The 53,277-nt window shown below is 46.4% G+C and overlaps 6 protein-coding genes and 1 pseudogene across 11 annotated transcripts in view; 3 read left to right on the top strand and 4 right to left on the bottom strand.

Annotated features, from left to right (window-relative positions):
• Positions 1-2,482: 2,482 nt before the first annotated feature.
• Positions 2,483-7,864, top strand: LOC136520687 (nuclear pore complex protein NUP98A-like). Of its 4 annotated transcripts, none has more exons than XM_066514319.1 (11): positions 2,483-2,648; positions 3,135-3,479; positions 3,831-4,346; positions 4,587-4,802; positions 5,080-5,615; positions 5,727-5,784; positions 5,888-5,948; positions 6,318-6,456; positions 6,619-6,732; positions 6,877-7,054; positions 7,147-7,864. In XM_066514319.1, exons 1-11 carry the CDS (start codon positions 2,630-2,632, stop codon positions 7,749-7,751), a joined length of 2,787 nt encoding a protein of 928 aa, XP_066370416.1. In that variant the 5' UTR covers positions 2,483-2,629; the 3' UTR covers positions 7,752-7,864. The 4 variants fall into 4 exon arrangements, with proteins under 4 accessions (XP_066370416.1, XP_066370415.1, XP_066370413.1 ...); XM_066514318.1 differs by having other exon boundaries at positions 5,885-5,948; XM_066514316.1 differs by having other exon boundaries at positions 5,715-5,784.
• Positions 7,865-8,425: 561 nt separating this feature from the next.
• On the bottom strand, positions 8,426-12,579 carry LOC136520719 (UDP-galactose/UDP-glucose transporter 7-like). Of its 2 annotated transcripts, XM_066514365.1 has the most exons (8): positions 12,409-12,579; positions 11,504-11,632; positions 11,013-11,118; positions 10,673-10,918; positions 9,684-9,794; positions 9,407-9,565; positions 9,005-9,148; positions 8,426-8,880 (listed from the first exon to the last, which is right to left on the bottom strand). In XM_066514365.1, the coding sequence occupies exons 1-8, from the start codon at positions 12,444-12,446 to the stop codon at positions 8,713-8,715; spliced, it is 1,101 nt and encodes a 366-aa protein (XP_066370462.1). In that variant the 5' UTR covers positions 12,447-12,579; the 3' UTR covers positions 8,426-8,712. The 2 variants fall into 2 exon arrangements, with proteins under 2 accessions (XP_066370462.1, XP_066370463.1); XM_066514366.1 differs by lacking the exon at positions 11,504-11,632 and having other exon boundaries at positions 12,409-12,576.
• Positions 12,580-13,392: 813 nt separating this feature from the next.
• LOC136522980 (glutamate receptor 2.8-like) lies at positions 13,393-16,827 on the bottom strand (annotated as a pseudogene).
• A 223-nt stretch (positions 16,828-17,050) lies between these two features.
• Positions 17,051-22,797, bottom strand: LOC136521300 (uncharacterized). The gene is made up of 2 exons (XM_066515012.1): positions 22,569-22,797; positions 17,051-17,649 (listed from the first exon to the last, which is right to left on the bottom strand). The coding sequence occupies exons 1-2, from the start codon at positions 22,795-22,797 to the stop codon at positions 17,051-17,053; spliced, it is 828 nt and encodes a 275-aa protein (XP_066371109.1).
• Positions 22,798-32,570: 9,773 nt separating this feature from the next.
• Positions 32,571-33,409, top strand: LOC136521294 (secreted RxLR effector protein 161-like). Its single transcript, XM_066515002.1, has 2 exons — positions 32,571-33,317; positions 33,401-33,409. The coding sequence occupies exons 1-2, from the start codon at positions 32,571-32,573 to the stop codon at positions 33,407-33,409; spliced, it is 756 nt and encodes a 251-aa protein (XP_066371099.1).
• A 1,168-nt stretch (positions 33,410-34,577) lies between these two features.
• Positions 34,578-35,159, top strand: LOC136521292 (uncharacterized). Its single transcript, XM_066515000.1, has one exon. The coding sequence runs from the start codon at positions 34,578-34,580 to the stop codon at positions 35,157-35,159; it is 582 nt and encodes a 193-aa protein (XP_066371097.1).
• A 15,176-nt stretch (positions 35,160-50,335) lies between these two features.
• The window catches only part of LOC136522110 (glutamate receptor 2.5-like), a 4,051-nt gene continuing 1,109 nt past the window's right edge, over positions 50,336-53,277 (bottom strand). For both annotated transcript variants that reach the window (XM_066515897.1, XM_066515898.1), the window contains exons 2-5: positions 52,252-53,277; positions 51,784-52,096; positions 51,271-51,686; positions 50,336-51,127 (exon numbers count right to left, since the gene is read on the bottom strand). The exon at positions 52,252-53,277 is cut by the window's right edge and continues 392 nt beyond it. In XM_066515897.1, the coding sequence (XP_066371994.1) occupies positions 50,471-51,127; positions 51,271-51,686; positions 51,784-52,096; positions 52,252-53,277 (2,412 nt within the window). In that variant the 3' untranslated portion in view covers positions 50,336-50,470. The remainder of the gene's footprint in view (positions 51,128-51,270; positions 51,687-51,783; positions 52,097-52,251) is intronic.

The following is a 53,277-nucleotide window of genomic DNA, read 5'->3' as shown; positions in this document are numbered from 1 at the left end:
CAAACTTCTTGATCATGTCCTTGATGTACTTGTCTTGACTCACAAATGTACCATTTTTCAATTGCTTAATTTGAAGACCAAGGAAGTAACTCAACTCTCTAATCATAGACATCTCAAACTCATTAGCCATTATTTTTTCAAACTCATCACAAAAATCTTGATTGATGGATCTAAATATAATATCAACATATATTTGCAACACAAATAGATCTTTTCTAATCTTCTTGATGAAAAGAGTGGTGTCAACCTTGCCCATTTTAAACCCTTTAGAGAGTAGAAAATCCCTCAATCTCTTATACCATGCTCTAGGTGCTTGCTTCAAGTCATACAAAGCCTTCTTTAATTTATACACATGGTTGGGCTTCTTGTCATCTTCAAAACCGGGAGGTTGCTCAACATATACTTCTTTATTGATGTAACCATTGAGAAATACACTCTTAACATCCATTTGATAGAGCTTGATGTTGTGGGCACAAGCATAGGCTAGCAAGATTCTTATTGCTTCCAATCTAGCAACCGGGGCATATGTTTCTCCAAAGTTAAGACCTTCAACTTGTGTATAACCTTGTGCTACCAATCTTACTTTGTTCCTTACTACTATCCTATCTTGATCTTGCTTGTTTCTAAAGACCCATTTGGTTCCAATCATATTATGCCCCTTTAGTCTTTCTACCAACTTCCATACTTGATTTCTTGTGAAGTTATTCAATTCTTCATGCATAGCATTCACCCAATCAACATCCTTCAATGCTTCATCTATCTTCTTTAGTTCAATAGATGACACAAATAAGAAATGCTCACAAAATGAAGTTAATCTTGATCTAGTTTGCACACCTCTCGAAATATCACCAATGATAGTGTCCAATGGATGATCCCTTGCAACATTGGTTGGTTGAAGGATTGAAACTTGATTACTTGCACTTGCTTGATCATTGGGTTGAGATGATGCACTAGCCACTTGATCTTGTTCATTTTTATAAGATCCACTTGTACTAGCTTGAGTTGTATCATCTTATACATTTGAGTTAGAGAGCACTTGCACTTGATCATTTTTATCATTATTCACTTGCCTAGGCCTCAATTCATCAACATCCACGTTCTTCATGGTATTTGAAAGTTGAATGCCTCTAACATCTTTCAAGTTCTCATTCTCTACTTGTGAACCCTTGGTTTTATTAAATTCAACATCATGAACTTCCTCAAGAGTACCACTATTCAAATTCCAAACTCTATATGCTTTGCTTGTAGTGGAATAACCAAGTAGGAATCATTCATCATATTTCTTGTTAAACTTGCCCAATCTAGTGCCTTTCTTCAAGATATAGCATTTACAACCAAAGACCCAAAAATATACAATATTAGGCTTTCTACCATTCAAGAGCTTATATAGTGTCTTCTCTTTCAATGGGTGACAATAGAGACGGTTGCTACAATAGCAAGCCGTGTTGATAGCTTCAGCCCAAAAAGATTGACTCACATTGTACTCACTAAGCATAGACTTTGCCATATCAATGAGTGTTCTATTTTTCCTCTCAACGAGTTCATTTGATTGTGGAGTGTACTTGGCCGAGAATTGATGTCTAATTCTAAATTCATCACACAACTCATTAATTCTAGTGTTCTTGAACTCACTACCATTGTCACTTCTATCTCTCTTGATGGTTGTTTCAAACTCATTGTGAATGCCCCTGACAAATAATTTGAATGTTGCAAATACATCACTTTTGTCCACTAGAAAGAATACCCATGTGTATTTAGTATAGTCATTCACTATCACAAAGCTATGTTTGTTCACCGATACTAGTGTATTGTGTTGGCCTAAACAAATCCATGTGCAATAACTCAAATGCTTTACTAGTGCTTATCATGCTTTTCTTAGAATGGGTGTTTCCAACTTGTTTGTCAGCTTGACAAGAGCTACAAAGCTTATCCTTTTCAAACACAACATCTTTCAAGCCTTTAACTAAGTCATGCTTAACCAGTCTATTCAATTGTTTCATTCCAACATGACCAAGCCTTCTATGCCATAACCAACCCATGCTAGACTTAATGAACAAGCATGTAGATAATCTAGCTTCACTAGCATTGAAATCAACTAAGTATAGATTATCGTATCTAAAGCCTTTGAAGATCAAATTAGAGCCATCTACACTTATAATTTCTACATCATCTATTCAAAATGTGCATTTAAATCTAAGATCTCACAATTGAGCCACGAATAACAAATATTGATATTATCTTTTTAGACCACCTTACCAATTTTATGTCTCTCTTCCTATTAATTTACTAATATCTAATGAACTATAGTACTTGGTTTTAAACCCTCCTCCGCTTGGACCTTGCACTGCCCGCGTGGAAGCCACGCTACTGTACCTGAATACGTACGCCGCGCGGAAGAGCGTTGGATGTAAGCTACGCTGCTACACTGTTTCGTATAAAAGCCGCGGCACATCAGGGGCCAACCCTTCGTTGAGACAAAACACAGAATCGTGTATCGCAACGCCAGGCAGATCCCCTTTTCCTCGCCGAGAGAGAGAGAGAGAGAGACCACACGGCGCCGCCGTCGCCTCCGGTGATCGAGTCGCGTAGATACTACCTTCACGCTAGAAGACAATAAGCATCTGCAGCCATGTTCGGCTCCACCAACCGTAAGCACTCACCCCTAATCCCCTCCTATTCTCGTCGATTCCATCACATTGGATTCCATGACCTTGCTTTTAAATCCTCGATTCCGTTCTCCTATGTATGTATTGCTAGTGTTGCGCTTGCTTCCCGTTCGATTGATTATTCGATTTCATATATTTCGATGGATTGTCCATATGCCTCCGCACACTAGGGTTTCGTCAATCAAATAGGCTACTTGCAGTCTCAACTTCAAGGATCCGTGGAACACCTAACCAAAAATAAAACAGAAGAATGCTTCAGTGCTCATCGTTTTCATTTATATTTGTATAATATATGATAGCTGGTACAATGCAATACCTGATTACGATTGTACAGTTCAAGTTTCCCTTGCTGCAAGCCCTTACATGTCTCCATAGAAAGTATACTTTCTTTTTCTTCTTCTTCTTTTTTTTTTTTTTTTGCAATGTTGATTATCTTCTCACCTCTCGTGTATGCTATCTTCATTGCAGCATTCGGGCAGTCGTCCACGAGCCCATTTGGCCAGACCTCATTTGGAACTCCGCAGGGATTCGGCCAGTCTTCCACTGCTGCCAACAATCCCTTTGCCCCAAAACCGTTTGGCAGCCCAACGACAACTTTTGGGGCACAGACTGGAAGCTCGCTCTTTGCAACTACATCCACTGGTGCCTTTGGCCAGCAGCAATCCACTCCCGCATTTGGCACAACATCTACTGGTGCCTTTGGCCTGCAGCAATCCACTCCCACATTTGGCACCCCATCCTCCTCTCCGTTTGGGAGCTCCACACCAGCCTTTGGTGCGTCCCCCACTCCTGCCTTTGGTGCCACATCCTCTGGTATGTATTATGCATTCTCTATTGCTTTCCTCTCTTGCTGGTTCACCATGCTGATCATACCAGGTTGTCAGAGGAAGCCACTTTCTAGATTGTCTAGTTAATGATGCCAGTTTTATGCGTAATTGTTCTTTTTTGTTAGGAAACAATTATCTTCTTACAAATTGGAAACAGCATGAGCCATTGGCAGTTTTGCCCATATCTCACAAGTTTTATTTATCTTTGCATTTCTCTGCATGCTACATTTGTTGTAAGTAGCTACTCATGTGGAATCATGCCAGTTTTTACTAGGTTGCCTAACAAGATCTGCTGTATTATGTGTGATGTCATATCTCTGCTCTGCACATGTTATAGGATCTTTGTTCGGACAGAAGCCAAGTTTTGGGGGTTTTGGGTCATCTCATAGCCAGTCAAGTCCTTTTGGTAGCACGTTCCAGCAAACACAACCAACATTTGGCAGCAGCACTTTTGGTTCATCAACTACGCCGGCGTTTGGTACCACGACTACGCCTGCATTTGGCACAACTACGCCAGCCTTTGGCACCACAACTACACCTGCCTTCAGTGCATCGACTACCCCAGCATTTGGTTCAACATCAACATCTTTATTTGGTGCTTCTAGCACACCAGCATTTGGTTCTACAGCCTTTGGTACATCTTCTACTGGTTTTGGAACTTCAGGGACTACAGCATTTGGTGTAAGTAGTACTACTCCAGGTTTTGGATCTTCAAGCACACCTTCATTTGGCACATCAGCTAGCGCATTCGGTTTTGGTTCTTCACCATCTTTTGGACAAACAACAGTTTCCTCTGGTAGCACTCCCTTTGGAACAACTCCGTCACCTTTTGGTGCACCAGCTCCTGCATTTGGTAGGTTTTCCCATTGGATGTTCACATTATTTTTAGCTACTTATGATATAATGCTCAGTGAATTATTGTCTGAGACTCTGAGTACATATGATGTAGCAGTTGATATTTACTGATTCTTTTGTTTTTTCTAACTCCAGCAGGCCTATTTTATTGCAAATCTCCCTTTTAAACTGTTTTTACACTAGCGAGGTCATATTTTTTTACCTGTTTCACCAATTATTTGTTCTCTTTGAGTTTCAGGCTCACAGACAGCAGCGCCAGCTTTTGGACAACCACAATTTGCTAACCAAGCTGGAGGAACCAGAATAAAACCTTATTCTCAAACACCAGATGTTGACAGTGCTACTAGTGGTACTCAGCCTGCTGCAAAACTTGATTCCATATCAGCAATGCCTGAATACAAAGACAAGAGTCATGAAGAATTGAGGTGGGAAGACTACCAGCGTGGAGACAAGGGTGAGGAAAATTATTTGGGGATGAAGGGTTTTGCTTGATTTGCAAACACTCTTTAAACCACATCTTTAATTCCATTTATTATTTTGTGCTGCTTGTTTGTATGAACTGGAGTAACCATTATCTTATACCCTGGCTTAGCTTGGACCCTGAATAGAATTGACAAATAACTGTTATTCCCTTTATTAATTGTTTATTATATCATTGCTAGGTTTCTTTTGGTACATGTACTTTTTTTCTTGTGAAACATGTATATCATTCTTAATATTTGGACTTGCAGGTGGACCAAACACTTCTGGAACTCCAGCAGTGGCACCTAGCTTTCCATCATCAATGCCACAGAATGCTTTTGTTTCGACAAGCAATCCCAATCCATTTAACCAGCCTGCCACAAACCCATTTTCAACAAACAATCTATTTGCTCCTAAGCCTGCTTCAACTATTACTTCACCATTCAGCACCTCATCATTTAACAATGTATCAGTTGCAAGTTCGAGCCCATTCACATCATCCAGTAGTACCACAATGTTTGGGCAAACAGGTGTTTCTACATTTCCAGCAAATAATTCGCCATCATTATTTGGAAATACCAATCCTGCTCCTTCTACATCGTCATTATTTGGCACATCAATGACGAATAATTCAAGTCCATTCGGCACTGGCTCATCGTTGGCTAACACTCGGTCAGCCCCACTATTTTCATCAGCATTTGCTCAACAGACATCAAGTACACCGGCTTTCTCCTCTGGGAGCCTATTTGGGTCAACTAATCCTGGTGGTCTGTTTAGCAGTAGCGGTCCTTCACTTTTTCCAACAGTAAGCATCCTTTGTCTTTGTCCTTATATTTTATTACTAGATTCTTGTTATCATTTCTTATTTGTTCGTACTTAATTTATTTTGCATCTAATGATTCAGTCAACATTTCAGCCATCTCCCCCTGCTCAAACTTCTAACATATTCTCCTTCCAACCTGCAATTCAACCAGGTCAATATTTTATATTTAAACCTCTCTTCTTTTTACAATTTATCTTCAAAGACTAATTTGGGCTTAACTTATGTTCAAATGCATGCCTGCATGGATACAGCAGCTTCTACAGGTGGATTCCCTGGTTTTTCCAACACTACGAATCAGGCCTTGATGGGACAGCCGTACGATCTTCTGCTACTTTTCAAATGCACATGATTATTCCTTTCCTATTTAGTAATTTCCTTTCGATGGATTAAAACACTGATTAGTTATAACAAGGTGAAGGAAAAATAATATTATGATCAGTCTAATGTGGAGAATGGTGTAGGCAAAGAAGGGGAAAAACTTGATGGTTCATGGGGGCGCTTATATTTAATGCCGTGAGACTGCCGATTGTTATTTTATATCTGTAGTCTAAGAGCATGGTTTTGGCATAACATAATTCACAAATGAGTTTTGGCAACACATATTATTCCCCCTTTTTTTTTTCTTTTGCCTAAGGTAATACATTATTTAGTTTAACATGGTGTATCCTGTTGCATTTTACACAGAACTCCTAGCCAGTCCAGTATGGTCATGCAGCCTGCTCCTGTTTCAAATCCATTTGGGACGCTTCCAGCAATGCCTCAGATGTCCATTGGGAATGGTGGATCTTCACCTTCAGTTCAATATGGAATATCAAGTTTGCCGGTTAGTTTTGTTTCTCCTTAGCATTTCTAATTGTTTATGTAGCAGGTGGACAGTAGAGATAGGAGCAAGATGGTGGTTGTTGATTAGGAAGGTGTACTAAGGATAAGCAGGCACCACATGTGAAAGGGGTTTGCTTGATTGTAACTTCTTACTGTCTTGCAGGTTGCTGAGAAGCCTCTTCCAAGTAGATCATTGTCCATGGCGGTTCCTAGGCATTTGTCACAGAGAAGGATAAAACTGCTCCCGAGAAAATATAATCCAATATCTGATAGCAAGGTAATGAATGACCTGACCTGTAAGAATAGAATAATTTTGTGTGCAAAGTTTTGTTTTATTTTTTGTTCATGGAGCTTTTCGAGGCCATTGAGAAAGCATTGAATGATTGAACACGTTGCTCAGTTGCTTCTATTGTTCCTATAGGTTCCATTCTTTGCTGCTGATGAAGAATCTCCAGCAACACTGAAGGCGGATGCTTTTTTCATCCCTAGAGAGAACCCAAGGAATCTGGTAATTCGTCCAATTGAGCAGTGGCCTTCGCGGAGAGAAACTGACCGGCAATCGACTTTGAAGAATGCCACTGATTTGAACAAATATAAAGGTAAATCTTTCCATCACAGTACTGGAATTTTCATATAAATATTGTCCCCAGATAGGGCAAATGTCAGTTACTGATCTCATTAAGTTGCGCAGATGTTTCCACTGAAAGTGAGCGTGGTAAGTCTGCCATGTCACCAAGCATCAGGCCTCCTGCAGTGGAAAATGACAATCAGCATGAGGCCAGGGCCATGGTTCAGCATGGGAATGGAAATGTTACTTCAGTCGAGAGGTTGTTGCCTAAGCTTCCACGTGCAGATTACTTCACAGAGCCTAGTATAGAGGAGATTGCGGCCAAAGAACGTGCGGAGGCAGGCTACTGTGGCCGGGTGAGGGACTTTGTCGTGGGGCGACATGGCTACGGTAGCATCAAGTTTCTGGGGGAGACGGACGTGAGGTGCCTGGATCTGGAGTCAATCGTGGAGTTCAACAACCGGGAGGTGATTGTGTACAAGGACGACAACAAGAAGCCCCCTGTGGGTGAGGGGCTGAACAAGGCCGCGGAGGTGACTCTACTGAACATCAAGTGTGTAAACAAGAAGACCGGGGAGCAGTACTACGAGGGGGCAAGGGTGGAGAGGTACAGGGAGATGCTGGTGAAGAAGGCGGAGGAGCAGGGTGCAGAGTTTGTGTCCTTCGATGCTGCCAAGGGAGAATGGAAGTTCAGGGTAAAGCACTTCAGCGCCTATGGGCTTTGGTGATATCCTAAGTAATCCTGATGCCGGAGTGAGGGATGGACGATGGAATGTCTTGTAGTTAAAGTAACGTTTTTTTTTTTTGGTTTGCTTTGATGGAGCAGTACGCTTTACACTCTTGTCAAATGTCATGCTGGGGTTCTGTTGTTCTCCCGTTGTGCAAAAGATTTTGAGTTGGGGCTTTAGTTGACGAAATGGTACTGTAGTACTTTTGTTGTTATTTGACAATTAGTGTCCAATTATAGTCTAATTAGGCTTAAAAGATTAATCTCGTAAATTTTGTCTAAACTGTGTAATTAGTTTTATTTTTTATTTATATTTAATACTTTATGTATGCGTTCAAAGATTCAATGTGATGGGGAATCTTAAAATTTTTTGGGAACTAAACTCGCTGTAAAATGCTTGCAAATTGAGGTGTGCTGCTGAAAACTGCAGCAGCAGCAGAATCCGCCATAAAAGTAAGGCGTGCTACTTGTCAACTAGGATTGCCCATGCGCTGGTATAGGAGTTGAAAAAATTTCAACGAAATAATGTTAGTATACATGGACAAAACTCTGATGCGAATCAAACTAAAAGGATATTATGTTTTGGTTACGAAGCATATAACTTAGACAACTTTGTCAATGAAACTTTAGATGCAAGAACATCAAATATGATTATCTAAATAAATGATAACAGTATAGTATTTCAATTTTGGCAATCACCGCATCCAGCTAGCCCCATGGATTTCTCTCTTTAAATAAATGAATTCTATGGGGGACAAAAGTGCTGCATTGCACATTGGAGTGGCCAAATTGACTTCACTCCCATATAGTACTGATCGTCGCTATAAGATGCTCGTTACTTCCCTTAATTGTACCAGCCTAGTTGCTACTGGTGGAATAGAGTTCAGATGTATTTAAACATGCAATCAGTTATTAACTGATCAAAGAATTTAGTATAACTACAAGAACTAGTTAATCTGACGCTACTTGTGGGCATGTGACTCTACATCATGTTGAATCTTCCGTGGTGTTTTCTTTTTCTGCTTATACTTCGCATAAGAATACCATACACCGCCAAATGTGTTGATCACCAGTCCAGTAACATTCAGAGCGTGCACTTCGACACCTCCCAACAGAACAAAACCGAGGGTCTGAAAAGCCAATGGGGAAAACATGATATAAGATTTACTTATTAGTTCTAGAACTTCAGAGCTCAGTTGCATCAAGGGTTCCAATGAAAGGTCAAACTGGTCATACATAAATAGGCAAACTTACCGTAGACCCGACGCCCTTGAGAACTCCTACTATTGTTGTAGTCAGAGCAGAATTCACAATTGTGCACCAGAACATAGTGAAATTGAGAACGATTCCCATCACCAATGAGATAATGAGAATAACACTGAATGTCAGAGAGGCTGCCTGCAGTTCAAGTGTCACCAGACAATGCAAGTTAGGAATGGAGACATACAACAAATAACTGACGTAGAAACTTTAAGAGTACTATTATGTTAATGAATAGCAGCGAAGTGTGAAACCATTGGCTTCAGAAACTCTGGAGAACTAACTTTAATTGTCATTCTTGTTCTTGAGTTAAAGGGGTGAAACAAGGGAACATACAGAGATTGCTAGCTTAAATGTGCTGGTTAAATTTTAATATACTGCATTCATATCACTGACCTTTGCAGATAATACTGTAAGAGAATGGGGGAATTCTCCTGTTGCTATAATGAGGAAAAACAGAAATGGAAGTGACAATATGCTGTTGTAAAACATCAAGTCCACTGAGGAAAGACCATCTTCAGCACCTGATTTCTCCACCAGAATCAAATACATAGTCTGCATAATGCATATACATTCAGCTGTCAGATACAAAGATACATAACCTTGCCTTAAAAAACTCTCAAAAGATATAGAATAAATTTCTAAGAACAAAACATAGTAGAAATCACACAACCTGGAAGAAGACTGATGTTAGAGCCATGCGGTATCCATATAGGTCAAAGGAAAAATCTCCAAGTGCTGCAATGAGGACACCAGTGGCGGTGCAGATAACTGAAAGAATGACCTAAAGTAATTTGAATTGATCAGGATGTGGCAAACAACAATAAGAGCTGTTAATTCCCAGGGGAGAAACAGTGCATTTCCCTAATGTTTGAATTAAGTTGCAAATGATGAAATTTCAAAACAAGAATGTACAGAAGATCAAGAGTTTCAGTTACATTGTCAGTGCCTTTCAGAATATATACCTAAAGTGCTTGCAAAATTTTACTGGAAACATGGACTGCCGAGCATCTTTTGTGCTCGCCATGGAAAAATTTTACTGGAAACATGGATACCTAAAGTGCCTTTCAGAATTAAGTAGCCAAGCAGTGATACTAACCAAGAATATTAAGATATTTTGGCAGGAACGTTGAAAAGAAGGATTTGTGGTACCCAGTAAGGCTACAATTCTCATAAACTTTGATTAAGCTTATCCACACTTAATGGAGACAGTGAGGGGAGTTCAGCTTAAGTAATAATTGTACCATATGTTAAAGGAAGTGCAAAATAGACTAAGGCCCTGTTTGGTTGGGCTTTTGGCTTTGGCTTTTGGCCCCAAAAGCCAAAAGCCCAACCAAAAGGGCTGCTTTTGGAGGCTGCTTTTTCAGAAGCAGCTGTTTTTCCGTAGTACATTTTTGAAAGCTGGTTTGACCCTGCTTTTGGCTTTTGGCTTTTGGCTTTCTGCTTTTCAAAATTAATGGAATAAAAAGCTCTTCCATAGTTGTTTTAAGAGAGATAAAGATAGAAGGTATATTTTATACTTGTTTAACCAAACAACTTTCAGCTTTTCTACAGCTCACAGCCCACAGCAGCTTTCCCACAGCTCACAACCCACAGCAGCTTTTTTCCACAGCCACAGCTCAACCAAACATGGCCTAAAGAAATGCACTTCAATGGTCAGACCTGTGTCGGTGGTTTCCCCTTTCCCCGCATGCACCCAGCTACCAACACAGCAAGGGGAGTGATCCTCTTGATTGCAATATACATTGGGATGTTAACCCCTTTCAAGCTTGCTAAAGCAAATCCCACATTTGCATTGTAGAAAATAGACACTGGAAGAAGCTTCTTTGCGGTTATCAAGCTGAAATCTTTTCTTTTAGACATCCCTAGAACTTGACCAAAATGTATCAGAAGTGCCGTCGCTATTTGCTGCAGAAAATAGCAGAGAAATTGAACATAACAATCAGACTTAGTCGAACATAGAAAGATGCAATATTTTCTCGGCCGTGATGCTAAGCAATACCTGTAAAGTGAGGAGGGTCATGGAGTGAACATACTGCATAAGAACTGCTTTGTTCACGAAAACCATTGCCATAGATGCGACTCCATAGGAAAAGGCAGCAGCTAAGCTGCAAGAACATATGTACAGGGAAATGGTCAGAACTTCAAATGCACTGCAATCTGGCCTGAATCAGTAGCTCTACACAAAACTGTTTTTTTTTCTTTTCTCCTGAAAAATGTCTACTCTAGCATCAAACCATTACTACTTTCTAAACTGTTCATGATCCTAGTAACAAAGAAGATGGACATACCGACATAGCCATTCTTGCTAAAGTTGAACTTGATACTAACCCCTAAGCGAAGTGAAATCTAGTAGGTTCGATTTACCTATGATGAAGCACAGAAGAGTGTGTCGTTTATTTTTTAATTTTTGAAACAAGCGTGTAGTTTAATTATGCCACCACATCAAGCGGCCAGAGAGTTTACCGCCTGTTGCAAGCGGTAGAGTCTTACCGCCTATGACCGGAAGGTCCCGAGTTCGGGTCGCGGCCTCCTCGCATTGCACAGGCGAGGGTAAGGCTTGCCACTGACACCCTTCCCCAGACCCCGCACAGAGCGGGAGCTCTCTGCACTGGGTACGCCCTTTATCAAGCGGCCAGAGAGTCAGATAGTTGACTTGCATACATACAGTACCAATGAAGGAGTAGGACTTATGCGCTATTTATATTCCAAGTTGCGACGAAATTGCTAACGAATCAACCAGTTTCTTTCTTTCTTTCAGTAATAAAAGGACCTCTTATTATCTAAAAAAATAAAAAATAAAAGAACCTCTAAAATCCAATGCCTCTACGCTGCGAACACAATAATCTGCAAAAGAAGCAGAGGATTAGGCTGCCGAACGCCCATCGAGATGGGCTTGCCTGAGGGCGGGGCACAACGAACCAAGTCCTTATCCACTCTGTGTTGTACTGTTGTGTGCCAATCTGACGAACCAAATGGCAGCAGACGGGGAAAAATTATACAGTACATAGAAACGCCTTCCCCGCACGATTCCACCATCCAAAAATCAAGCATTGAACTCCTCCAAAGCGTCGCGCGAAAACCGGCACGGCACCGCCGCGCGGTTGCCAGCACCCCCACCACATCCCTCCCGTCTCCAATCACGCGGCCAGCGAGGAGAGTAAAGCAAAGCAGGGCAAGGCCGCGGTCCGCGGAGACGTGCACGGGGGGGGGGGGGGGGGGGGGGGGGGGGGGGGGGGGGGGGGGGGGGGGAAGCTACCCCCACCACATCCCTCCCGTCTCCAATCACGCGGCCAGCGAGGAGAGTAAAGCAAAGCAGGGCAAGGCCGCGGTCCGCGGAGACGTGCAGCAAGGGGGGGGGAAAAAAGGAAGAGCGGGGGAAGCTTGCTCATGCTCACCTGAGGATGGAGCTGGGCTCGCCGGCCTCCGCCCCCATCTCGCCCCTCGCGCTCCCGACAAGCCGGGCTGCGGTTGCGGGTGCTCCGTGTCTGTCCGGGCGCGCGCTACATGGACCGGCCGTGCCTGCCGACGCGTGCGGGGCGTGTGGGGTGGGGGAGATCCGGAGCCGCTGGTTAACAAGCGGGCTCATAAGCTGACTTCGCTAGTAATAGTATTGGTTAATTATTAGTTAATTATATGATTAGCGGGCGGCGAGGAGGCAAAAGCACGCGCGAGGAGCGTGAGGACGAAGCGATGCGCGCTCTTTTTCGTGCCCAAGCTTTCCATGGAGACTGGAGACAACTGGAGACTGGAGAGAGTGGAGAACGCAGAACTGCAGATGGATCCATTCCTGCCGGTGGATGGCTTGACTTTCCTGGGACTTTGGGCTTGGGCATCCATGCCCAACAAGGCACACGTACAATGGTCAATGGTGCGAGAGGGAGGGAATGGACCTGTTTAAAACGGTTCCTTCCTCCATGTGCTTCTGAGATGCAAAGAACCACAAATTGCTCTTTATTATAAAAAAAATCGCTTCGATTACTCTTTTATATAAAAAAAATATAGCTCCTAATTTCTCTGGTTCTTGTATTAAAGCTAGAGCCGTACCAAACAGATCCTTATTCGGCCCACTTGACTTAGGTTTCAGCTAGGGATCTAATGGTGTAACAAGAATAGAAAAAAATACTCTTTTTTTGCCTCCTCATAATATCATGTCAAGAATTTTCTCATCTATAAAACCGGACGTTGGCCCCTCAATTTAAACCAATTATTTTTACATGGTAGCGGTTTATATGATTTTTTTGAATCAATAACAATTTAGCATTATACAAAATTAATGTACATCTCTGTATAAAGCACATATAATAGGTGCCAAAGACTACTGGTACGAAATAAAGCAAACCTAACTACTGCTATCTCCTAAACTGTTACATCTCCAACAACACTGAAAACATCGACATCTCAGAATCAAAGTAAAATACAACTTAACAAATGTACATCCCCAGGCACAGCGTCCCCGTCGTACGTAGTTGGTTAGTTGCTAGTAGCTACAGATGTTAGTGGAGTGGAAGACTGGAACGGGCGGCGTAGGATTGTTCCTACATCTCAGACAATGTTCATCTCGATCATCTTCAATGGTTGTGCAGGCGCAAAGCCATCGTGCACTGCATTAGCACTACACTCTCCAGCACTTGCACTGCTATTATGTCCACGTTCGTGGCTTATTGCTTCATTGAGGAGCCCCTCAGGGACAGAGCAATCACTCCCGTGGCCACCTTGGCGACCACCGTTTGTGGCTTCAGGATGGGGGTGATCAAAAGGACAGAAATGTTGTCCGTGGTGTTCTCAAGTGGATGATATTTGGTCGCCAGGGTTCGTGCTGCCTGCTGCCGGCGGTTTGTACTGCATCAGCGTCTTCAGCTCCGGTCAATCTGGCGTAAGCCAACTTGGCGATGCTTATCAGCAGCATTAGAGAAGATACAAGTCCACTAACCAGGAAGAGACCAGAGAAATTTCGCAGAGTGAGAGGTGTATAATCTGCCTTGGTTATGGTCAGCGATGCATCATTCAGCTGTGCTTGTGCCCAACCATTCTTTTTCGATTGTTGAGCTCTCTTCCCCTCCAGTGATGTCCAAAATTGCACTGGAAAGATTATTCACCAGTTGACAATGACATGAATTGAATACCTAAATATAAAAAGGAAAGACTATATAGCATTATTAATCAGGATAGCTAATTTGTTCCCGCAGATACTGAAAACATGCAGTTTTCTCTTCAAGAGTCAATAAGCACGAGATTGAGCAGCTTACAAATCCAAAACCAGGGGTTCTGAATATTTGATCCTGAATTTCGAATTCGTCCTTGTATCTTGAGTCAGAGAGGAAAGCTTTTAGATAGGGGACCTCATCAACGATAGCTGACACACCACCGTTCTTGGATCCATTCCTCAAAGCTTTAGCATAATCATCTGCCTGAAGAATAAGGAATTAACTTTCCTGCGGTGAAATTTCTATGCATCAAGAGGGAGTGCACAAATGACCCCTTCTGGTATCCAACAGAGTCGCCAGCCTTCAGAAGTTGGTTCAGATCCTTCACCGAAGGCTGGAGCCTATCTGCAGTTAACAAGGATGACAAACTTGCATGTGTAACTCTGTACCAGGACCAGCACTAGAAAACACCATGATATCACCACAACAAATTGTGACAATGGGCTTCTAACAATTTGACCTGTGAATCGAATAAACATGATGATCATTTATGAAATTTTTTAGATAGTGGAACGAGGTTCCAGCTAATTATCTATGAACTGTGGTAAGAAACTAAACTAAAGAAAACAAAGTTAAGCCCAAAATGCTGACCGTGAGAAAACGTCAGAGTGGAGAAAGCAAAGTAGGCAGCAGTGCTGAACTGTCCCATAGCTGATCCTTGGTACTCCGGATTTTTCGGTCTCTCAATCATCCAGATAACAAACCCAGTGAAGCAGAAGAATCCCACGGTTGCAAACCAAAGCTCCTTGCTTAGTGGGGTTAAAAATCTCCACTGGATTGGATCCGATCGGTCACGGCACACAAGCAAAGCCACGCCCGACTGTGTGTATGGCATTGTGAAGTCCACAGTATTGATTCGGTCAGAGGTTATGGTCACATCACCTGCTGCTCCGTCCAGGTTCTGCTAATTTGTTATTATTCCAAGAAAATCAGAAGAGTTATAAGAAAAAGGAAGATTAGTGGAAACAAGTTATAATCTTATGAGTTAAGACATAGTATTAAAGTATGCAATGGAGCTATGCAGGAGTGATGCTAGCTCACCCCTGAAGATACGCTGCCTACTAGATCGTCATAAGAACCGTCGAAAACACAATACTCATAGCGTGGAGGGTCCCGTAGCTTCTTCTGGTCCTGTAGCTTCTTCATAGCAGCTTCAAAGACATCAATGCTGTAGCCAGTGATATTTTGTTTCTTGGTACTAGAACAAATATCAATACCATTGCAATATAAACAAGGATCGGAAACCTTCACAAAATTTTCAAAACCAGGTTTTAGTGGCACGCCAATCCTGAGTGGCTTCGTAGTATTGTCACCGCACACCTTCCCCAAGTTTCTTTCCACTAATAATTTTCTGGCATTTGTGCTCTTGGATTCTGGATTAAGTGAAGGTTCAGGGTCAAGTATCTTGTCACTCCCTTTAGATGTCATTACTGGATCTTCTTGCCAGAACACAGGTTCCAGTTCCATAGTCCCAGTGCCACTACTATTTTTGTCAAAGCCACCATGTATACCCAAATATGTTTCCTCCATCCAGATAGACATCAAGTTTCCAAACTGGGAAAACTTTACTGCTTTGACGACTGACTTCTGAGGAGTTACAATGGCTTGAACTTGGCCATTACTGATTAGATCCTCGGCTGCATAAAGCAATGCATCAAAGAATTATTCTAATGAATAAATACCTTTTGAGAAACGCTAAAAAAATACATGTGACAATTATTTCATAGAAAAAGAAATTTTGTGTCCCCATTAGTTTAGGATGTTCCTTTGTTAAGTGCAAAAGAATGAATAGGAATTGTTTTATTTCAAAAAAGGTTTTTCTTATTAAAAAAGAGGGAGGAAGAGGAACCGATAATAAGGGAGGAGGAAGAGGAAGTGAGAATAAGGAAGGAGACAGAGAAATTGTTAACCATAATAGAGGAAGCGAAAAAGCCCAAAAAGAGGACTAAATCTCTTGTTTACAAGTTCTTTTTAATAGATAAGATAGGAATAACCATGTCGTAGTAACAGGTATATTTTAGATAAGATAAGAGTAAAATACATTCTCAGCACCAAATCGAGCACTACACAGGTTTATTAGAAACAAGCAGCAGCTGGGCATGTTTTGGGCAAATTTATGCTTCGTTTTGAAAGCCACTGCAAATCTACAATTCCAACACAGGTATTAAAAAAAAACTTCGAAAGCCACTGCAAATCTGCAATGCCAAAAGGGGACATGGTCCAGTTTGTAAACCACCAAATTTCGTACTGTATGCAGTAGCTGCTGTTTAACGGATTGTTCCCTGTTCATCTCTTCCATGGGAGATGCAGACTCTGCAGATAGTTCTTTCCTAGTGGTAATGAGCTTATCAATTTCACCACGAGCCTGCTTGTATTTCCCTGCTTAACACTTCAAGCTCCTCAACCAGAGCATGGTTATGTGCCAAAAGCCTCCGGAGTTCAACTTCCTATAACTCGAGCTCATCCTCTAAGACAGCTGGGTGAGGGTCAGGAGCGCGCTCACCAGCTCCATGCGTAGGGAGGTTGGTCGCCGTCGACCTGCCACGCCTCTGCTCTTCCTGCACTCTCGCCCACGCCTGCGCTCGCCTCGCACGGCCCCGCCTGCGTCGAGCAGCACACAGCGCGGCCCGCAGCATGGCTGCGCCCGCGCGCCGCGGCGCCTGTGCCTGTGCGCCGCGCCGCTGGTCCTGCCGAGCCGCCGCTCCCGTCTTTCTGTTCGGGTAACTCAAGGGAGGACGGAGACAGGGTGGACCGGTGGAGGGTGGGAGGAAGAGATGGATAAGGGGCATCACCGTCATTTCCCGTCTGTCTTTATTGTTATATCTCCATAACTTCACCTCTCCAACAGAGGAGCCCCAAATCCCTGCATCCGCGAAAATATCCGAGCCTCACTCCTCAACCCTATCCACGCCGCCATCCCATCCACCGCGGCGCTGCCCGCCATGGAGCCGGCAGCCGTCCGCTGCGGCTTCGCTCCACCCTCCGCCGCGCCGCTCGCCACCTGAGCCGCGACGATAGCGCTGCCCGCCGTGGAGCCGGCAGCCATCCGCGTCGTCAGCTGCGGCTTCACCCTCCGGATCCAAGCGACGGCGGCTCCCCGAGCTCGCGCCCGGCGGCGGACCCCCGGTGCGGACGCCAGACGAGCGCACGCGGCGCCCGAGCGCGAGCGAGCGGGGTCAGCACGGGCGCGCCACCGGACATGGGGAAGGAGCTCGCGCCGCCGCTGGGAAGGACCTCGCGCGCCGCCGGGAAGAAGCAGCGGCCGATGAGGGGGCAGAGGCCCGCACGCCGCCGGGGAGGGGAGGAGCCGGACCTTGCGCAGCCGGATCTGAGACCTCGAGCGCCCGGTGAGGGAGCAGCGGCCGGTGATGGGGCGGCGGAGCTCGGCCGCCCGCCTGTGAACCCGCGCGACCTCCCTTCCTGGCACGCCAGCTGGAGATGCGTCGTGGAGAGAGAACGACCATTTTTTGGGTTCCCTCTCTCTTGGTAGGCAAAATAGGTACCTGCTTTGCGTACTCCGTTGGAGGCATGTTTTCTACGGTGCATCATGCATTGTGGGTATGGGTATCCTTTTGCATAGACCGTTGGAGACAGTCTAAGGGGCATCACTGTCATTTCTCGTCTGTTTTTTATGGTTTTTTTTAAAAATCGTTTATTTCATCTTTATTTAGGTGACGGACATCCAAATCCGGAGCAAAGGCTGTTTCGTTTCAAAAATCGCTAGGGTTCACAAAATAAAATAAAAGAAGTGGTAAAATCACAAGTAGACTTCTACAGCCAGTTCGCTTGGTCGTAAATGATTATGGATTATAAGACAGAACAATATTTTTCTCTCACACCAAACCAGACAAGGAAAAAACATCATTCTCCCTTAAACCTATTTATTGCTTTAGACAGTCAAGGGCAAGATGATCTCTTGTCAGGTTCCTTTATTTGGTCTGAAAATTACTTGAATTGCTCATGTCCTTGGACAAAGAGAGTAGTATAATAGGATCTAGAGCAATATTAATGCTTCTTGTTTTTACAATAGAAAGAGAGAGTAGTACAATGGGATCTAGAGCAATATTAATGCTTCTTGTTTTTACAATGGGACATAGAGAGTAGTATAATGGAGAAAGTAGTTCAGTTGTTATTATACTTAATTAATGCTTCTTATTTTTTGTGTCACTAAGTTTAAAAGGAATATTAATATTTTCTGTCAGAAAAGACACAGGAGAGAGGAGGTTGAAGACAAATTAATGCTTGTCTCACAATAGTTGCTTGGTAGAGTAGTTAGCTGTTCTTGTTACTAGTCACTACTTGTTAGTAGCTAGTTGCTAGTTACTCCTGTTGTGATCTAGATTAGGAACCTTTGCTACTATAATTATGTAGGGGCTTGTTTGGGTGAATTAGAGCTAAAGCTTGTTGTTGCTATTAGGATCATTTGTTATACTAACCAACTTTGCTCTTGTCCTGTGCTTTTGTAGAAGAAAATTTATAGGCTATTCACCTCCTCTAGCCATCTAGATCATTTCACCTATGGAGTACATACTGAATGGTAACAAATACACCATGTGATACTATCTTGCTAATTGGTTCTACCCTTCTTGGGCAACTTTGTGAAGAGCTATAACAATCCACAAGAAAACAAGAAAATTCATTTCATAAAAGCCCAATAAGGATGAGAATGGATGTGGAGAGTTCATTTGGTATTCTACTAGCTTCAATTGCCATGTTGAGGCATCCTGCTAGAGGAATAAGGACACCATATGGTAAATGATGCCAACAATGTGCTATGGTCATGAGCAACTTGATTGTTGAGAATGAGCAAGATACACAAGGGGAAGATGAATATGATGGAGATGGCTACAAGGTCCTGAGGGAGAAGGATTACCAATGGCGTGATCCACTTTGTACTGAGTGAGTTCTTAAAGCTACAAGGAGGAGATTAAAGACATGCAAGCAAATGGTATGCTCCGAGAGGATCTTCTCGAGCATTTGTGGGCACTTCATATTGCTAACTTACATGATTACTAGTAGATTGTACGCTCTTAGTTTTATGTCATGTGAAGGGCAATTTTATCTATAAATTTGAATATGTCGTGTTTGAAATCATTAATTTCAATATGGTTCAATTCTATGCATTACAAATAAGTTAGAATGAAATATTCGATGCATAATATATGAGAGAAAAAAAGAATGGGGGCTTTAGATTTAGGCGGTGTTGCACTGCTGCTAGAGTTGAATGCTGAAAATAGGGCCCTAGAAGTAGGGGGAGCTCTTGCTCAAGAAGTAGGGGCCCTTGATTTAGGGGGACTACTGTTGGAGATGCTCTAAGACTCTAGTTATGTTTGATAGATTGAACTTATGTTCATCGATCGGGGATAAAAAAAAGGAGTATTTCTTAGATGCTTGCTAATGTTTAGATAAGTCGCATATCCCTTACCACAAGTGAAAGCTTGATAAAAGGGTGGAATTTGTAGGGTAAGAAAAGAGGGTTGATTGGTTCTTCTCCTCCCTATCTTCCTCATACTTTTCTTCCCTTAAGCTTATAACGAGTTGAAAGGTCCTAATGGCTAGAGGGGGGGGTTGAACAGCATATAAAAATTTCTACAACAACACTTAAGCAATGTGGTTAGTCAAATAAACGACGAAGCGAGTGTAGCGCTAGCCTACTAAAAATATAAGCCACCCACCATAATTCTAGTTGCTATAGTCTCTATCCACACAATGGCTATGTCACTACACTAAGTTAGTGAGCTCTCAAAGACTAACTAAAGAGCCTCACTAGCCACTAGTTCCGACGCAATCTAGCTCTCAAAACTAATTACACTAAATAGCTTAGCTTACACACTAAGAATGTAATACAAGAAAGGATGGTGATGATTATACCGACGTGTCGAGGTATGAGCCAATCACAAGATGGAGCCAATAAATCAATCATAAGATAACCAATGAAATCCTCGGACAAGGTGACAAGATTTTTTACCGAGGTTCACTTGCTTGCCGGCAAGCTAGTCCTCGTTGTGGCGATTCACTCACTTGGAGGTTCACGCGCTAATTGGCATCACACGCCAAACCCTCAATAGAGTGCTGCACAACCAACACAAGATGAGGATCACATAAGCACAAGCAATCCGCTAGAGTGCCTTTTGGCTCTCCACCGGGAAAATGTCAAGAACCCTTATAATCACTACGATCGAAGCCGGAGACAATCACCAACCTCCGCTCGACGATCCTCGCTGCTCCAAGCAGTCTAGGTGGCGGCAACCACCAAGAGTAACAAGCGAATCCCGCAGCGAAACACGAACACCAAGTGCCTCTAGATGCAATCACTCAAGCAATGCACTTGGATTCACTCACAATCTCACAAAGATGATGAATCAATGATGGAGATGAGTGGGAGGACTTTTGCTAAGCTCACAAGGTTTCTATGTCAATGCAAATGGCCAAGAGGGTGAGCTAGAGCTGGCCAAACACCTTTTATGGAGGCTCCATCGAAATAGAGTCGTTGGGCTAACAGAGTAGCCCAACTCAGGGCAACCAGACGCGCAGGTCGCGCTGACCGGACGCAGGCCTCCCAGCGTCCGGTCGTAGATCTCCGTCCACGTGTCCCCCTGGTTCAATGTCATCTACGCGATTTCAATGGTCGAATTCAAACCCTCACGCATTAAGTTAAGACCGGACGCGCCAGTCGCGAGACCGGACGCGCCGATCAACAACAGAGCACTCGCACGTGCGTCATGGCCGAGACGCGACCGGATGCGCAGCTCCCTACGGTGACCCAGCGTCAGGTCATTTTTAGAGACGATCCAGAGCCGCCCAAATGCGATTGGACACGTCAGATCGCTCGTGACCGGACCTAGCCCAGCGTCCGGTCAATTCTTCTCTTCTATGTGCCAAACCGAGCGACTAACGTCAGCGTACGTCATCTGTGACCGGACGCAGACCCTGCGCGTCCGGTCACATTTATTGTGCTGTGTCCGGTCACGGACTAGACACCAGACTCAGCACAGGTGCGTCCGGTCACTGAATTTCAGTGATAATCACCTCCTTCACTTCACCAACTTCTCCACCCTTGCTCAAATGTGCCAACCACCAAGTGTATCACTTTTTGCACCCGTGTTAGCATATTTTCATAACCATTTTCAAGGGTGTTAGCACTCACTAGAATCTAAATGCGTATGCAATGAGTTAGAACATCTAGTGGTACTTTGATAACCGCATTTCGATACGAGTTTCACCTCTCTTAATGGTACGACTATCAATCCTAAATGTGATCACACTCGCTAAGTATCTCGATCACCAAACCAAAAAGCTCCTATGGATATCACCTTTGCCTTGAGTTTTTTTTCTCTTTCTTCTTTTCCAAGTCCAAGCACTTGATCATTATGTCCACACCATCATCACATCATGATCTTCATTTGCTTCACCACTTGGAATGTGCCATCTATCTCCTAATCAATTTGATAAACTAGGTTAGCACATAGGATTTCATCAATTCACCAAAATCAAACTAGAGCCTTCACGAGTGGGAGGGGCATGATTCAAGTTTCAAACCTACATAGAAAACCCTTCAATAAATTTATAGTTTTGCACTACTGATCACTTAGTTACCGTCTTTTGTCCTAATGATATGCCCTCTCAAACAAAGGTTTATTTGAGGGCATGTTTGGTGTAACGCTGGCTCTAGCTCCGGTAGCAGCTTTGGTAGAGAAGCCGGAGGAGCTGCACTAAAATCCTAAAGAGGAGGACTTGTATTAGGTGTATGGAGGAGCTGGAGCCATTTTCGTGTACAGACGAGGAGCTACAATTTAAGGATGATCCTCCCTCCGGCTCCAGCGGTGTAGCACCTGGAGGAGGAGCCGTACCAAATAGAGCTTGAATAAGAAGGGTGGTGGGGTTTGTTCCTTAAGAATAGCAAATGGAGCTATTAGATTCTCTAGATTAGTTCACAGGTCTCATAAGTTCTGATAAAAAGAATAAACGTTAGAAATTCTCACGAAAATAAGAAACAACCAACCATCAGTTTGGTAGATTTTAATAATCAATAAAAATAATAGCCGCTAGACCTATTTTGTTTTCGATGAAGCATGTAGTTTTGTCATGAATCAAACTTCTTTAAGTTTAACCATAGACCAGGAATATGACTAAACCAAATAAATGTATTATCAATGCATATTTCAAGTGATTTAATGAAACTACTTTGATGCGGTCAAATAAATATGTTGATTCATTCTCCTTTAAATTAACTTGGTCAAAGTTAAACTAATTTAACTTAGGACAAAAGAAAAATGATCTACAGCTTGGAACATAGGATCGGAGATCATTATGCAGCATATCAATTGCCAGATCGTTCGATTCGTTATTACCAGCTGCATGCGCAGTTGCCTCCACCCGCGTGCCGCCGTAGCTCGAGTTGTTCTTCGCCTCCGGTGCCTTGTAAAGCCCCGCGGCGGGGGCGGGTCTCCACCCCCCATGTCGTCGACCGTCGGTGTCGCCCGAGCCACAGCCGTTCTCATGAACACGAGCGACAAGAGGAGAGCTGCGGCAGCTCCGGCGAAGAGAAAGCGTCCTCCCATTTCCATTTGCTCCTCCCATTTCCATTTGCCTCATCAACGATCTCAAATTCCCCCCACGTATGGTTTTGGTTTGGTTTTCAAAGTCGTTTGAGACTTTTTTGAGGTACGAAAATGATTGAGCACATCACACAGCAGTTGGTCTAGTATATATAGAGAGAGAAAGACGACGAACTAGGCGATCGGAGCCAAATGAGAGCCACGGCGCGGCGCCACCGCCATGCAATGCTGGCAACGGTAGCTACGCTGTTTCTCGGACGATTCTCTAGTCCATGCCATGGCAGACCTAGCTCATATATTGCTCATTTCTCGGATGACTTCTGTTGATTTGGTCCGGTCAGATCAAGGTAGTTTTCATGCATGTAACGTGTTTTTTTTCTTCTTTGGGTCAGATCGTATATGTTACGCGCGTAAGCTAAGTATTTCTAGAAACAAGCTTAATTAGCATGTCCATTTGTTCGTTGCTACATAGAATTCAGCAGCCACGTAGCATCAACTAGTGGATTAATATTGGCCCAAACTAAAACCAGCGATCTCAATCTTTGATTCATAACCACGTGGCCAAGTTCGTCACTAGAATTCAGCAGCCACACCTGTTCAGTTTACTTAGCATGCCCATGTGTATGCGTCGCTAGAATTCAGCAAGAAATTAAATTTCTGCCAATGGCATCAGAATTTATTGAACGAACATATAACCTCTGAGACTGAGAGGGAACCAATTGTCAACGTTAGAAAAATATTTGGTTTAGCCTCTACTTGAATAGTCAAAGGAATTTGGACTGCGGTTTTCGATTGTATGACGATGCTATCTTATTAATCTGTCAGAAGATAATCTGATGCAAAAGCCTGTTCACTTGGACTTATCAGCCTGGCTTATCAGTTATGATATAGTGTTTTTCTCTCACACCGATTCAGCTTCAGCCGGCTTATCAGCCGCAGAAACCATCAGCCAAACAAACTCTGCTGTCCACCGTTGATTCTTTTTCTTTTACAGAACACGACTTTACGTGTCATTAAGAAGGAGAAAGCAAGTTACACGCTTGAACCATCCGTAGGCGAGATGCCAGGATTGAACAAGCTGGGCAACGACAATGAAAAGAAAACAAGGCCGAAAGCACTAGCAGAAAAGAAAACAAGGCCGAAAGCACTAGCGCAACCCGGAAGCCAGAAGCGACGATATAGCCGTGATTCCGTGAACCCCGCGGAGATCCACTCGTTGCCCTCCTGAATCACCATGCCAAGCTCTTTAAGAGCTGTGGAAGACTTGCGCTATTTCCACAGGCGTCAGCAAACAAGCGGCACTGCCGAGTCAAACCCCTTCAGCAACTCCTTGGGCACTTGCCGCCTGGAGTCCATGTCCATCCACCAGTCCGGCAGCACTGCGCCCGGCACCGGCGTTAGCTGTTCCCAGCCAAGCGGGCGCAGGACGCGGCACCAAAATTAAGTTCCCTGGCGAAGATGCAGGAGGTTAACCGTCTCATCCTCCTGGGCACAGAGCGCGCAATCCGCTATTCCGCTGTATCCTGAAGACCGGGTCTTCTCCTTTGTTCTCCCGTCCAGACACGGCCGTGGAGAGCCAACCAGAAAAAGAATTGGACCCTTGGTGGCGCCGATGCTTTCCAGAGCTCTCCCTCGCTCCCAACATGGAAGACATTCGTCCCAGGAAGAACGCATCGATCGATAGGCGAAGGATGCTGTGTATGTTCCATCTGGTGACCACCTCTAGACGAACCGATCGGTGGCCAGCAGTGGTAGCTCAACGGTCTGATTTACACCTAAACTACTAGCGTGGTTTGATTTCCCCTCTCATGGCATCACGTAGGATAAAAATGCCATCTAAATCGTCCAGGGTGTAAAAACAGACGTTTTTATTTCCGTAGTTATTAGAAGGGACCACAAACCAATTTTATAGATAAGGAAGGAAATTTGGACTTTGATAATAGTTTAGGGCATACTTCCTTTGTACCAAAATAGATGACCTTATAGAATTCAAATTTTGACCCAAAATACTTGAGTTTCTTACTTTTCAATACGTCTTTCTATTTTCCCAATACACCTCTATTTCTTTACTTCTTGAGTTGCATTTTGATCATGGGGGCCGTCAGGCTCCATGGGTGATCGAGCTGAGCTCCACCCGTCCCACCGCCGGTGGCCACTCCGGCCCCGGCGTCCACCCACAACCCCCAGCGCCGGTGGCCTCCCTGGCTCCGGTGTCTGCCCAACCCCAACGCCGTGCGGCTATTCCGGCCCCGACGTCCACCAAATCTAGTTCTTAGCCCCTCGCAGATCCACTCAGCTGCCGCCATGGAGCACGGCTCTTCTTCCCGGCGCTCGTGGGTGGACGAAGTGGAGGAAGAGGAGGCTGCCGGGGACCAGCCTTTCATCGCCATGTCGCCTGGCCTGAACCCCGACGCGCCACCTTTCTACGGGGGCTCCTCGCCGGCCGGCTCAGGGTATGGCCAAGGTTTTAAATAGCCGGCTAAGCCATTTAGCTTTTTATGTCCGAAAACAGGCTATAGCCGGATATAACGGGCTATAGCGACAGCTAATGGCTAACTTGTACATGAAAAAACTTAGCTAAATCATTTTCAAACAGCTATAGCCGGAGATAGCGAAGGCTATAGCCGGAGATTTAAAACCTTGGGTATGGCACGAGGCTCTCCTTCACCGACTCTGAGGCCTCAGAGGATTCCGAGCCCTACTCCCCCGTCTCCGGTGGGGAAGGGGAAGGCCGTCGTTGTTGATGGCCGTCGCCGCCGCCCACGCCGCCATCGTCGCGCAAGGAACCCGGAGGGCTTCATGGCTGCGGCGCGTCGTAGTCATCCCCAATGGGAGACCCTGCCCCTCCAGCTCGCCGACGATGGGCGGCGTCCGTCCGGGGCCGCTCTCCCTGCGCGGTTCTCGGGTCCCCATCGGGGGAGTCAGCCCCCCCAGCACGCTGTCGACGGGCAGCGCTCGTCCACGGTCGCCCACCCAGCATGACTCTCGGATGCTCCGGACGCCGAGGGGTTTCATCAGGTGCGCAGTCGTCGTCGCTGGCGCCGGCGCGCGCCGTCGAAGCCGGCGAAGCCAGTCCCGCCCAACCTGGTCGGTCTGTGCTTCAACTGCCTGGGAGATGATCATGTCAAGGCGGATTGTATCTTCCGGTCGCGGTGCACCAATTGCAGGAGCGAGTGTCATCGCGCCAGGGATTGCCCCTTCCCACCCATGGCCATGGCTAGGCCTGGGAAGCGCGCTCGTTCACCTCCGAGGATTGCTCGAGGCCGTCGTGCTGCGGCCCGGCGGGAACCCGCCCTTCGTCGCCCGGTTGACGCGAACGACACGGCCTCTGCACGATCTGCTTCAACGGGCCGCTCGCCGTCCGTTCCTCGTTGCTGTGCTCCGCCAACACCGCAGCCGGCGAATGCGGCCTCTTCTCATCCTGTGGTGGAGCCTTCTCACCCTACGGTTGTCGTCCCGGAGTCTGGGCGGGTGACCATAACTGCACAGCTGCCGCGGCGTATCTTGGAGCTGGTCGTCATGCCTCGCTCTTCTGAGCTTGAGGCGGCGGAAGCGAACCTCAGGCTTGCGCTGGTCGCTGTTGTCACGGGTTACCAGACATCCGGTATCCGCAGCGATGGTCCGTACCTACCTCGCCACCCACTACGGTCTCGACGAATCGTCGACAACAGTCCACCGCCATGACCCGGAGGATTTCGTCGTCAGGTTCTCAAGTCGCGTAGACCTGGAACGGGTCATGGGCACCCTGGCGCCCAACGCCCCGTTCTCTCTGATGTGGCGCCCGTGGCGTCGAACATCCCTGGCCTACGGTGGTTCCTTCCGATTCAGGGTGCTGGTCAGAATGCGACGCGTCCCTCTGCACGCGAGAAGCACGGAGGTGGCGCAAACTATCCTTGGCTCGGCATGTGCTCGTATTGAGCTTGCTCCGCCGGAGGTGACCCCTGTGGATGATGATCGTGAGTTTTTCGTCGCTGTGTGGTGCCTTCACCCGTCGCTGAATTCTTACTTTTGGTATTAGCTGAATTCTTACTCTCATCGAAAGAGGATGACACTAGAAGTTAGGGCAATTTTTTGGTTTATTTTCAAATGTAAGTTAACCTGAGGGGTTGGGAATACATATTTATACGCCGCTAGCTAGCCAAGCATATGTCAAGATGTAATCCTAGATGCTAAGATGTTGTCCTAGATGCTGTCCTAGATGCTTGTCCTAGATGTTAAGATGTTATTCTAGCCAGTCAAGGATGTTGTCCTTGCTGTAGCTCCACAAAGACCAGCCAACACAGAGACTTATTCATCATTCTCTCCCTAAGTTTTGTGCGTCGTCTTATGGGAAAGTTGAAACATCCCAGTCCTGGAGCAGAGCTCAAGGAACTTGATCCTCCTAAGAGGCTTGGTAAGCAGGTCCGCAAGCTGATCCTTGGTGTTGATGTACCTCGCCTTGATGCTCCCTTCCTCCAAACAGCATCGGATGAAGTGGTACCTCACCCGGATGTGCTTACTCCGTTCATGAAAAACGGGGTTTTTTGCCAGGGTCAGAGTAGACTTGCTGTCTATCCTGAGCTCCACCGCTCTAGTGTCTCTGCCGAGGAGATCACCAAGCAGTCAAGCGAGCCAGAGCGCCTGAGTCGAAGCGGTGGAGACCGCTATGTACTCGGCCTCGTAGCTAGATAGGGTCACCACCTGCTGCTTGACCGACTGCCAGCTAACAAGGTACTTGCCGAGGAGAAAGAGGATCCCGCTCGTGCTCTTGCTGGTGTCGATGTCGCCGGCGTGGTCACTGTCGCTGTACCCGACGAAGTGTGCCACCCCAGGACACCTAGGGTAGTAGAGGCCGTAGTCGAGAGTCCCCGCAACATATCGGATGATCCTCTTCACAGCCTGCTGGTGCTCCGTCGTCGATCGCTGCATGAACCGACTAATGTAGCCGACGGAGAATGTCAAGTCCAGCCGTGTGTGGGCGAGGTAGCGAAGGCTCCCCACAAGACGTCGGTACTGCGTAGCGTCCACCTCCTCCGTCGTGCTGTCGCGGCTCAGCTTCAGCCTCTCCTCCATCGGAGTGAGAGCTGGGTTGCAGTCGGTGAGCCCAGCTAGCTCAACGACGCGCTTGGCGTAGGTGGTCTGTCGAAGCGTGATCTTAAAGTCATCCTGGTGCACCTCGATTCCCAAGTAGAAGGAGAGAGGCCCCAGGTCACTCATCTGGAAGGTGGCCTTCATCTCTTCCTTGAATGTCGCCACCTCCGCATCCTTGATGCCGGTGATCACCCGGTCGTTGACGTAGACACCCACCAGCAGAGCATTACCTCCACTGCCCCATCGGTAGATGGCCGCCTAGTGCGGGCTTTGCTCGAAGCCCATCCCCTTTAGCGTGGAATCCAACTTGGCATTCCACGCCCTCGGTGCCTGCCGCAAGCCATAGAGGGCCTTGCGCAGGTGGAGCACCTTGCCCTCCTTGACATCCATGTGATGAACACGCCAGCCCTCCTGGGTAGCTAGCGCAAGGAGGAGTCGCACGAACTCCATCCGTGCCACGGGAGCAAAGGTGTCGTCGAAGTCCACCCCCTCCTGCTGCATGAAACCTCGTGCCACCAAGCGAGCCTTGTGCTTGACGATGGCGTCGGCTTCATCCCTCTTCAGCTTGTACACCCACTTAAGGGTGATCGCGTGGTGGCCACGAGGAAGGTCAGCAAGCTCCCAGGTGCGGTTCTTCTCAACCACATCCATCTCCAACTGCATCGCGGCGCACCATGCCGCGTGTCTCTCGGCCTCTGCGAATGACCGAGGCTCGCCGTCGTCACATGCAAGATGCAACTGTGCCTCCAGATCGTGAGGCACTAGTCCCGGCACCGGCTGGTCGCTGAGAAGGTTCTCCATCGCACGGTACCACAATGGCTAGTCGTCGTGGTACGCGTGATGCGCTCCTCATCGTGAGAGAGTAGAGTAGCGAGCTCAACCGGGCTATGCTCGACACAAGCTAGTGTTGGAGTAGACGTGCCTAGAGAGGTGACTGTCGGTGCTGGAGTGCGTGGCGTTGCCAGCTGTGGTGGAGCCGGCGAAGGATTCATCGCAGCCGAGGTCCTGGCTGGAGAGCGTGGTGCTGTTAGAGTAGCAGGCGCCAGGGTTGGTGGAGGCTTGAGGACTGGGGTAGACGCGCTTGTCGAAGAAGAGCTGCCTACTCCCCCAGCTCCCTCGAAGTGGACGTACTCAATAGTGAAGTTGTTGTACGTCGGAGCCGAGCCGTTGTCCACCGCCTTGTCCCACGTCCATCCTCGTCCTTCGTCGAACACAATGTCGCGTGCCATGCGCATACGCTGTGTCTTCGGGTCAAGGATGCGATAGGCCTTCGAGCCCTCTGCGTAGCCGATGAACACTCCCAGAGTGCTCTTGTCATCGAGCTTGCTGATGTGGCCAAGCTCCTTGGCGAATGCGAGGCAGCCAAAGACCCACAAGTGGGAGACCGCCGGCTTACGCCCATGCTAAGCCTCGTACGGCATCCTGCCATCGAGCGCCTTGGTAGGTGAGCGGTTGACGATATAGACGGCCGACACCACCATCTCTCCCCAGAAGACAGCCGGCATCCCCCTCTGCTTGAGAAGGGCCCGACGCCGTTCTGCTGTGGGTTGTATGGCGCGGAGTAGTGGCGCTGAATGCCCTCATTAGCGCGGTACGATGCGAATTCAGCCGCCGTGAATTCGCCGCCATTGTCGGTGCACAGCACGCGCAGCTTGCAGCTGCACTCCGCTTCCGCAGCAGCCTGCGTACGCCTGATGACGTCCGCAGCCTCTCCCTTGCTGCTGAGGACCATCACCCACATGTAGCGGGAGAAGTCATCGACGAGCAGTAGGAAGTAGCGTCGTCCTCCCAGTGTGGCCGGTGTCATCGGGCCACACAAGTCCCCATGGACAAGCTCGAGCCTCTCCTTGGCTCGAAAGCTTGCCCGCTAGGGAAAGGGGAGTCGCCTCTACTTTGTCAACACGTAGACGTCGCAGAGCTGGTCCACATGGTCGAGGCACAGCAGGCCTCGCACCATCTCTGTGGCACTGAGCTGCTTCAGGGCCTCGAAGCGAAGGTGCCCAAAGCGCTCATGCCACTGCCACGTCTCGTTATCCCGACGAGCAGCGAGACAGAGGGGTTGTGCCACCTGCACGTTAAGGACGTAGAGTCAATTTGCGCTTCTGGTTACCTTGGCAAGAAGGCGACGACGGTGATCCCAAATCCTCATGACTCCATCCTCAACCACCATGCGCGAACCATTCTCATCCAGCTATCCCAAGCTAATGATAGAGTTCCTCAATGTGGGGATGTAGTAGACTCCAGTGAGCAGTCTATGCTCACCAGACACGGCGGTGAAGATGATAGAGCCGATGCCCTTAATCTCCATGCCGGAGGCATCCCCAAACTTGATGGAGCCTTGGAAGCTAGAGTCAAGCCCGGTGAAGAACTCTCGTTGACTGGTCATGTGATGGGTGGCGCCGGTGTCGAGGCACCACCCGTCAGTCTTGTCATTGCTGGAGCCGTTGCCGAGGAGGGCATGTGCTTTTGGCTCGTCAAGGTGGAGGAGGGCCGCTGTGGCCGGTGCCGCTGTGACCGATGTCGCTGGAGGTAGCTCGATGCTTGCATGTGCCATGAACAGAGTCGGCTCCTCCTCCTCCGCCTGTGCGACATGGGCCTGGCCGCATCATGGCTGTCGACAGTCCTTGGCCCAATGGCCAAGCTGGGCGTAGTTGCGGCAGGTGTCGTCTCGTGCCGGCTTGTGCCTACCGGCGGCGCCGCCTTGGGCGCCTCCGCGGGCATCACCCTCGGCATGTCCTCGCGCCCTGGCCTGGGCGTCTCTGCATGCCTTGCGTGGCTTGCCACGCTTGCAGCCGCCTATCGCGGAAGAAGGCTCCCCCTTCTTCCGGTCACCTTGGTAGGAGCTTCCCACCAGTGGTGATGGGCCCCGAGAGAGACCGTGGCTCATCGCTGTCGACGACCTTGAGGTGACCTATCGCCTCCTCGATCGACATCGTAGAGAGATCCAGCAGAGACTCGATCGAGCGAGCCATCTGCTTGTACTTCTCGGGGACGCTGCGGAAGAGCTTTTCGATAGCTCTCTCCTCGCTGTAGGTGTCATCGCCGAACTGCACCATCTTCTACAACAGAGTGTTGAGACGAAGAGCAAAGTCATCAACGTCCTCACCTGGCATGAAGGCCAGGTTCTCTCACTCCTTGCGAAGTTTGGTGAACATTGCGCAGGTGAAGGAATCAAGCGCCACTTCTTGGCTCCATACTCGCCACAACAAAACGGTGTCGTGGAACGTCGGAACTAGATGGTCATGGGAACGGCCAGGAGCATCCTGCGTGCACGCGGCATGCTAGCACAGTTCTGGGGTGAGGCGGTGCACAATGATGTGTTCCTCCTCAATCGGACGCCGATGAGTGCGCTCGTTGGGTAGACTCCGTTCCAGGCGTGGCACAGAAAGAAGCCGCCCGTGCACTTCCTGAAGGTGTTCGGGTGCGTCGCCTACGTTAAGCGCCTTCGCCCGCACCTCACCAAGCTCGACGACCGTGGGCACAAGGTGATCTTCATCGGCTACGAAGCAGGCTCCAAGGCGTACCATTTCTATGACCCCACCAGCACATGCGTCATCATCTCCCGCGATGCCACTTTCGACGAGGGCACGAGCTGGGACTGGGACAACACCTCTGCTGATCTACGTCTAGAGCCGTTCACCATCGAGCAAGAGTACGAGGTACGGCGCCAACGCACTGCGCCGCAGCCGCCAGCCCCATCGACACCAATACACGCGTCACCGAATGTCCCACCTACAACCTCTCCACGTTCTACAACTTCGATCGCCCCTATGGGGACGCAGATCGAGTTCGCAACACCGCTCAGCATCGACGACAACCTTGATGCAGATGATGACGAAGGCGTGGAGCATCGGTACAGAACACTCGATGGCATCCTTGGCACGGACGTCGTGCCCGGGCTGGCACATCGTGGCGGCGAGGAGACCGAATTGCACGTCGTCGGTGTGGAGGAGCCCAGAACGCTGAAGGAAGCCGATGGTGACCCAAATTGGGCTGCCGTCATGGAGGAGGAGTTGAAGTCGATCCACGACAACAACACCTGGTCGCTGGTGGAGCTCCCCCACGGACAGCGCGCCATCGGTTTGAAGTGGGTGTACAAAGTCAAGCGCGACGAGAACGGCAACATCGTCAAGTACAAAGCACGTCTCGTCGCCAAGGGCTACATGCAACATGCCCGCATCGACTTCGAGGAGGTGTTCGCACCCGTCGCTCGTCTGGAGTCGGTGCGCCTGCTCCTTGCCATCGCGGCGCACTCCGGCTGGTCCGTCCATCACATGGACGTGAAGTCGGCGTTCTTGAACGGTGAACTCCAGGAGGAGGTGTACGTTCAGCAGCCGCCAGGGTTCATCAACGACAAGCATAAGCACAAGGTGCTCCGACTTCACAAGGCGTTGTACGGTCTTCGGCAAGCTCCTCGCGCATGGAACCAGAAGCTCGACGCCTCGCTGCTGGGGCTCGGTTTAGCCGTTGCATCAACGAGCATGGGATGTACACCCATGGAAAAGGAGGAGGACGCCTGATCGTTGGCGTGTACGTCGACGACTTAATCATAACCGGTTGTGATACAGGTGCGGTGGCCAAGTTCAAGGCGCAGATGAAGAGCACTTTCCGCATGAGCGACCTCTAAGCACTCTCCTACTACCTCAGCCTGGAGGTCACGCAGGGGCTGTCGGGATCACTCTCCGGCAAGGTGCCTATGCCGCCAAGATCTTGGAGAAGGCGGGGATGACTGATTGCAATCCTTGTGCCACGCCCATGGAGTTGAAGCTCAAGCTGCTCAAAGAGGGCACGACGCCGAGTGTGGATGCCACTGAGTATCGCAACATCATTGGGAGCCTCAGGTATCTGTGCAATTCCAGGCCTGATCTGGCGTACGCCATGGGCTACCTGAGCAGGTTCTTGGAGGCACCACGTCGAGCACATGGCTGTTGTGAAGCGTGTCCTCCGCTATGTGGCGGGCACAATGCACTGGGGGTTCGTTACCACCTTGGACAGAAGAAGGAAGCTACACCGACGCTGCTGGGATACTCCGATAGCGACCTTGCAGGGGACATAAATGGCCGGAAGAGCACCAACGGGCTCATGTTCTTTCTCGCTGAAGGTCCGATCGCCTGGCAGTCGGCGAAGCAGAAGGTGGTCGTGCTGTCGTCCTGTGAGGCGGAGTATATCGCGGTTGCAGGAGCAGCGTGCGAGGGAGTCTGGCTGGCTCGTCTACTGGCTGAGCTCGTCGGAGGCAAGATCCTCGTGCCCAAGATCAAGGTGGACAACAAGTCCACCCTCGCACTCATGAAGAATCCAGTACACCACGACCGGAGTAAGCACATTGATGTCAAATTTCATTTCATCCGGGAGTGCTATGACAGGAAGCTGATCGACGTCGAGTTCGTCGGCACCGAGCTGCAGCTGAGCGACATCCTCACCAAGGCGCTCGGTCGTGTTCGTTTCCAGGAGCTTCGTCAGGAGATCGGCATGGTAAAGCTAGCATAGGTGACTCAAGAATTAGGAGGAGAATGTTTGAATAAGTCCTGAGCACTAGTCTGTTTTTCCGCTTTCAGATAGGATAGAGCTGGGCGATGCGTGAATAGCGCGCACGCCGCACACTGCAAGCAGCAAGTCCCAGGCCGTTGGGATGGCAGCGGTCAAGCACGAACGAGCCGTGTTTCTCTCGGTTAGGATAGAGCTGGGCGATGCGTGAATAGCGCGCACGCCGCACACTGCGAGCGGCAAGTCCCAGGCCGTTGGGATGGCAGCGGTCAAGCACGAACGTGCCGCGTTTCTCTCGGTTGATTTCAGCCGTGTAATCTTGCATGTATTTACTTTACATATAGAGTTCAATACAATCAGAAAAGCTGCCAGTTTTTAGCAGCACCAAATCCGTGTCCAGATTGTGTTCGCGTGTGTTTCCACTCTCCCTCTCGAGCTCGCCCATGAAAATCGACGTTTCTAAGGCATTTGACTCGGTATCATGGCCCTTCCTGCTTGAGGTCCTGCAGCACGCAGGTTTCAGCAGGCGATGGAGGGACTGGATGGCGCTGATCCTATCAACAGCAAGCACCAGAATACTGTTAAATGGAAGGCCAGGGGAAAGAATCTGCCATGCAAGGGGTCTGAGGCAAGGAGACCCGCTGTCGCCGATGTTGTTTGTCCTGTCGATGGAAGTGCTTAACGCACTCATCCTCCAGGCCGAACAGGAGCAGCTGTTCTTGCCGCTGGGGAACAGCGCCATATTTTTCAGGGCCTCCTTTTATGCCGATGACATGGTCATCTTCATCAAATCAACAAGGCAATCTCTGATACTGCTGTTGTCTATCATGGAAGCGTTTGAGCAGATATCGGGGCTGAGGACTAACAAAGAGAAAAGCAAGGCCACGCCGATCAAACTGCTCTGAGGAAGAAACCCAGCTTGCTGTTGACACTTTTGGCTGTGCCGTGGAGGCCTTCCCCTGTCGCTATCTTGGCGTTCCTCTGTCCATTAGAAGGCTCCGCCGCTCTGACGAACAGCCTATCATCGATGCGGTCTCGAACAGAATTCCAGCATGGAAGGAGAACCTCCTAAACTTAGCCGGCCGTGCTACTTTGGTCTCGGCTACCCTCTCAGCGATCCCTGTCTACATCTCCATTGCAGTCTGCCTATCGCCCTGGGCGATTGACTGTATCGATCGGAGTCGCAGGGCGTTCCTTTGGGCCGGTGCTCACACGGTCGCTCGTGGAAAATGCAGAGTGGCGTGGCGTATGGTCTCCATCCCTAAGGTTCTGGGAGGGCTTGGTATTGTGGAGCTGCGTCGTCTCGGGATCGCTCTTCGTCTGAGATGGGAATGGCTAAGGCGAACAGACCCAGATAGATCCTGGCATGCGTTGCCATCACACCCCGAGCGGGCTGCTCGGGCTTTCTTCCAGGTTGCAGTTCACGTCGAGGTGGGCAACGGCTCCAACACGCTTTTCTGGACAGATCGGTGGATCAATGGCCACTCCATTGGACATATTGCTCCTGCCCTCCTGGCGGCGGTGCCGGCCCGGCTGAGGCGCCGAACGGTCAGCTCGGCGCTGCACGACCGAGCTTGGGCTAGAGACATAAGAGGGGTGCCGACGGTCCAGGTGATCTTGGGCAACCTGCACGTCTGCGATCTGTTGCAAGGGGTCCAGTTGCAGCTGGATGTACAAGATCGATTCGTCTGCCGTTTCAGCGCAGATGGAGTTTACTCGGCGTCATCGGCCTACAAGGCGATGTTTATTGGATCGGTCAAGCTCCGAGGAGCAAAGCAGCTGTGGAGCAGGATATCCAGAGGAGGGGTGAATAGACCTGTAAAAATTTAACTTAATCTGAAGTCAAATTCATCCGTAGCGCTGTCGTTCTGTGAGCGCGGCACTGCCACACTAAAAAGCGGTACTACCGCACCTGTAGGAGAGATTAGTTCACAGTTCAAAATCTACCCAACGAAATTTAGATCGAGTAAATTTCTTAGCTTTCTGCAGGGTAGTAGATCACAGATCGACAGCTGAAAGTGGTGGAAACACCACACACAAGTAGATCGGCCTCAAACCCTAAAAATTACCTCAACAACAACAAGAACACAAGTGTAGCAACACAAGCACAAGATGACACAAGGATTTATCCCGTGGTTCAGCTCGTCACCAAGGCTTGCCTAAGTCCACGTTGTTGAGGTATACCACTAAGGCTTAGGGCTTTGCAACCCTACCACGTTCTCAAGTCAAGAGAGTGAACTTTTGAGATGAGGGGTGATTTTACTCGCTGCAAGAGATAGTTACAAACCTTTTGGGGCTACCACAAACTTGGCAAGCTCACCCAGCGACGCTCTAGCCGGCTAGGAGCCAAGCTCCAAGAGTAACAAACACAACCGCCGGCCAAAACGTGAACCAAATATTCTTTAGACTTTGGGAATCAGTAGAGCTGCTCTCTAATCACTTTTGACACCTTTTTCTCTCAAGGATTGATGAGGAAGTCAAAGAGAAAGCTTGAGAGCTTGAAGGACACCAATGGAGGAGAGAGAGGAGATGAGCACTTGCTGATTTTCATCGGTTTAAACCGTTAGGGAAGAAGAGAGAGACGTTATGGAGGACAGGAAAAAGTATAAATACCCCCTGCCTCCCAACGGTTACTTAAGTGCGGCAGTGCCTCTCTCTAGGTGCGGCACTGCCGCACCCAACAAGACAGCAAGGGTAAAGGAGTTGTTAAGTTGGCTGTCTTGATTGAGGTGTGAGGATATTTTGTGTAAAGATTAAGCATTTGGTTGCACACTTTTAACTAGTTGTAGTGTCCCCCTTTATAGTACGGCTTTTTCCATACCCAATTTTAAAAGACAAAAGAATTCAAAACTCCTTTGAGCGCGATGCCGTCCTTATTTGTAATTGGGGGCTCCTACTTTCTATGTAATATCCTCTATAATGAATTCCCTGCTTGTCATCTTAATTAATCTCATTAGTTCTCTAATTAGTGGTCATCAACACCAAAACTCATATTAGGGCTTGATTGCACTTACAATCTTTTCCTTTTTAGTGATTGATAACAACCCAATTAGAGCTTACAAAAGATATAAAATGAATAACTGAGAATTTTTTTTGAGCTATGGGTGTAGAGCCTCCCCTAAATATATGAATAGAGAAATGAATTCTCAACTTGGCATAAGAGGCCAAGATTCACACTTTAGTGAAGTGAAAATTGGGGCTCCCCCCTATATCCATGTCTTTGTGGGGTGCTGCACACAGTGTCAAAAAAATATATACGTGATGCATATGACAGATCATGCACACATGTGCTTGCTGCTGAGCTGAGTGCGGCACTGTCGCACCTGACTGTACGAGCTGAAAGGATCAAGATGTCCAAGAGGAGGGGGTTGAATTGGGCTAATTCTAAAATTCTTTTCAATAATTAAACCCTACACTTAGCCCACTTCACCCCTTATATCTAGAATGAGATGCTATTGATCTATCGCACAAAAGTTTAGCACCCTAAGTTTCAATCCTACTCTAGCATGGCAATTCTAAGAATGTAAAGACAAGAATTGAATTGCTCAAATGTAAATGCTTAAAGTAAAGAGAGAAGAAGGAACACATCGATGTTTTGTCGAGGTATCGGAGAGTCGCCACTCCCCACTAGTTCTTGTTGGAGCACCCACGCAAGGGTGTAGCTCCCCCTTGATCCGCGCAAGGATCAAGTGCTCTCTACGGGTTGATTCTTCGATACTCCGTCGCGGTGAATCACCCACAACCGCTCACAACTTGAGTTGGGTCATTCACAAGCTCCGCCGGATGATCACCAAACTCCTAATCACCACCAAGCCGTCTAGGTGATGGCGATCACCAAGAGTAACAAGCACGAACTCTCACTTGACCACGACAAGCCTAATGAGAAGGATGGATGCACACTTGCTACTCTCTTCTTCCACTAATGAAGCCTTAATCTTGGATTCTCAAATCTCAATCACCTCACTAGGCTCTTGCTCTCCTAAGCACTCTCAAAGGTGTTTCTCAGCTGTTGAAATGGGCAAGAGACCTTCCTTGGATGGATAGAGGAAGTATTTATACCCCCTCATTCAAAACGAACCATTAGGAGGTGGGAACACCACTCTGCGGGGTGACCAGACGCTCCGGTCAAGGTGGCCGGATGCTCCGGTCAGTTCTCCCTGCCACTGAGTTGTTAAGTTGTGACCGAACTCTGACCAGTGTCCGATCAGCACTGACCGGATGCGTCCGGTCACGAAAACTGCTCTCTGGAACCTTACTAGAGTTGATCGAACACTGGCACCCAGCATCTGATCGCTTTTCACTCAGCGTCCAATCACAACCAGATGACTTCTGCTTGATCAAATGAACTGACTGGACTCTGCGCCAGCGTCCGGTCACACCGGAACCAGCGTCTGGTCAACATTTAACCCTCCATTCACTTCCAACTAGAAATCATATGTGAATGAAGTTTTCTCCAATTGATCTTAGGGCTACTTAGGAGCTACCTAGTGCTAGATTTGATAAGTGTGCACCACACCTAACCCACTAGACTCACCTAGGTCAAGCTACTAGTCCATACCCCCCTTAATAGTACGGCCAAAGGAAAACACAGTCCTAAACTACTCTAAGTGTCTCTTCAACACCAAACGACACTTAGAACTAGTCCATCCTTAACCTTGTTGTCCATCCTTTGAAAACCGAAACAATTTCTATCGTAGGAGCATGACAACCATGATTGTCCAATCAATTGCCATTACCATGACCTAATTTAATTGCATCTGCAAAACACACGTTAGTTACAATAATCTCGTATTGTCATTAATTACCAAAACTCAACTAGGGGCCTAGATGCTTTCACGAGCAAGACAAAGTCAAGCACCACAGAGCTGGCTCAAATAAAAAAGATATGCAACCTAGCACAATAAGATGACTTCTAATCCACACAAATGATACATGTCCATATCCGATACATAAAGAGTCAAATAGTAGCATTATTTCACAATTTAGAGTTTTGAGCGACTCTCAAACTTTCCACCTAGCGAAGACTAACACTCATCGAATAGGACATGAATCACAGCTGCTGACCATGGCGTCAAAAAGTTATTGACCCCTCTCATTTTCTCCCTCTTTGGCATAAAGCACCAAAAAAAGAAGAAAGATCAACACCTACTCGTCATCTCCCTAGATGTCCGTCCAATCAATATCATCACCTCCTATAGCCCTAGCACCTCCTACAGCAGTCCTGGCACCACCATCACCATCATCATCGTCGGAGACAATACGTGCACGGCCCTGACTGTGAGTAGTGGCGGTGTAGCAAGTGGAACGAGTGGAACGGTGTAGCAAGTGGAATGAGTGGAACGCCTTGGCTCCTGTCTCTGACGGTATCCCTCCAGGGTCTCATCTCAATTTGCTGCTCATCCCTGCTCCTCATCATCATCATCATCCTCATCATCTGAATCTGTGTTGGAGAGACTCAGAAGGTCATACTGTGGAGGAGGTGGAATAGGAGGAAGTGGTGGAAGGTCCTGTCCACACTGCTGACGCTGCTCAAGCTGTGACTCATACGCTCTGTCAGCTGCATAGGTGCACTTGCCGAAGATTGCCTTCAACCACTTGCCAAACTTCTTCATGTTGCCTCCTCTGTGAGACCTAGAGCGGGAAGACTCAGGGATATCTACATGAGCATGAGAGCTCCTCGCTCCCTGAGTAGCTGTAGCTGGCTGGGTCTTCTCAATTTTGTAGACGGTGTGCATCCCATCCTTTGGAAAATAAAATTCAGTGACCCTCTCAATCATGAACATGAGGTAAGGGGCATAGGGCAGCCCCCTCCTCCCATCCTCCACTACAAATCTCAACTCAGTCCACATGAATCTAGGGACATTGAACCTGTCCCCACCTGGAGCAAATCTAGCCAACACATTTCTCATATAGCCATTAATATCTGAGGCTGCTTTATCCTTTGGGTTGATGGTGTTCCTAATGAGGTTGTTGAGGATGTAATAGAAGCTATGTAGACCACTCCTCTTGCCATCTACAATCCTTCTATCGCTCCATATGTAACTGATGTCATGGATCTCAGCTCGAGGCTCATCATGAATGTAAGTGTAACCTCTGTGCTCCTCCCCAAAGCCAAGAATCCAGCTGAAAGTGACAAAGTCGACTTGGTAGTGCCGGCCATCAGTCATCCAGTGAATCTCATAAGAGGTCTGGTCATAGAAGTATGTGGCATGAAACTGCGCAAGGACCTCCTTATTCCAGTTATACTAGAAACCCATGATGTCTAAAAGTTGGAACTTATCACAAATTTTGATTACCTTATCAAACTCAGGCTCCTCCTTCTCCTGCATCTCATCCCAATCAATATACTGCATCTTGATGATCTTGGTTTTCTTGGATGCAAGAATGGCAGTGGCATAAAAGTTGAAATGAAACTCATTCCAAAATCTATAATCAATGCCCAAATCCTTCCACACTGCATAGGGATTGATCCCCCTTGCCTCTTCCACCAGCTTCCAACTCTTAGAATAGTTGACAACTACATGCTGGTAGGAGTCATCTAGAGGTCTCATGATGATCTCACCCTTAAAATCTCTCATGTATCTGCCATCAAACTCAGAGAGATGCTGTGAGGTGTCAGGAATGGCATTAGTGGTACAACTTGTCATCTCCAGCCTCTCCTCATCTTCAATGTATTGTTCGTGTCTCCCCCTTTCACCAAGTCCCCTTGGAGCTACACTACTACCTGCGGCTATTGACCTCCCTCGACCACGGCGAGGTGGATCCTTGTCTCTTTGCTCATTCATCTTCCTTTTCCCCCTTCGATCATTATCTCTGTGCTCCATCTATGCATAGAATAAACTAGATAAGAACTGTACCAATGGGACATAGAAAATTACTTGAAGAATAGTCTTTATGAGAAAAATGACTTAGATCATGAATTTGAGAGACACTATGGATAGTGCTACCCAGGCAATGTGGCACTACTGCACTCAGTATCTCCATAAGCTCATGACCTCCTTCTTCTTTCTTAGCAAATCCATTTTTCAAATGTCTTCCAACATCACCAAACAATTTCCAGAGCATAGTTCAAGATAAAAACACATGATGTCATGTAATAGATGGGAATAGTGATAACATTTTGAGTGGGAGAGAGCATGTGGTGAATAAATCCAACCAAAACATCGATTCATCTGGGGAAAGTCACAACTAGGCGTAGTCTCAAACTGTGGGGTGCGGTACTACCACACCTTACCGTGGCACTACCGCACGTGCTGTGCACCGCCCCCAAATGAATCGACCTATTGATTCAATTTGTCCATCAAATCTCCCTCCTACTCGTTCATAGTACCACTAAGAACCCGAATCCATCATAGAAACACTCACATTGCATAGATCGAGTAGGTTTAGGGTTCTACCTTCTCAAACGAGGATTGGAGAGGAGAGGGAAGAAACTACTCAGGCCAGGGGCAGTAGCAGCCGTCAATGACGTTGAGGGAGGGCTGGCAGTGCCACGAGACCGACAACACGTGACCAAGCGATGGCAACGGCACGGGCGCGAGAGGAGAGAGAGGCGCAGGCGTTGGCATCGGGGGAAAGAGAGAGGGAAAGAAGTTACTGTGGACCTGAGGATAAGAGGAAGAAAAAATGGGCCCTGCAGTAAAACTGTTTGGGCTGAATCTCAATTGAGATTCAAAGTGTGGCACTGCCGCATGCCTAGCCCGACACTACCGTAGAGCGGCACTACCACACGGCAGGCGCGGCACTGTCGCACTCCCCAAAATAGTGAGAGTTAGCTATAATCTATTTGACTCTCTCTGTATAAGATATGGACACATATCACCTATATACCATGACTAGAAACAAATAATCAATACAGACCATGATCATGATACATAAGTTACCTTTTATAAATCATTTTCATGTACAATATGAAAATTTTCAACTCGTTTGCCTAGATACTAGTTTATCAAACAGAGGCATGCTAAAATTCAAACCACGTTACAAGAATCAAGTATATTTAGCTCACTACATAAAGGGCAAAACCTTGACTCGTCGAGGGGCTTTGTGAAGATATCGGCTAGTTGCTTTTCGGTGCTCATATGACGAATTTCGATATCTCCTTTGGTTTCGTGGTCTCTCAAAAAATGATGACGGATGTCTATGTGCTTGGTTCTAGAGTGGCTTACGGGATTGTTTGCAAGCTTAATGGCACTCTCATTGTCACATAATAATGGGATTTTAGTAAAATGACATCCGAAATCACGAAGAGTTTGCCTCATCCAACATAGTTGGGCACAACATGCACTGGCCGCAACATACTCGGCTTTGGCAGTGGAAAGGGCTACACAATTTTGCTTTTTAGAACTCCAAGACAGTAGGGATCATCCAAGGAATTGACATGTCCCCGAAGTGTTTTTTCGATCTACTTTGCAACTGACGTAATCGGAATCTGAATACCCAAGTAGATCAAACTTAGAGCCCTTAGGATACCACAAACCAAGGTTAGGAGTGTGTACTAAATATCTCAAGATTCTCTTAACGGCCACCAAGTGACACTCTTTTGGGTTAGCTTAAAATCTAGCACACATGCACACACTAAGCATAATATCGGGCCTAGATGCGCACAAATAAAGTAGAGAGCCGATCATGGAACGATATACATTGGTATCCATGGCTTTCCCTTCAATGTTGAGATCAAGATGTCCATTGGTTGGCATAGGAGTTTTGATAGGCTTGGCATTCACCATGTCAAACTTCTTGAGCATATCATGGGTGTACTTCGTTTGACTAATAAAAGTTCCATCCTTCACTTGCTTGATTTGAAATCCGAGGAAGAACTTCAACTCACCCATCATGGACATCTCAAATCTCTTTGTCATGATCCTACTAAATTCCTCACAAAAAGTATGATTAGTACTACCAAATATTATGTCATCGACATATATTTGGCACACAAATATATCTTTACCAACTTTGTGGGTGAAAAGGGTAGGGTCGGCTTTGCCTATTTCAAAGCCTTGTTTAAGCAAGAATTCCTTAAGGCATTCATACCATGCTCTTGGTGCTTGCTTAAGCCCATAGAGCGCCTTTTGGAGTTTGTAGATGTGGTTGGGGAATTTGAGATCTTCAAAACCCGGTGGTTGCTCAACATAAACAAGTTCTTGAATGAGGCCATTGAGAAATGCACTCTTCACGTCCATTTGATATAGCTTAAAATTGTGATGAGTGGCATAGGCTAGAAGCATTCGGATTGCTTCAAGTCTTGCCACCTGTGCATATGTTTCCTCAAAGTCCAAGCCTTTTACTTGAGTGAAACCTTGAGCAACCAATCTTGTCTTGTTTCTTGTCACCACGCCATTCTCATTTTGCTTGTTGCGGAAGACCCACTTGGTGCCAATGATATTTGTGATGGGTCTCTCCACCAAGGTCCACACTTGTTCTTTCGAAATTGTTGAGCTCATCTTGCATGGCTATCACCCAATCCGGATCACCAAGTGCTTGCTCAACCTTAAGAGGATCCAAAGAGGAAACAAACAAGTAATATTGGCAAAAGTTTGCTCAATATGAATGAGTTGTTACCCCCTTTAAAAGACTCCCAAGGATGTTGTCAACAGGACGATCCCATTGTATTATTTGCCTTAGCCTTGGATGATCAATGGCCTCTTGTCCATCTTCTAGATCTTTATTATCTGCTTGCTCTAATATGGGTTGTAGGTTCTGTCCTTGAATCGAAGTTGGACTTGCTGCTGCTGTTAGAGGGAGTGCGACACTACAGCTCTTATGTGTGGCACTGCCGCTCTACTAATTTGCAGTATGGGTTTGCTCCCCCTTAGCATCAGGTACGTCAGCGGAACTTTGTTCATCAGTAGCTTGAGGAACCTCCACTTTAGTGACTTCATTTTCTTGTGGTCTTATATCACCAATAGCCAATTGCTTGATTGCTTCACATGGTGGATCCTCCTTTCCTACAACACTTGAATCAACTTGCTCCACTTGAGAGCCATTAGATTCATCAAATGTCACATCTACTGCTATTTCAACTCTCCCAGAGGTTTTGTTGAAAACACGATAGGCATGCTTATTTGATCCATAACCAAGAAAAAACCTTCATCAAATTTAGGTGCAAACTTAGAGGTTTTGGGTTTCTTATTAAGTATGAAACACTTGCACCCAAACACTCTAAAGTAGGACACCTTTGGTTTGTTACCGGTTAGAAGCTCATATGAAGTTTTCTTCAACTTCTTGTGTAGGTAGAGACGGTTGATGGCATGGCAAGCGGTGTTGATGGCTTTGCACCAAAAGAGGTCCAGCGTCTTGTACTTATCTAGCATTGTCCTTGCCATGTCAATTAGTGTACGATTCTTCCTCTCTACTACACCATTTTGTTGAGGGGTGTATGGAGTTAAGAACTCATGCTTGATGCCTTCTTCATCAAGAAACTCCTCAACTTGGGTGTTCTTGAATTCGGTCCCATTGTCGCTTCTCATTTTCTTGATGGGGAGACCAAACTCCTTTTGAGCTCTTCTAACAAAAGTCTTCACTTTGTCTCTAACTTGACACTTATCAAACAAGAAAAATACCCAAGTAAAACAGGAATAATCATCAACAATAACAAGACCATATTTGTTACCCCCGATACTTAGGTAGGTGACCGGTCCAAAGAGATCTATGTGTTTGAGCTCCAATGGTTGCGTCGTGGTCATGATGCTCTTTGGTGGGTGAGGTATGCCAACTTACTTTCTAGCTTGACAAGTGCTACATATCATATCTTTCTCAAAGTGAACATTTGTTAGTCCAAGGATGTGTTCGTCCTATTGAAGTTTGGCCAAGTTCCTCATCCCAACATGGGCTAGTCGGCGATGCCAAAGCCACCCCATGCTAGATTTTGCCACTAAACAAGTCTCAAGATTAGCTTTACTTTTGTTGAAATCAACTAGGTAAAACTTGTTCTTTAAATGACCCATAAAGACAATAGAGGAATCCTCCCTTCTAAAGACTTTCACACCCTTATCCATAAAGAGACAATTGAAGCCCATCTCGCTTAATTGAGAGACGGACAACAAATTATAACCTAACGAATCAACATGTAAAACATTTGTAATTAAATGCTCAAGGGTTGTAGCAACTTTACCGAGACCAATCACATCCCCCTTAGAGTTGTCTCCAAAGAGAATATTTTTATTTGAGTCCATCTTCGGGGTATATGATAAGAACATACTCCTTTCTCTAGTCATATGATTTGTACATCCATTATCAAGCACCCAACTTGACCCATCGGAGGAGTATGCCTGTAAAACAGATTTAGTTGCTCGATTTAGGTCCCCAATTAGACTTGGGGCCTTACATGTTAGTCACAAGAAATTTAGGAACCCAAATAGAAGTATTCCTATATGTGTTGGCTTCCTTTCCAACATACTTGGCAACCACTTTTCCACTACTGTTGTTCCTTAAAACAAAACACGAAGTCAAGCTTTGTCGAGGTGGTTGAAACTTTGGTTGGTAGGCATACTTGTTCATAGTGCCCCACACTAATTCCTTTAGCTTCTGCTGAACCTGTTTCTGCTGGGACACCTTCTTCTTAGGCTTAGTTTGATCAGGAGCAGAATTGGTAGCCTTCCTATTTTTGTGGGGAGCGGCATAGCCGGCCTTCACTACGGCACTACCGCTGTCTGTGCAGGCTGATCTGTACCAACTCTTTTCTTTCTCTCAAACTTGACACACTCATAGCCATTTATGATCTTTCTTCCATTTGTCTTGGCTCCTGCAATGTGCCCAAGCCCATGCTTGATTGATGGATGTCTCCCTTGCTTGAATTGAGGCACTTTTGAATCATTTGCCTTCTTGTTATTTACTTGAGCCTTACCACTCAAACAGCCCTTACCAATGATCTCATTGAGTCTAGCAATTTCTTTTCTCATTGCCTCCATGTTTGCAAGGTTAGTGAAATAAGCATTCAAATCAATATTATAACATTTTCCACAACCTTGACTAGTGGAGGTAGTAGAGGCATCCTTTGCCTTAGAGGGATGTGAGTTGCTATCCCAAAGAATGTTATATTGCACCTCAAGTTATTTGTGCTTTTCATCAAAGTCACAATACTTTTTCTTGAGAGCAATATTTTCTTTCTTTGTGATAACATGGTCCCCTTGTTCTTCGGCCAAGGCCTTGCGCAAGGATTTCACCTTACTTCTCTCTAATGCAAGAGCTTCCTTGCTAGCAATGTAGAGATCCTCTTGTTGGATAAGAGTTTCCTCTCTAGATTCTAGTTCGGCTTGGACACTCTCTAAGTTCTCCATTAGTTTAGTGATGAATAGTTTAGTCTTTCCATCTAAGTTATTAGTTAATTTATCAATTTCTTCATCACTAGATTCATCATCACTAGAGCTATCACTAATATCACTACTAAAGATATCACTAGGAGGTGGAGGTGGAGGTGGAGGAGCTTTAGCCTTCGATTTAGATTTTACCTTCTCACCATTTGCCATAAGACAAATGTGAGGGGAGTAGTAGTCATCATCAGACATGTTGGTGAAGAGTCTTGGTGAAGAAGATGGCTCATGGATAGCAATGGTTGCAACTTTCTCATCTTCTTCACTTGAGCTTTCAATAGATGAATCCCATTCATGCCCAATGTGAGTTTCTCCCATGTTTTTCTTGCTCTTTCTCCAGTCGGCCTTGTCCTTCTTCTTCTCTTTCTTATACTTGTTCTCCTTGATCTCATGTGGACACTTGGCAATGAAGTGATTGGTGCTTCCACAATTGTAGCATGACATCTTCTTCTTGTTTGGAAACTTCCTCTTTACTACCTTGTACCCTTGCTTCTTCAACCCTTTATGAAACCTCCTCATAAAGAGAGCAACATCATCCACTTTCTCATATTGGTCATCATCATGTTCACTCTCACTAGAGGATGAGGTGGTCTCTACTCTTTCTTGAACTTGCTTGATTGCTTTGGGCTTGCTAATTGAAGCTTGTTTGTTAGTCTTGGACTTGCTAGTAGAGCCTTGCTTGCTTGATTTGTTGGCCTTGAGAGCTACATCCTTGTTGATCTTGATGCCTTCTAGCTTTGCTTGTAATTCTCCAAGCTTCTTCCTCTCATTTGCTTCTTCTCTTTGCATGTCAAAGGTCAAGATCCTCCCAAGTACATCATTTGGTGTGAAGTACTCAAACTTCTTGTCTCTAATTAGAGTTACTACAGTCTCATTTCTTGGTGGATAAGCTTCCAACATAATCTTGACAACTTTGTGATCATCTAGCTCATCACAACCATAGCCTCTAATCTTGCCCCACCATGGTCATCAACTTATCAAACATCTCTTGTGGCTCTTCTCCATCCAAGATAACAAATCAGCTGAGTTTGGACATCAACAAATCAATTCTTGCCTTTCTCACTTTGTCAACCCCTTCATGTGCAAGATACAAAGTATCCCAAATTTGCTTGGCAACATCCACACCAATCACTCTATTGTACTCATCATCATCCAAGGCACTAAGTAGCACACTAGTAGCTTGACCGTTGAGGTGGTTGATTCTCATTTCTTCCATGGTTGGATTCTTGGGATCAACCGGTGGCTCAAATCCATTGCAAACAACCTCCCAAATGCTGGGATAAAGACCTATAAGATAGGCTCTCATCAAGTGCTTCCACTTGGCAAAGTTAGTCCCATCGAAATGAGGTAACTTGCCCACAGGCACATTGATAAAAGACTTGCGATCATGGTTAGTCATAGACATAGAAGAATAGTTAAAGAATACGGCGGCATATTTGTTGTCGTCATTCTTCTTGCCCTTTCCTTTCTTGTCCTTCTTGCTATGCACTTGGTAGGACTCATCATCATCACCATCTTCGGAGATGCTAGATAGCTCACTTGAAGATGCATTGGAGGCTTTTGCTTCTTGTTCCTTCTTCTTTCTTGCTTCTCTTCTTTTTCTTCTAGCTTCTCTCTTGAGTCTTCTTTCTTCTTTTCTTGCTTTCTTCTCTTCTAACTGCTGCTGCTCCTTCTTCTTCTTCTTCTCTCTTGCTTCTCTTTTCTCTTTTCTAGCTGCCCTTCTTATTCTTCTTTCTTCTTCATTTTGAGCTTTTTCGGCATCGGTTGCTTCTAGCTGCGGGAGCATAGAGTTGTTCGTTGTAGAGGCGCTAAGCTCACTGCTGTCGGTGTCATGTAGCCCAATATCCTTCGGATCGACGTTGATGGGCCTCACAACACCGGATCCTCCCCTGGGCTCCACACCTCATGCGGTGAAGCGCACACAAGGTAACCTGCTCTGATACCACTTGTTGGATCTTTGGTACGCCTAGAGGGGGGTGAATAGGTCTATAAAAATTCAACTCAAACCGAAGTCAAATTCACCCGTGACACTGCCGCTCTATGAGCACGGCACTACCGCACCAAACAGCAACACTGCCACACCTGTAGGAGAGATTAGTTGACGGTTCAAAATCTATCCAACGAAATTTAGATCGGGTAAATTTCTTAGCTTCCTGCAGGGTAGTAGATCACAAATCAACAGCTAAAAGTGGTGGGAACATCACACACAAGTAGATCGGCCTCAAACCCTAGAAATCACCTCAACGACAACAAGAACACAAGTGTAGCAACACAAGCACAAGATGGCACAAGGATTTATCACGTGGTTCAGCTCACCACCAAGGCTTGCCTAAGTCCACGTTATTGAGGTATACCACTAAGACTTAGGGCTTTGCAACCCTACCTTGTTCTCAAGTTAAGAGAGTGAACTCTTGAGATGAGGGGTGATTTTACTCGCTACAAGAGGTGGTTACAAACCTCTCGGGGCTGCCACAAACTTGGCAAGCTCATCGGACGACGCTCTAGCCGGCTAGGAGCCAAGCTCCAAGAGTAACAAACACAACCGACGGCCAAAACGTGAACCAAATGCTCTTTAGACTTTGGAAATCAGTGGAGTTGCTTTCTAATCACTTTTGGCACCTTTTTCTCTCAAGGATCGATGGGGAAGTCAAAGGGAAAGCTTGAGAACTTGAATGGCACCAATGGAGGAGAGAGGAGATGAGCACTTGCTGATTTTCATCGGTTTGAACCGTTGGGGAAGAAGAGAGAGACGTTATGGAGGACATGGAAAAGTATAAATATCCCCCTGCCTCCTAATGATTACTTAAGTGTGGCAGTGCCTCTCTCCAGGTGCGGCACTGTCGCACCCAGTAAGACAGCAAGGGTGAAGGAGTTGTTAAGTTGGCTGTCTTGACTGAGGTGTGAGGATGTTTTGTGTAAAGATTGAGCATTTGGTTGCACATTTTTAACCAGTTGTAGTGTCCCCCTTTATAGTACGGCTTTTCCCACACTCAATTTCAAAAGACAAAAGAATTCAAAACTCCTTTGAACGCAATGTCGTCCTTATTTATAATTGGGGGCTCCTCCTTTCCATGTAACATCCTCTATAATGAATTCCCTGCTTGTCATCTTAATAAATCTCATTAGTTCTCTAATTAGGTGGTCATCAACACCAAAACCCACATTAGGGCTTGCTTGCACTTACAAGGCCTCTGCCCCGCCAAAGATTAAATTCTTCTTCTGGCCGGCAATTCATAACAGGTGTTGGACGGCAAGTCGTAGGAAGAAGAGGGGGTTGCAGGATTGTGACCTTTGTGCACTTTGCCACCAAGCCCCGAAAACAATGGATCATCTGCTGGCGGGTTGCGTCTACACGCGAGAGGTTTGGGCCAGATTGCGTGCTGCCATTTCTCTTGTGCAGCCCGTTCACGATCAGTCGATGGTCGTTGATCAGTGGCTCGTTGAATGGAAGCTGTTACCAAAAGACCACCGCATAGGCTTCGATGCGCTGTTTTTGCTGGTCTCCTGGCTCATTTGGAAGGAGTGCAACAGCTGGGTGTTTGAGAAGTTTGCTACCATGCCAGCATGGCTCCTTCCAAAGATCCTTGATGAATGCAATGCTTGGGTAGCGGCGGGGTTCAGGAGAATTGCCCCCTTGGTTGCTTCTTGGTCGCAAATTGGTTTAGTGTATTAGCGCCCTTTGCTTCTTATCGCTTTTTCATTTTTCTTCAGTTTGACCTTCCGTGTTGCAAGCCGTGGCTTGTGTTCTGTAACCGTCTTGCTACCCTCTTAATGAAAAACAGGCTCAGTTGAGCGCGGTCGCGAAAAAAGTGAGTCTAAAATGTCAAGTAATATAGGACAAAAGGAGTAGCTATTATAATTAAACCAGTGGTCCAATTGAGAAAAACCAAACCAGGACCTCGGTAGTCCGGTTTGTGTCGAACATCAAATAGGCCATTGAATTTTTAATTTTTAGATGGAAATCAATAAAAACCGTACTTATAATCGTTGTAAGAGCCCGCAGCCATAACAGGTGGGGACATGGAGACATGGGAGAAGAAGCCGGTGAACAAAATATGGGGAGGGGGATAAGTAGGGACGTGGGAGAAGGGCAGGGGTTTGAACCTTCCACTAGCTGGGTTTTGAATGTGAGATTTTGACCACTAACGTTCTCATTTGGTCCCATGATCTAAAGTTTAGACTACTTTACCTCTTGAGGCTCCAAACACAAGGTCTAAAGTGCTATCTAAAGTTTAGCTAATCTTACAAAAACTTTAGACCATAAAAGTGAGCTAAAGTGGTCTAGAATTTTAATCCTTAACTTTGGCCAAGTAAACTTTAGAGCAAAGAATCCAAATAGGCCTTAAGCTACCCATGCATTGTTTATTTTTAATGTAGATCTTAGTATATTTGAAGGATGTTGAGTTAGGTTGCACTAATAACCAAACCGTGAATTGAAATCTTAATTGGTTCGATGTCTGATTTAGTTCTAATAACTATATTTGAGAGATCAAAATGACTTTTTTCAGAAGGGTTATAACACTGTTGACCCCAGTCCAGTGAATTAAAAATTACCAGCAGTCACGGGAAACCATCACAACCAGAAACATGAGCATGCTCTTCGTGGGGCGAGTTTGATTTCCAAGATTTCTGATTGCCATAAAATAAGATGAATAAGTTCACAAACTTTGAACACTCACATTTGTCACTGAAAAACATCTACATGTATCATATCCCCTTCCCAAAATCCAACTATGTCCGTACCTAATTTACACCCACTTTCACCACCCCACCCCAACACCCACACCCACACAACAATTGTAGACTGTAGTAGCATCACGTCGGCAGTTGCTATGCATCTTCGGACACTGACCTGTTTAGCTTGGAAACCGAAACGCACGGCTCTTTGTCATCACCACTTCCGCTACTAACTTGTTGGTGATCCCCGTTACTGGCTTCAGGGTGAGGGTGAGGGTGAGGGTGCTCAAGCATAGGGATGTTGCCTGCGCCATCCTGCAGTTGACACGATTCTTCGTCCCCAGGGGTATTGTCCATGCGATCTGCATCTCCGTGTCTCAGTTCGGTCCATCTGGCATCACCACTTCCGCTACTAACTTGTTGGTGATCCCCGTTACTGGCTTCAGGGTGAGGGTGAGGGTGCTCAAGCATAGGGATGTTGCCTGCGCCATCCAGCAGTTGACGTGATTCTTCGTCCCCAGGGGTATTGTCCATGCGACCTGCATCTCCGTGTCTCAGTTCGGTCCATCTGGCATGAGCCAGCCTCATAATACTTATGAGCAGCATGAAAGAAGAGATGAATCCACTGGTGAGAAACAGGCCGGAGAAGCTCTTCAAAGTGAGAGGCGTGGAAGGCTTGTTGGAAACTGTTGGCGGTGTCGCAGCCGTGCCAAACCATTTTTCTTCAAACTGTGAACCCTCATTCCCTTCAGTAATATTCAAGATGGCTGCTGAAATATCATGCAGCAAGGGAAAACCTAGAGGAAATACCTGGAAAAGAACATGATGCTAATCAGGCCATATTATTTATTCCCATGCATGATGCAGAATATGAAAAGGTTACAGAAACAAGCGATTTCATTCTATTGACAAAAGAGAGGTAATCTACCAAAGCATAAGGTTGAGAAACTTACAAAACCAAGTCCTGGGGTCTTGTATATGTGACCAACAATCTGGAACTCATTCTGGTATTGAGTGTCAGAGGAGAAGAAAGATGTTAAATAGGGGATCTCATCCACGATAGCTGACACGCCTCCATTCATGGACCCCTTCCTCAAAGCATCTGCGTACTCATCTTCCTTCGAATAAGGAATCAACCTATGTTCGCTGAAACCTCGATCTCTCAATATGGAGTACACAAATGAATTATGCTGGTACCCAACATAATCATCATTGTAGAGGAGCTGGTCCAGGCTGGTCACCGTAGGATGGAGCCTCTCTGCGGTTAAAATGGATGAAAAACTTGCCGTGTAGCTCTGCACTAGTACCAGCACTAAGAAGCACCATATCACCACAACAATTCTTGACAACGGGCTCCTAATAATATGGGCTGTGCATAGAGTGACCATGATAACAGGTTATTCAAGGACTACTGTAAGAGAAGTTTACTAAACTACTTATAAAGAGGTTAAGACCAAGCCACTGACCATGAGAAAATGTCAAAGTGGAGAAAGCAAAATACAAAGCGTTGCTGAACTGTCTCAGACTTGATCCTTGGTACTCTGGATTTCTGGGTTGCTCAATCACCCACACAACAAACCCAGTGAAGAAGAAGAAGCCCACAGTTGCGAACCAAAGTTCCTTTGTCAGTGGTGCTAAGAAGGTCCACTGGATTGGTTCTAAGTCGCTCTCAGATAACACAAGCAATGACACACCAGACTGTGTGTATGGCATTGTAAAGTCCACTTGTCCTATTCGATTGGAGGTTATGGTCACATCACCTGCTGCTCCATCAAGGATCTGATTTATCCATCAGAAAATTAGAAGAGATAAACACAAAGTGCAATGAATACAAATCATAATGTATAACTGATAAGTAAAGCAATGTTCCTTTCAAAAAAAAAAGTAAAGCAATGTAAAAGTATGTGATGCAAATACACAGGTTTCAGGCTCACCCCTAAAGACACGTTGCCTACTAGCTCATCGTAAGAACCATCAAAGACACAGAAGTCATAGCATGGGGGGTGTTGCAGCTTCTCCATAGCAGTCTCAAATACATCAATGATGTAGCCAGTGACTTGTTTTGTGGTACTAGGACGAGTAGCATTATCCTTGCAAAAGAAATAAGGATGAGAAACATTCACAAAAGCTTTGAAACCTTCTTTCTGTGGCACACCAATCCTGAGTAGCTTATCATTATAGCTTCTGCACAACTTCCCCGATTTTCCTCCCACTAATTTTCTGGCATTTCTTCTCTTGGACTCTAGGTTAAGTGAATGTTTAGTGTCACGGTTAAGTGGAAAGCCAGTCTTCTCCCTCCCTTTAGAAGTCATTACTGTATCTTCTCTCCAGAACACAGACCTTCTGCTATTGTCAAAGCTATATCCTTTTCTACTTAGTTTTTGTGGTTGCAAAAACAGTGGTGGTGTCCATAAACCTACTCCCAATGCACCTTTCCTGTTCACGTGCACAATCTCATAAGATGGTGGCTGCACCTCTCCATTGACCATCTTGAAGTCCCCAGTCAACCCATCAAATGTTGTGTTGAGAGTTGAATCAAGAAGAGCTCTTCTGTTTGCAGACACACCATGTCTGCTCAAATCTATTTCTGCCACCCGGATAGTCAACCTGGATACCCCAGCTATCTCAGCTGCTATACAAGTAGCCCATGCCGTGTCATATGCCTGGAACAGCAGAACACTTGGGGTGTGCACATGGTCAGTGTTCAGATTCTCCAAGTGGAACCTTGCCTTGAACCTTGCCAAGCTTGTACCCTGAACATAAGGCCGCAGTGTCAAAATCCCCCGCAAGTTATCAATGTCATCAGGGCTGAGGCCATCCACTACATTGCCTAGAGCACCAGCGGCAATCCAGACATAATCCTCAGTCACCATGCCAGCATTCTTGGCCCTAGAAAATAGATGGACAGCAAGAGCTGGGCGCATGTTTACGACGAACAGCCTTGCTGACATGTCCTTGAG

Source organism: Miscanthus floridulus, chromosome 18 (assembly GCF_019320115.1).
Source record: "Miscanthus floridulus cultivar M001 chromosome 18, ASM1932011v1, whole genome shotgun sequence".
NCBI lineage: Eukaryota > Viridiplantae > Streptophyta > Magnoliopsida > Poales > Poaceae > Miscanthus > Miscanthus floridulus.
This window is presented reverse-complemented; position numbering and strand designations above follow the sequence as displayed.

Excerpts from the sequence above, each read along its gene's own strand:
- LOC136520719 (XM_066514365.1), bottom strand. The coding sequence starts at position 12,446 with ATGGGGGCGGAGGCCGGCGAGCCCAGCTCCATCCTCAG. Across the intron at positions 9,149-9,406 it reads TTACAGTATTATCTGCAAAG|GCAGCCTCTCTGACATTCAG; the intron begins GTCAGTGATATG and ends CTTGAACTGCAG. Across the intron at positions 8,881-9,004 it reads TCAAGGGCGTCGGGTCTACG|ACCCTCGGTTTTGTTCTGTT; the intron begins GTAAGTTTGCCT and ends TTGGCTTTTCAG.
- LOC136521292 (XM_066515000.1), top strand. The coding sequence starts at position 34,578 with ATGGTCTCCATCCCTAAGGTTCTGGGAGGGCTTGGTATTGTGGAGCTG.
- LOC136521294 (XM_066515002.1), top strand. The coding sequence starts at position 32,571 with ATGACTGATTGCAATCCTTGTGCCACGCCCATGGAGTTGAAGCTCAAG.
- LOC136521300 (XM_066515012.1), bottom strand. The coding sequence starts at position 22,797 with ATGGGAGGAGCAAATGGAAATGGGAGGACGCTTTCTCTTCGCCGGAGC. Across the intron at positions 17,650-22,568 it reads GGCAACTGCGCATGCAGCTG|CTGGCGTGCCAGGAAGGGAG; the intron begins GTAATAACGAAT and ends ACGCATCTCCAG.
- LOC136520687 (XM_066514315.1), top strand. Across the intron at positions 5,616-5,714 it reads GTCCTTCACTTTTTCCAACA|TCAACATTTCAGCCATCTCC; the intron begins GTAAGCATCCTT and ends CTAATGATTCAG. Across the intron at positions 5,949-6,317 it reads CAGGCCTTGATGGGACAGCC|AACTCCTAGCCAGTCCAGTA; the intron begins GTACGATCTTCT and ends CATTTTACACAG.